The sequence below is a fragment of the Tamandua tetradactyla genome, chromosome 8 (genome assembly GCF_023851605.1).
Source record: "Tamandua tetradactyla isolate mTamTet1 chromosome 8, mTamTet1.pri, whole genome shotgun sequence".
Classification (NCBI taxonomy): Eukaryota; Metazoa; Chordata; class Mammalia; order Pilosa; family Myrmecophagidae; genus Tamandua; species Tamandua tetradactyla.
The window spans coordinates 68,524,919-68,592,180 of NC_135334.1; the positions used below are offsets into that span (position 1 = coordinate 68,524,919).

Below are 67,262 nucleotides of genomic sequence, written 5' to 3' on the forward strand. Positions count from 1 at the left end.
GAGCAGGGCCTGGGAGCATCCTGTGCCACTTAGACTCTGCTCCTCGCCCTCCGCTCTCCCTCTTCTCAGTAAGAGAAGATAGGCTGCCTGGGGCCTCTCCTCCTTCTCTGCCTCTGTTTCCCTCATTTCCTTCTTTGCACCCTTGTGTGTTCTCCCTTTTCTCCTCGTGCTCTCGCATTCCTTTGTGCCCTCTCCATTTACTGATGAAGGCTAGTATTTAAGAGTCCAACGTTCCCATTGCATAGATTGGGAAACTGAGGCTTAGGAAAGAAAATGGGAGCTGCACAGCAAAGGGGATTGAGACCTACTGGAGATTGGGGTTGGGGGGGGGTAGAGCTGAGAGGTTTCCTTTTCCTTCAGCTGTTCACTTCAAGAGGTAATGCTGGCTCCAAATTCTCTCTTTGGTCCTCATGGTGCGGGGATTTTTTTCTTTCCCCTAGAAAAATGGGTAGAAAAACCCACTCAGATAATCCCTTGTCCCTCATCCTCATAGACTCATGGGCTGTCAGGGAGTAAGGAAGCTCTGGGATCACCCTGTGCTATTGGTCTTTGATATCTTACTGTGCTTGGCTCATGGACTGGCACATGAGGGCTCAGGAACCTGTGAGAAGATGGAAACGCCACTCTCTCTGCCCCATTTTGCAGAAAAGAAAACTGAACTGGCAAGTCAGTGGCAGAGCCACGGTGTATGGGGTCGCCGGGACCACCCCGTCCCGGGCAGGGGTTCAGATCACAGATGCTCGCTGCATACCCACCCTCTTCCCCAGGCCGGGGGGCCGCCCAGCCTGAGCCTTCACGCCTCATCTTTGAAAACACTACACAGTGCTGCTCTTGCCTCCCGGGAGCCACCAGCCCAGGCCCCGGGACCAGCTCTTCGTATAACCCACGTGAATGTATTAAAAAATAATTCTGGAGAAACAGTGCAGCCTGCCAATCTCCTCCTTGCTGTAATGCGCATCATTGCATCCACGTGAACCCTGTCCTCCTCTCTTTTCCTGGCCATCTTTAAATACTCATGCCGAAATCCTGGGGGAAACCGAGGCTCTAGTTCACCAGCACCCTGTACCCTGGGGCCGCGGCCACCAAGAAGACCCTGCCCCATCTCTGTCCCCTCACACTCAACAGACAACCTCCCCCTCCCCTCCCCAAACTGAGAAAATGGTGGGTTTCAGGCAGGAACGTATTCACTTCCTTCCTCACCCATCCTTTCCCTCCCCTTCCCAGGCCCACTCCCCTCTCCACGACCCCCAGGGGCAGCTCCTGGGGACCCCCGCCCCATTCATTCTCATTCCCTTTCTCCCCTTCCTCTGACTTCAGTCTCTCCCTCTCTGCTCATTTCTTCTGCTCAGACTCCAGTTGTACTCAAGTCTTGTTCATCTTAAAAATAGTAAATAGACCCTTAAACCACCATTCCTTCTACTCTTCATAAATTCCATGCTAGTTTCCTGTCCTTTCCCTCCATCTCCAGACTGCCTCCCGCCAAGCCCAGAGTGTGAATCAGAGCGCACCTCCTTCACCCTTGACCTCCCGGAGGGGGACCCCAGCACCCGCGCCCTCCTTGCTGCATACCCCCCTGGCATCCAGGATGCAGACACACCTCGTTTTCTCCTTCCTCTCAGGCCACTCCTTTTCAGGCTCCCCACCTCTAAATGAGGATCCACGGCACTCCCGTCCTAGGCCTTCTGTTTGCATTCAGTATGCGTCCCCTCAGGGATGCTGTGGCACGTGTGGCTGTAGCCACCCATGGCTCCCAGACAGCCCCTCCTCGGTGTCCAAACCTTTCAACCCGAAACCTTGCCTTGCCAGGGAGAGGGTTAGCAGTGCCCCAGCGGCCGGAGAATTTACAGCGAGCAGCTGGCCCAGGTTGGAAGTTGGAAGACGAGGCCTCCTGGTTCCCGATGGAAGTGGGAGGGTGGGGAGCCTGGGGGAGGGGACAGGGGCCGCCTCACCTGCGGTAGCTGTGGGGGTGAAGGGATGTGCACCGCGGGGGCAGGAGAGGGGCAGGGATGGTCCGCCCCACCCAGGTGCCTGTCCTCAAGTGGCCCTGCGCCCCCTCAAAGCTGCCTGACCCCCAGACCCTGCAGCCTTCACAGCTGCCAACGTCTTTTCCCCAACCTACCTTCCCCCAAGCTCCGGCTGGGTGATGCCCCCTCCGCCTCAGGCCCAGCAGCTGCCTGGGCCCAAGCAAACACTGGCAGCCTCTGCCTCCTGGAGCTGCTCCACCCCAGCGTGTTCTCTGTCGGGGATCTCTCCCTTCCCAGTTTCCACTCCCAGCACTTACTCTCCAAAGGAAAATTTAAAATGCCTACCTATGGGGTGGGATGGGAGGTGGGAGAGCACCTGGCTCAAACCCCTGGCACACAGTGGGTGCGCATGAAGGCCTAAAGGCAGGGCCATAGCAGGGGCTGAGCTCAGCTCGGGGTCCTGTGGGCCTCCGATCCAGCTGGGAGCCCCCCAGACTCCTGACCCCTTTTCCTGGCAAACAGTGGAGTTTGCTTCCCTGACCACGACCCCTGATGAGGCAGAAATTCCTGTTTTTAGCCAACGGTGGACACAGCCGCCAACTGGGTCATCAGAGCATCCGGCTTTCTGAGCTCTCAGCAAGTCTCAGAGAGAGGAGAGGTGTCACAGACAGCCTGAGGTGCCAGGACACCTGGCTCGTCCAATTCTGTGAACTGTTATGGTGTTCCACGGAGCAGGACCCAGCAGGAGCCAGGAATGCAGCTTAGGCCAGTGGGGAGGGCAGCAGTGCTTGTGACCTCCAGCTGCGCCCTTCTTTTAGCTCTCCCTGTGCTGGCCACTTCCCCTGGGATGTGGGATCTGCTGTCTGTTCTCTGTGTCCCTTTCCTTTAGGCAGCTTAAAAGGCCTTGCCTGGTCAGGTCCCTGCTGCCCTCCAGCCCTGTGTGTCTCTCTCTCCCTCCAGCCATGTCTGTCTCTCTATTTCTATCCCTCTGGTCTCTCTCCAGCCCCGTCTCCCCTGCCTCCCACACTGCTCAGAGCTGGCAGTTACTGAGCGCTGATGTGTTCACCCTGCACTCACACTTAGTGTACATTACTGGGCTTGATTTCAACAACTTTCTAAAGAGATACCTACCATTAACTTTGCTTTAGAGAAACTGACATTCAGGTTGATGTTGCCCAGCTGAAAGTGGTGCCAGAGCTGAGATGTGAACCCAGGTTTGCTTCACTCCAGAGCTGGCCGTTATACCCATTGGGCGGCACTGCCTCCTGGGTGACCCACCTCCTCATCCCCCACACCCCGGGCTTTCTCCCACCCCGCCTGCCAGAAGCACCTCATCCCTCCTCGGACCCACCTTGATGCACCTGACAAGCTCCTTCTACAACTCTTGCTCACATCACCTCCTCTGGGGAGACTGCCCAGATTTCCCTCCTCCGTGGCCCTGGCTGCCTGATCTGCCCCCCAGGCCAGGAGCTCCTGGAGGGAGGACCTACCTCGAGTCCTCTGGGTGTGTGTCCCTCAGGCCTGTGAGCCAACACAGATGGTGAGCTCAGAAAAAATTCCTAACTGAATAGCCCCTACCCTCCAGGGCTTACAGAGTTGTCGGGGTGAAGGCCAGCCCTCCGATAGAGAATGCGGTGAAGGGGCTTCTCAGATAGGCCCAGGGACCCTGGGGGAGCTGGGGGTGTAGAGCATGGGCTTCCCAGGGGCAGGCAGTGGCCAGCCGTGAGGCAAAGGAAAAAGCCTCTCTTACCACCCTCCATTTCTCTCCAGTCTCCTTATCTTTCTCTCTGCTCCCATCTGTCTGCCTTCCTCCTCCCCATCCTTCTCCTTTCCCTCCCTTGGCCATCTCCCCCCACCCCCATATCACTCACTGGAAACTGCTGGGGCTGTGGTGGCTGAGAGCCTAGAGGGGTGGAGGGGAGAGAGTCAGCCCGAGCTGTTTATAGGAACTGGAGCGGCTCCATCCATCAGCTCTGTTTGGAGCTGGAGACCAAGCATAATAAATATCTTGGCTCCTCCCCAGCTGTGCTTTCCCTGAACTTGGCCATCAGAACTCCAAACCTCTTTGGTCTGCTGGTTCTCAGGACCCAGCTCCCACCCTCCCCTACCCTCCCCCACCCTCCCCCACCCTCCCCCCACCTCCCACCAAGCTGCCCTGGAAAGAGCCTTCACTCTGGGGCTAGAAGCACAAGCCGAGTCTCAGCTCGGCTACTGCTTTGCTGAAAGGAGCAAGAACAAGTCACGCCACTTGTCTGTGCCTCCATTTCCCCATCCATAAAATGGGGTTATAATCACTGCCTCCCTACCCCCGAACTCACAGGGCTGTTCATTCATTAGGCCAGGGTGGCCTGTGCTTATTGGGAGGAGAGAGGCCGCTCCACCGCCCGGGCAGGAAGTGGTCAGCGCCGTGAGGGAGGTCCAGATTTTGTGTTCAGGGAGTTTGTTTGCAGCAGGGAGTGGTCCTTCCAGCCGGAGGACTAACTGGAGACTTCGAGGACATCTGCGCTGGCCCTGCCCGGCAGAGTAGGATTTCAACATGTGGGGACGAGGAGAGGCTTCCAGGCAGAGCAAATGGCCTGGCGGTGGGAAGATGTCAGGCATGGGTGGGGAAGGAGGAGGACTAAGCCATGCCCCAGCCTTCGCCCCATTGCTTTCAACTTTGCCCCCTCCAGTCTTTCAGCCCCCCTTCTGCTATAACCTTCCCTCCTTCTGGAATCTTCCCCCCTGGAGATGTTCCAACTCACCCAGCTCTCCCAAGTCGTGGGTACATTCCTGGAATTCTGCATTCATGTCGTCACTCCCATCTCCCCCCAAAAAGCCACCACAGAAAGTGGGGGGCTCGAATAAAAGGAAAAGTCATTGGCCAACAGCACAAGTTTCTGGAATGAATAAGGGAAGAAATGAATAAAGGAATAGGTAAAAGAGTGAGTCAATGACGAAAGAGAATGAGTGAATAAATGATTTAATTCAACCAACATTTCTTAAGCCCCTGCTACCTGCCTTGCTGGGGCTGTACATGCAGGGTCCCTCCCCTTGTGGCACTTACAGTGTGTTGGGGGGAATAGACACCAAACACATTCACGCATGCACACCTGCACGAGTGCGTGCACGCACGCATATTTACATGCACATTCCACGCACAAACGTGCGCACTCACACATGCCCTCATCCTCATATACACACATATTCACATACGCAGATGCACACACACCCAAACACACTCCCAAACACACACTCACATGTGCACCAGAATAGAGACATGATGGAAATTGGGATGAATGCTATGAGAGGAAGTAACAAGGAGACGGAATTGAGGTGGGGGGATTAGAGAAGTCCTCTGACCTATAAGCTGAGACCGAGGCTTCAAGAGGAGATAGAGTGTGAATTCATGCTCCTTATAGCCTCTTCCCCCTCTCCTATGGGTTTGCCAAGATGCCTGGGGAGAGGGAGCTGCACTGTCAGCTCTGCATCCCCTCCGTGCCTCTGCCGCCTGGCTCTCAGGAGCATGGAAGAAAATAGATCACACATCTAGGTGGGGGGAGGGCTGGCCGAGGGGTGGGGTCCCTACTGTGGTGAGGGAGGGGCTGGCTGAGCAGTGGGGTAACGGCCCCTGCTTTTTCATTTTTTTGGCTGTGAATGGGCTTGGCCCCCTACTCCCCTCCTACACCACCTCTCACTCACCCCAGGTAACCTCCGTGGACATTCTCACATCTAAGTTTTTGTATATTTTCTCCAAAATCAGGTAACTATTGACAGACATATCTAAATATGTGTAGGCATGTTTTAGGATTTTTTAAGCATTGCTTTGTAAAAACGTGATCATACTATATATATTTTTTCTACCTCTTGCTTTTTAACTTCAATACTGTCTCAAGGAAATTCTCCCAAATAAGCCAATATAGCTCTGATTCATTTTCAACAGTGCATAATATTCCACAATGTGACTACTCTTAACTTATTCAGCCGTTTTCCTATTGAGGGCCATTTGCTTTGTTATCTTTTTCTTGCAACTATAAACACACCACGAAAAGCGTCCTTGTTAACATGGCTGTATTCCCTGGGGGAGGGGCATTTCTTATTCTGTCTCACTGATGTACTTCTCTGTTTCTCTACCAATACCTTACTAATTGGCTTTAGAGTTTGTTCTGATGCCTGTAAAGCAAGGCCTCCCTCTCTGTTACTATTCCCCGTATTTGGGGGGCTATTTTTTGGCATTTATGCTTCCACATGATTCTTCCATTTATTTTCCCACAAAAGCATTAAGATCATTGCACTCTATCTGGAACTGGTTTGGGGAGATTTAACTTTGTCTTCCTATTCGAGAGCATAGTACAGCTTTCTGTGTGTTCACTTCTTGTGCTGATCCTTCCACAAGCTTGTATAGCTTTTTTATTCCTAAATATTTTGCAGTTCTTGTCAATATCATAGATGGAATATTTTTCATATTTCCATTTTATACATGTATTGTCAAAATAGAGAAAGGAGATTGCTTTTTTATATTTTTCATATACAATAAGCGTATCAACTTTTCTTATTCAAATGGCTCTGTTGTTGTTATTACTTTTATTTTTACATTTGTTTTTGTTTCTTCACTAAAGGCTCTTGGGTTTTCTAGGTCTACAATCATTTCATCCCCTGGCTGTTCCCACAACTTCCCTGGTACCCTTACCCCCAGAGCATCTGCCCCCAGCCATGCCCCCCCACCCCGGCCTGCAGCCACGTTGCAGGGACCTCCACTGCCCACGGCAGAGCTCCTTCTCCTGTCCCCTCTGTCCCAGACCAAGGCTCCAATCCTCTGCCTCTCTGGTTCACAGGAGCAGGTTAGAGGAGTACTGGGTGGCTCAGAATCCCTGCTGCTTTCCTCCACAGAACGAAGTCCACCCTAAATGTAATTATGTTCTCCACTAGAGAAAAGTTGAAAACTGGTGGCCTGTGGGCCAGATTTAGCTTTCAGCCTTGCTTTTTTTGGCCCACACAGTGGTTTATAAAAATTGGGATTAGTTGCCAACATTTATAAATTGGAAGCATTCATATAAAAATCTGGGTTTCTAATTTCTCTTATAACTTTTTGAAAATCTGAGAACCTAGGCCCTCACCTCCCAGGACCACTCTTGCTGGAGCCATGAAAGCACATCTGTGAGCCCCTCAAAGGCAGGGGCCATCCTGTCCCCTCTGTAGTCTCAGCACCTGACACAGGGCCCAGCAGGTTCATAGCTATTAAATTCCCTGTCTTCTGTGCCATGCACGGGTTTTAAGGATGTATTGGTTAAGTCCTCACAGTGAGAGATTTGACTTTTTCAAGCCACATCTGGTAAAGTCTACAGACCCCTTCTCAGAAAAATGATTTTTAAATCCATCTAATGAAAAATACACACAATTACAAAGGAAATCAAATGTAGTAAATACAGTTATCAAGATATTAAAAAATAAATTGTGATTTAGTAATACATGATAATTTTGATAACATTGAACAGCAAGGCCTGGTGGCAGGCCTGACAACTACTATAATTTCGAAGCAGTAATGAGCAGGCATGGTATCCTGAGGGATCTGCAACAACTATAACATAGCACAAAACATCTGTGATTTATGTTGGTGACAGGTCCTGTTAAAGTCATGGGCATCGCTCACACTACAGGGATTTGCTGCTGACATTCAAGATGGAAAGAACTACTATATTTCAAATAGAGGTTACTGATGGAAATAAAGAAGCAGTTTTCTTTTCCCATCCAAATTCACAGACATCAAGAATTCTATCCACCAGACCCAGTGGGTCTCAGGTCAAGGATGCTGCTTTTGGAAGTATGTGCAAATGTAGCTTCAACTGAATCACATTAACGGGGAAGCAGAAACCCCATAGAAACCAGCCCGGGCTTGGGTGTTCTCATTCAGGGCAAGGTCGGGTGAGAATTAGTCACCCTTTCCTGTGACTCTTTGGCGATTCCAGCAGAATCTTTGGAAGATTCTCTTCCAAGAATCTTGAAAATATGCATCAGCTTTAACCCAGCAATTCTATTTCTAGGAGTTTATCCTAAAGAAATAAAGATGCAGCTCCCAAAAAGTGAGTGTGCGGATGTTTGTCATAGCCAAGGGCACATCCAGTTTTTGTGGAGCTTATATGATTTAAGGGGCTCCTAAAACAAAAAGATTACAAAATTGCTAACTCCCACCCAAGTATTTGGAAAGGGACGGTAAGCAAGGGGCTCTGCAGCCTCTTCATCAGCTCATCATAAATTCACCCCAGTGAACAGGACATCCAGGGGTGAATGTCTCCCTGGCAATATGGGACATGACTCCCAGGGATGAACCTGGCCCTGGCTTCATGGGATCGATAATACCTTCCTAAACAAAAGGGGGAAAAGGAATCTAACAAAATGAGGTATCAGTGGCTAAGAGAGTTCAAATAGAGTCGAGAGGCTATTCTGGAGGCTGCTCTTATGCAAGCTTTAACTACATATTGCTAATTACCACAGTTTGTCAAACCCCAACCAAAACCATTCCTGTTAACTGTAAAGAACACCTAGGGCTTTAGCTGAAATTCTAGAAAAGGTTCCAGGTACTACGATTACTTTCTAGAAATCTACAACCTCCAGATGGTTCCTAGGCCAGGTAAGTCCTGAAACCCAGAGGGGCCAGGCTCTCCAAGAACATCAACTAGTTCCATCCCCCTATCTCATGTCACCGACACCCCTTTCCAACATGAAAAAGTTAGAATGGGCATAGCCCAAATACCCCTAAAGACTGGGAGAAGGATCAAAGGAGGAGGAGGAATTTGAACAGAGAAGATAGGATTTAACAAATGAGTATGATGCTGAATCATTATATTGATATTTCTTTTAGTCTCCACTGTCTTGGAGCAGCTGGAAGGAAAAATCTAAAACTGTGGAACTGTGACCCATACCAAGCTCTGAAATCTGTTCTATGACTACTTGTAGCAGTATACTTTGAAATTTATTGCTTTTTGTATGTATGTTATATTTCATAATAAAAGTGTCTTTTTTAAAAAAAGATTAGGACATGGATCAAAGGAGAAGAAGTTTTTTAAAAAATATTTTTATTGAGAAATAATCACACACATACAATTCAACCATATTATACAATCAGTTACTCATAATATGATCACACAGTTGTGTATTCTTCACCAGGATCATTTTTAGAACATTTGCTTCACTCTAGAAAAAGAAATTAAAAGAAAAAAAAAAGAACTCAAACATCCTATACCCTCATCCCTCCCTCTCATTGACCCATAGTATTTCTTTTTCTTTTTTTTTTTTTTTTACATGGACAGGCACCGGGAATCGAACCCGGGTCCTCAGGCATGGCAGGCAAGCATTCTTACCTGCTGAGCCACCGTGGCCCGCCCAACCCATAGTATTTCAATCTACCCAATTTTTACCCTTTCTCTCCCCCTATTATTTAATGTTTTTTTGGTATGGGTTACAATTCCACAGTTTTAGGTTTTTACTTCTAGCTGCTCTAAGACACTGGACTCTAATAGAAATATCAATATAATGATGCAACAATCATACTCATTTGTTAAATCCTATCTTTTCTGTATATGCAACAATCATACTCACTTGCTAAATCCTATCTTTTCTGTATAATTCCACCTTCTCTTTTGATCTTTCTCCCAGTCTTTAAGGGTATTTGAGCTATGCCCATTCTAACTTTTTCATATTGGAAGGGGCTGTCAATAATATGAGCAAGGAGATGGAACTAGTTGATGTTTTGGAGAGGCTGGGCCCTCTAAGTTTCAGGACTTTCCTGGCCTAGGAGCCCATATGGAGGTTGTAGTTTTCTGGAAAGTAATCACAGTGCATGGAACCTTTGTAGAATCTCAGACAGAGACCTACGTGTTCTTTAAGGTTGGCAGGAATGGTTTTGGTTAGGATTTGGCAAACCGTGGTAATTAGCAATATCTAGCTAAAGCTTGCATAAGAATAGCCTCCATGGCCAGTACACATAGGGAATGCAAATTAATACCACAATGAGATACACCCACTAGAATGGCTATTATTAAAATAACAACAGGAAATTACAAGTGTTGACAAGGGTACAGAGAAATTTGAACCCTCATGTATTGTTGATGGGAATGTCAAACGGTGCAGCCACTGTGAAAAACAGTTTGGCAGTTCCTCAAAAAGTTAAACATAACAGTTAAAGCAAAAGCAGCAGCTTAATCAGCTTCATTGGAGAAAATCTGAGAACTCATCAACTTCAAAAGAAGGTCTCATGGGTGTCTAAGCGCCAGAGCTTCCTGACGTGAATATAGCTGTTAGGATAACACTAAGGATTGTTCTGGTAGGGTAAACTGAAAGTGGAGAAGTGCAACAGGAAAACACCATCCTTGGGGAAAAAAAAATTTGTCTCTGCAATTGCTGCCCAAGCTGTTACCAAGAAGTGTTTAAAAACAATTGAGGAATGGAATGGCAAAGACCTTGCTGTTGGCACCCCATGGCTCTTTGATACCAACGAAAGCCGGGAAACCACCTATACAGAAATCAGCCAGTGCATCTGCTTTTCCTGCTCCAGGACCTCACACCATTGTCATGGTTGGGCAGCTGGGCCACTACATAAAGGAACTTATATATTAAAACCGTTTCATTGATAAAGGTTGTCTTTGGAAGATCAACCACGAAGCACATGATCATCTTATCACTTGCAAAGGAGAGATGAAGGACAGGAGTCTTAAATGACTTTATAAAAGATGTAGATATGAGCCAAAGAAACATACTCAAGGAGTACGGTGACTTCAGCTGTGTCTTCAGCAACAGAGCAAAGGGCACTAAGAAGGAAAGTCAAGTGCAGGAGCTGGTGTAGCTGATAGAGAAAACGGTGCGGAACAACCATTTCTGCTGCCATATACAAGGACACAGGGGAAAGGCTGAAACAGCAGAGAGATGTCTTGAAGAAAATCTATACTGATGAATTAGAAAATGAAGTTAACTGCCTAGAAAAGGGCTATGCTCATCAGTCAGCAAGAAAAGGAAGAACAATACAATTGGTCAGGATGAAATATGATGAAAAATTAAGAAATATAATGTCAGAAGCCAAGAAGAGTATATATTTAGAGATGTTTTAGATGGAATTATGAAGAGGCTCTCAAAAGTATGGCTTATGTTTTGGTAGTTATTTAACTCATTCTTTCTTTTTTATTCGTTACGATTTGTTAATGTTGTAGAATTGCATTTTCCAGAAATGGCTACAAACAATGTCTTCTATCCCACTTATTCTATGGACAATGTGATCTTGTCCCTCTGCCCACTGGCCTGCGTGTGGACCAGGGTTTGCAGGGTGCCTGTGGAGAGGCCCAGGTGAAGAGGGACGGAAGCCCCTGGCCCAGGGCCTGGCAGAGCTCCCATCTAATAGCCAGAGCCAACTTGCCAGCCATGTAACTGAGCCAACACGGAAGTGGACTCTTCAACTGCGAGTTGAACCACTGCAGATGAAGTGGCATAGGATAAAGATGAGCCATCCCTGCTGAGTCCTGGCCAAATTGTAGATTCATGAGAAATAAAAAAACTTGTTTTAAAGCAAAAAAAAAGTGTTAAGCATAGAATTAACATATGATCCAGCAATCCCACTTCTAGGATATATCCTTCAAAAAACTGATAGCAAGGACTCAAATAAATATTTTTTTGAATGTTCATAGCAGTATTCATAATAACCAAAAGGTGGAAACAACCCAAGTGTGCATTAACCAATGAATGAATAAACAAAATGTGGCATATGCACACACTGGAATATTATTCAACCATAAAAAGGAATAAAATTCTGACACCTGCTACAACATGGATGAAAGTGAAGACATTATGTAGAGTGAAATAAGCTAGACACAAAGGTACAAATATTGCATGATCTCATTTATATGAAATAAGTAGAACATACAAATTCACAGGGACAGAAAGTAGATTGCAGGTTACCAAGGGCAGAGGGTAGAGCTAGGGGAAGAATAGGAGGTTAATTCTTAATGAGTATAGAATTCTTGTTTTGGGGTAATGGAAAAATTTTGATAATGAATGGTGGTGATGGTGACACAACATTGTGAATGTAATTAATACCACTGCACTGCATACATGAAAGTGGTTAAAATGGAAATTTTATGTTGCATATATTTAGCACAATTAAAAAAAAAAAGCGTAGCCTCCAGAGGGGTTTGGCAAACTTTCATCATCTTTTTTATGACATTGATACCTTTGATGAATCCGGGCCAATTATTTTATAGAATGTTTTTCAATTTGGGTTGATCTGATGTTTCCTCTGTCAGTTATACCTTCTTGGCAGGAATACTACAGACATGATATTGTGACTTTCTCAAGGTGTCTCATCAGGTGGCATGCAACACTGGCATGTCCCTTTATTTGGCATGATTCTTTTTTTAATAACTGAGAATGATACGCTTCATCAATGTCTGGAAATAAGAAAAAAAAAAAAGCTAGGGGAGTTGCCCAAGATATCATCATCTAAGATGGGAAAAAAGAGCTGGCAGAATAGGTGTGAAAGACACTATTACCAGAAAAATAAAACTATTACATGAATCCAGCCCCATTTAGTCTAGCTCTTAATATGTATTTAAAAACAAACAAACAAAACAGACTGGAAGGAGGATATTCACCAAAATGTCAGAGTGGGAGGGCATATTCAGGTGATTTTTACTCTCTTCTTTTGATTTTCAATATAATGGACCCATAGCCCACAAGAGTAACCACCATGACCTTCAAACCCTTCGCTCTCACTCCACATCGGCTAGACCATGGCCTCTGACGCTCCAGGGAAAAGAAGATTACAATTAGAAGGTAATTAAATAATGTAATTTTTGACTTTTGAATTTCCAATATCCCAGGTTCGTCCACTTAGGGACTTATCCAGGGTCATTTTACCACATGCAACTTTCACCTTTTACCTGTAAGATCCAATACCACTGTTTTTTCAGATTTTTCTCCACCTAACTCATATTATGCATGAGTGCTAAAAAAAATGATATATTAAAAGCAAATGAAAACGGCGGGCCACGGTGGCTCAGCAGGCAGAGTTCTCGCCTGCCATGCCAGAGACCCGGGTTGGGTTCCCGGTGCCTGCCCATGCTAAAAAAAAGCAAATGAAAAATCACCTACTTCCATGAATTAGCATTGGGGACCAGAAATCTCTGCACCCCAACCTTTGCGCTGGGGGAAGATTTTCCTTTGCTCTTTCGCCCAGACCGTCAGCTGTCAAAGGGGGGATTGGGGGTGGGGGGGATTTATATGTCACCACAGATGTCACGGAAATTTTCAGCGTGACATCTTCAGAAGGAGGAGGGGCTTGGAGGCAGGCACCTCAAAGGGGAAAACACCTCCTAATCAGTCATCAGGGCCACATTTCTTCCTCCTAAATGTCTCCTGCTGTCTCTCCATCTTCACACCCCTTCGCTTCAGACCCCCTCACGTCTCACCTGGACGGCGGCCCCATGCCCTCCCCGGGCTCCTGCCTTCAGCCCATTCTGAAGCTAAATGGTCTTCCCAGGGCCCTGCTGTGGTTCTCTCTCCCTTCCCTGGCACCCCACTGCCTGCCCAAGCAAATGCATCCCCAAACCCTGAGACCCGGATAGCAGCAGCTCCCCACCCCCTGGGCCCACCCCACCTGTCTCCCTTAGCGGTGTCCCACACTTCAGCACGCTCTCAGCTCACGCCCTTCCCCTCCCCTGGAATGCCTCTGCGGGTAGCTCTGCCTCTCAGAGGCTGACCACCCTTCAAGGGCAAGCACCAAAGTGTCTCTGTCAAGCAATCTCGAGTCAACTTTACAGGCCGTCTACTGCAGCCAGCCTCGGGTGGGGGGTCCCCCCGGAAGGTATGACACTAAGGCGCTCAGGGAATTGAGAACTGTAAACACACAATGGAGGGACAGAATCGGGATTAGAAGAGAATGACAAAAAAGTGATACTTGTGTCAGAAAAAATAAAAGAGCTTTTAGGTAGGCAGAGTGCAGAATCCAAAGAGCTGGGGTAACGAGTGTGGGGGACTAGAACGGGAGGCGCTGGCCTCAAACAAAACTCCCCCTCACGTGAGACAGGGAGGCGGGGTCAGAAGAGGGACTTGGGGGAAAGGAGACAATCAACTAGTGGGGATTTAAAAAATAAATTATTGCTGTGAGGTATCCACATTCAACCCTTTCTTTGATGTTCCCACAAATCTTCAGCAAAAGCTGCTTGTGCTCTGTAGGATGGGGCTGGCAGGAGGGAGGGTGCTGGCGTGCTGCCACCAAAGCCAAGACAGGACAAAAAGAGCAACTGCCCACAGGAGGCCAGGGCTCAGCGAGGCTTGGAGGAGGGGACAAGGGCGCTCTTGGCTGAGGGACGGAAGTGAGGAAGAGTCTGGGGCAGGGGCTTTGGAGGAAGAAAGCGATTGCCATAACTGAAACGTACATCTAATGGTATTTGGGATCTGACTCTGCCATATGCATCCATTTCTGGAGGTAACATTTGATTCTCATAAACGCCTGGTATGGTCAAAATTGTTATCCAGATTTTACAGTGGAAGATACTGTGCTCAAGAGCAATACAACCTGCTCAAGTTCTCACCGCAGGCATCAATAGAATGGGGGGTTTGAACCCGTGAAGTCCGAGAGCAAAGCCCGTGCTTATTTTGTAGCTCCACAAGCACATTCTAAGCACAGCCTTCTCTTCAGCAACTCGGGCACCTCATATAGAGCTGAGCTCCAACAATCCACATGCACTCACTGATTAAAGAATGTTTCTGTGTAGCCACCTGAGAAGCCCCTGTCACACCCCTCGGCTCACGTCTGATTTCAGTAACTGCTTCAGAGGACAGTTTCTTGCAGGCTCCGATTCCCTGCCCAAGCGAATGTCCTTCCCCAAGCTGGCACCGTGAGTTTCTGCAACCGTCTTAGTATTCTCCAGCACCGCAGGTGTTCACTTGGGCAGGCAGTGCAGCCCAGAAGCCCAAGGGCCCTTGCCCAAAAAGGGTGGGAGTCAGTAGATCAACATTGTGCAGGTGGACAATGCTGGGAGGCCTGCTGCATGCTTCGTGAGGGGCTGGTGGAACGCAGCCCCTGGCGCCCACAATGCAGACTGCTACGACACACCCTGATGCTGGCTTTTCTTCCTTCCTTTTCTCACTCCCCTCACTCCCTTACTCCTGATGCCTGGGGCCACCTCCTAAATAAACTACCCAAGTCCTTCGCTTTTGATGGAACCCAAACTAAGATAGCTTCCCATGATGGTGCTGAAAGGAATGAGAAGGACCTTTCCAAGGGGACAGCCTGAAATTGACCCAGAGCAGGGGGCCACACATGTGAAGCCATCAAAAGCTATAGATTATGGGAACATCCAATAGGGTTTTAGTTTAAAGATAGCTTCCGGAGGAGTCCTGGTGCCCACTGCACAGAGCTTTAGTGCCAAGTTAAGGAGTCTGGGTTTCATTTAAGCCTGAAGATTTGTATTTCTGGAAGACCACTCTGGAGGGTGAATTAGAGGGAGCAAGACGGCGATGAGAGAGCCCAGTCAGGAGGCCATTGTCATCATTTAGTGCATCTACACTGAACGATGAGGCCCAGACTATGGAAGTGGCAATGGGCCTGGAGAGGTGACAGAGTCAGAAGGGTTTAAAAGCAAGATCACCTGGATTTGGTGAGAGGCTGGATTGGGGTTAGGGGCTGGGAACAGGGACTGTCAGGTCTGATGCTAAACCTCTAGTGATTTTCCCTGACGGAGGGGACGGATTGGGTGTCAGTTTCTTGTGGGTTACAAAGTCCTTTGGGGGACTGTGGAAGTCTATGTCCCACACTCAAGAGGGAGATGGGGCTGGAGATGTGGACTTAGGAGGCATCCACTTTGTGGCCTTGTTGGTGCCCCACACCCCTGGCCTGTTCCTCTTGCCGAATCAGTAGGGGTGGCCTTGGGTGACTCTTAAGGTTCCAGCAGCTCAGAAGGAGGAGCCTCTGCTTCTCCGCTTCCCCCATCTCTGGTAACTTCTTCATCCCCAGCAGGACACTGTTTCCTCCAGGCTCTGAGCCTGGGTGTGCCAGCCTGTCCCAGGGGATGGGGGATACGGCAGGAACTCAGTCCCTCTCAGTTGCTCCTACAGTCGCAAAACAAGTCGGGAGGCCCAAGGGGAAGGAGACTTTTCCAAGTCATTGCCCTGCCTCAGGTGGGGGAATTAAATCCCAATGGAGATAGGGAGCAAGACGGGGAGCAAGACGGGGGTAGAGGGAAAGGTTCAGTGCAGAGTCCTGGCTACAGAGCCTATATTAGGCAGGTTTTGGAAGGAATGGGTACGGTCAAGGTGACTGACTGAAGAGAGATGAATGAAGCGTGGGCAGGGTTAGGGGAAACAGAAAGGGATGAGCTGTTGCCCCAGAGACTAGCAACAGCAAGAAGCAGGGAAGCCACTGCTGCAGGGGCTGGGGCAGGAGCGGTGTGTTACGGGTGCCAGGTGAGTGCTTGAGCCCTAGGAGGTGGGCCACCCTACAGGAGCTGTAGCCCAGGACCAAGGCCATGCAGCAAGGAGTGGGGCACTGAGTGCTTCTTTTCTTCTCTCTGAGCTCTTGCCACAGCCCCCCAGCAGCTGAAACTAAGAGAAAGGTAACGTGGTCCACAGAAGTCAGCCTCCTGGGACACAGAGGACAGCAGAGAATGTACGTGGGGACAAATGGAGAATGGCCAGCACAGTATCCAGCCTGGGTGAAAGTCCCAGCTCGACTGTTTACCAGATGCTCAAGAAGTTCCCTCACATGAAGCCTGTTTCCTCATCTGTTGAATGAGAGTTACAACTGCCCAGAGGTGGGGAGTGGGGGGTGGGGGATAAGGGCAAGTGCCAACACAGACCAGGCACTCGGCATTCCCCTCCTTCCATCTGTCGCAGCGAGCACACCCTCTCCGGGGACACAGACCACACCCCTCCTGACCCATCTATTAAATGTATAGGGTCCTTGCAAGGCATTTGCAAACTTCAAATTAGATTGGATGCTTTTTGAAGTATCTCAGTGGTCAAAGCCTGGAGTCTGAGGACCAGGGTTAAAACCCTGGCACCGCCCCTTGCCTTAAATAAGCCCCTTTCATTCCCGAACTTGGTTTCCTTGTCTATTTTTTAACAAGTCATCATAAAATATTTCATCATTATTTTTATCCTCACCCATTAGTCTCCCTTCCCTATATGCCCTGAGATGTTCCTTTAGAAAGGTTGCCTGCCCTGATTCACGCTAGCATGTAAATGATTGGCAATAAACTCTCTGAGCTTTTAAAAGGTACTGGGAGGATAAACAGATGAACCAGTCAATTAATGTACAGGGTGCATCTTATTAATATCAGTATTAGCCATCTTCTACTTCTCATGGGTGCAGGATAAATGTTTGTAGAATTGTTAAGCTCACCTCATATGTATCTCTGCATTCTGGCTACTGAGAATGGAGTCTAGAAGTACATGAAGGAATTAATGAATTCAGTGGACCCCCAAAACCATTTCTAATGTGGAGTTCCTGGCCTGGGGAGCCTGACAGCAAATCCTTCTTGGTCAGGACCTTTCCATTCTCTGCATGCAAGAAGTCAAGGCCTTGGCAACAGCTGCAGCCAGCTGGCACCAGGTCCCAGCAAGAGCCATTGTCTCTGCCAAAACAGGAAGCGGCCCGACGGGAAGTGTGGCCTCGCCTCAGTGAACCCCTGAAGAATCACCCCCGAGAAACTGGGGGACGTGCTGGAGGGCATGATTGTGTTGCAGCTGTGCTCTTACCTGCGCCCCCAGGCTTGCTGGTCAACCTCACTCCACCCTTGGGATCTGGTGTCAGAAGAAGAGGCTGGGATCCATGGGGCTGGGTTCTAGTCCTGTGTGACCCTGGGCAGGTCACCACCCCTCTCTGGACTTGTCTTCCCATCTGTCAATTGTCGAATTCAGAATTTATATTTGCAGTGAACGAAGACAGGCCTGGATGTCTCACAGGTCCCCCTTCCTACCTATTTCCTGCGGTCCACCAGGGCTGAGCGCAGAGGAGCCCTGGGAGAGGAATGCGTTCTTTTCCACCAGGAGAAGTGAAACCTGATGTTTCCACAGTACTTCACAGTTAATAAAGCACCGTCTCCTCATTTCATTTGATCCTCCAGTAATTTTGCTGAGAGGGATTGCAGGCAGGGTTTATGGTTCCATTTCTCAGCAGGGGTCATGGAATCTCAAAGCCAGGATTCAAACCCACACATGTGATGAGTGAGTGCACCCCTGCTCAGGCTGGAGAGGGGGGCGGCAGTCCCAATGCTGAGAGCTGAGCTCTGAGACAGGAGGCCACTGGCGGGCAGGGGCTGTGGAAGTGCAGAGGAGGCAGTGGATACCTTCCCCCAGGGAACAGGGAGAGCTCCGGGCTAGTGGCTCCAGTCTGCTTGGTTTGTTTGCTGTGCATTTATTTTTCTTAGTTCTGCCACTTATGCACTGTGTGGCCGAAGCAAGTTGCTCCTCTTCTCGATGGAGCCCCCATGTCCTGATCTAGAAATGACGTCTGTCCAACCGACCCCGAGCTGATGGAGGGTGGGGGGCTCACCATGTGGACTTGATGGTTGCCCACCCCAGACCTAGCATTAGACCCCAACTAATCTCAGTCAATCACCTGGCATTTCCCAGAAAACTATTAATAGTCAGAAAAATGACCCAGCTGTCCCCATCAAACCAAAAAAAAGAGACTTAGAGTAGAGGGCTGGGAGAGTGGTACTCTCTTACTCTCTCCCACTGGACGTGAACATAAAAACAAGATGTCCCTCTTACCTGTAACGATCATCTCTCAGCCCTGAGGAGCACAACAGCTGTCAGAGGGCCACAAGGTTACTCAGCAGAGGATAATGGAGAAATAGAGAAATGCCTGCATTCTTGATGACAACAGGAGCTGCTGCTGCTGCTGCTGCCAGAGCTGCCCACCTCTGTACTTTTGGCAGTAGTGTGAGATGATACATTTCTTTATTTTATTTAGCTCTTTAGAGGCTGGGTCTGTTTTTACTTGCAGCCGAAGGCATCTTTAGTGACCCTTGTCACTTGCAGTTTCCGATGCACAAAAAGGAGCCTGCCCTCCCCCACAGTGGCTCACTCCTGATATTCAAACTGGGAGGATAGTTGCAAAACCTCTGGGCTCCCAGCCAGAGCTGATGACTTGTTCACGGCATTTTGGAAGCTCTGCATTCCTTCCTCTCTGTTCCTCCAGCCAAAAGCAATTGCTCCCTCCCCACCACTGGCCTCTGGCCTCAGCCCAGGCCACTGCCACTGACATTAATGCTGCGAGAGTGATAGGAGGAGATGCAGCCCAGACCCTGAAACCCCCGCCTGGCTGCCTCCTCTGCTCAACCTCTGGATTTTTCCCTTTCTGGCCACTTTTCAGCCTCAGAGTCACAGAATTTTCAAAACATAAGAGCCCTCGGAGACAACCTAGTGCAACCTCCTTAGGGTACAAAAGTGGAGTCAGGTACACTAAGTCCAACCCTGGGACACGTTCCCATACAGTACAGGAAAGTCCTAAGCTCACACAATTTTTTTTTTTTTTTTATGTTTAAGCATCAACCATATACCAATGTCTCTTTCCGTGATCCTCCTTTTCCGTTTTAAGGACACTGCTCTGGTCCAGACTTCAATGTCTCACACTTGGGTTTTGGCCTCATTCTAACCATTTGTCCAACTCCTATCTGCAATCTCTCCCCACGCCCTGCAGCCAAAGGGATTGTCCTACGAGTAGACTTGATTCCCTCCGGCTGCTTCATCGCCTGTAGGACAAGGTCCAAGATCCATAGCCTGGCTTACGGGGCCTCTCATATTTGGTCATGGCCCAGCCACACCTTTCAAAAAAGATTGATGTTCTTTACTACAGAACTCAATCATTGCCTCCTCCAGGCAGCTTTCCCATATCCCTCCATCTGTGACATGACACTGTAGGGATGTTGCATGGAGCCCTTTGTGTGATCGGGGGGCCTGGTGGAGCTGTCTGCTCCACTAAACTGTGGGGGCCTCCAAAGCACAGACCATGTCCATTCAGTATCACAGCTGGCTCTGCATCCACCACAAAGGTAGGCTCTCCACGGTACTATCTTAAGTGAAAAAATTAGAATAAAGTGTTATCAATGAAAGGGAAAGGAATACAGAAATATGTACCCATTTTTTATATTAAAAAATCAATTAAAAGACAAAAAGTGAAATGAAAACTTTATCTACTGGAAGAGGAAAAAAATGGGGGAAAGAGAATGGGTATAGAAGCCAGACTTCTCTGAATATTCCTTGTCTTAGAGATTAACTTTAGAACCAGGTGGATGCTTTGCATAATAAGCAAAATTAAATCAAAATAAAAGTCAAAAGCAATCTAAAAAAACTCAAAAGCAAAATGAAATAAATGAATCCAGATATCACCTTGCCCATCTGCAGCCTGCTCTTGTTGGTTCCAGGTTATCTAGCCATAGCCATGGAATATAAGGAGCAAGGGGCAAATGGCAAGGGATTCTGATTCACGATCCCAGGTGGCCTTCAACCCTCTCAGCTCTGCCCATTTAGCCGATCCAGCTTGGGTGTGAATGTGTCTGCACTCAGATGATAAACCCCGAGAGCCAGGCCAGGCCCAGAGCTCTGGGAGGACTGGGAGAAAGCGAGGCTTGTCAGTGTTCTCTGAGCAGGGCCAGGAAAAGCCCTGAGCCTGGAGCTCAATGCCGGTATTCCAGGAGCTCCCTTTCCTGGAATCAGTCCTAAGGAGCTCCCTTTCCGGGAATCAATCCTAAGGGGGAAAATCCAGAACATGAATACATTTTAATATGGCAGAATTAATTTATAATAGCAAAAAAATCTGGAAGCTCTCTTAGAAGTCCAGCAGCAGTGGAAAGGTTAAAGTTAAGGTATATTCAGTTAGTGAAATATTGTACAGCCATTATAATTATGTTCACAAAGAGTTGTTATTAACAAGGAAAAATGTTGTGACAAACAACAGAGTATATAACCATAAATGTAGTATGATCATAACCAAAAAAAAAAAAAAATGCAAAAAGGCTGTTAGGAGATATATTAAAATGCGAAAATTGGATGGTTTTAGGTAGAAAGATTAAATTTTTCCTATGCTTATACTTTCCTGTGCGTTCCAAAATTTCTGCTATACACTTCTATTCATTTTATAATTGGAAAAAAATAAATTTGGCAAGAAAAAAAGGGAGATCATTCTAGACCCAATTCTGGTGATAATTGAGCACATGGCCTCAAGCAAGTTAGCCATTCTCCTCTAGACTCCATTTCCTCATTTGTTTGTTCATCTCTTCCTTCCTTCCTTCCTTGCTTCCTTGCTTCCTTCCTTCCTCCCTTCCTTTCTTCCTTCCTTCTTCCTTCTTCCTTCTTCCTTCCCTCCCTCTCTCTCTCCTTCCCTATTTCCCTCCCTCTTTCCCTCCCTTCTCTCCTGGAATCTTTCTCTGGGTCTCAACTGTGCCAGGTCTTGTGCTGGGCACTAAGGATCCCAAAATGAATCAGATTCTTAACATATGGAAAGATGTTTAGCTTTGTTCATAACCAGAGAAATACAAATTAAAATTAAACTAAGCTATTTCTCATCTGTCAAACTGGCAAACATCCAAAAGTTTGACAACTTCCTTGGTTGGCAAGCCTGTGGGAAAACAGTCCCTCACATACATTGCCTGGTGAGAATAAAAAATGGTCTAAGCCTTACATGGAGGGGAATTTGCAATTCCTAGCAAAATTACATGTCATTTATGCTTTGACTTCTGGGAATCTATCCTAAAGATACACTGGCAAAAATATGACAAGATATATGCATAAAGCTATTCATGGCTGCTCCATTTGTGATGGTAATAAACTAGAAACTACTCAAATGCCCCATAGTAGGGATTAGTTGTCCACGCAGTGGAGAATTCTGTGGCTGGAAAAGTGAATGAGGAAGATTTCTGTATGCTGCAAAGTTCCCTGGGATCTCCAGGGAACTATCTTAAGTGAAAAAATTAGAATAAAGTGTCATCAACGAAAGGGAAAGGAATACAGAAATATGTGCCCATTTTTTATATTAAAAATCAATTAAAAGATTGAAAATATCTATTGGAAGAGGAAAGAAATGAGGTAAAGAGAATGGGTATAGAAGCCAGACTTCTCTGAATATTTCTTGTTTTAGAGATTAACTTTAGAACCAGGTGAATGCTTGCATAATAAGCAAAGCTAAATCAAAATAAAAGTCAAAAGCAATCTAAAAAAACTCAAAAGCAAAATGAAATAAATGAATCTGTGTGTTGAGTTAGTATTGTCACCATGCAGAGTGGAATAATCTGAAGAAATTTTAAAAATCCAGTAATTTGACTGTACATCACTAGTAGGATATATATTCTAAGGACAGAAAAGAATGCAAAGAAATTATAAAGGGTTTTCAGTAATTATATTGCTAGTACTATCACTGATATTATTTTTCTGACAATTTTTTGTAATATATATAGAGAGAAGGGGTGGGACGTAGAACAAAATAACTCATGTTAATGTTGGGAAGCAAGATTTTTAATACTGGAGAACAGAGATACAAATACAAAATCAAAGACCTTAAGTAAAAACTCTACCTCCTAGGTATTATTTAAAATACCAGTATAAATTCATGGTGTGTAATTTCTTACAAAAACAGAAACAAACAAACAAAAGCTTCATGGGTCACCTTTCGAGGCTGTGAATCAACTCATTATTCTGAAAGTCACTAAAGCATTAAGTATTTATCCTGCTTTTCCTAAACAAACTGTACCTCAGAGAAACCAAATAGTTGAGAGAAGTTTCTCTCCAGCTAATAAATAATGAAGGAATAATAAAATCAAAATATCACTGTTTGACAAATCTTTGATGAAATAATGAATGTAGGCAATGATCTTCGAAGGCTTCTAATGTCACCTAATAGAGATATTATGTGCTTCCCAAGGAAAAGACTCATCTCCTATGAAGCACTCCTGCCAAAATTTTGGATGTGTTGAAGTCTTTAGATCTAACTAACAGGAAAGACGGGGGACTGAAGAATACGTTCAACCCTGCCATGGAGATGCAGTCAGCAAGCTCCAAACTGTGGAAGACGACACAGGACAAAAGACCTGGTTTTTCAGCAAATAAGTGCAAGGAAAAATCATAGAGGGAGGAGAAACCTATAGAGTAAAAGACATTTAAGAGACACAGCCTCCAAACAACGTTTGGACTCTGTTCGGATCCTGATTTGCAGCTAACTGTGAATGATCAATTAGGAGGCAATGAGGGAAACTTAAATGTCACAGGATATTTGATGAGAATATACAATCATTATTAGAATTATAGGAATGGTAATAGTACTTCGGTTGTGATGTTGTCTTTTGAAAATAAATACTGCAATATTTCTGGAGAAAATGATTTGATGTTTCGGATTTTCTTGAAAGTTGGTGAGGGTTGAAACCGGGTGAAGACTATGTGAGGTTCTTTGTACTACTCTCCATTTTTTGTGTATGCTTGAAATTTTCCACAATAAAATGTCTTTGCTGCTCTCAAGGTGTGTGTGTGGGGAGGGGGAGGGGGAAAAGGGGAGGTGCACCATTCAAACAATGGCCCAAGAGAACTGTGCCATCCAAGGCACGCCTGGTGCGGGGGCGGGGTCCCGGAGTACCGATGCCAGGCTTCCCTCCCCAGCGAAAATAAGCAAGAATGTGCATAGAGAGAGAGGACATAGCTGGAAGATGTTCCCAGTAGAGGGAACATCACGGAAAAATCCGAGAAGGTTTTCCCGTGATCCTGGGAGGGCAAGTAATTTCTGCCTTGAGAGAGCAAAGGAGCATGTCCGGGGTGGTGGCTGAGAGGAAGCCAAGGAGGCCCCGAGAGTGACATCGTGAGTTCTGCTTTAGCCTCGTCACGCACGCAGCAGGACAGAGGATGGAGGAGCAGAAGAGGCCCGGGGGTCCTGGTGGGAGACAAAGAGGCTGGAGCTGGGGAGAGGCCTGCACGGGGCAGGGGGAGGTGCGGGCGAGGGCGGCAATGAGGAAGATGCCGTGCGGAGGAGCCTAGGGTGACGCCGGTTTCTGGCTTGGGCAGCGAGATGGATATTGGGGTGGTTACTGCGGCAGGGTTGAGGGGCAAGGTAGAGCTGCGCGGGAGGCGAGGGCCTGGCCCCTCGCTCTGCCGTCCGCCAGTGGAACCTCGGGCGTGTCTCTGCCACTCTCTGACCTAGGGTTCCGCATCTGGAAAGCAGAGGTCAGGGCTTCTCCACATCCACCCCGGACAGATCTGCGTTCAGCCCACGCGCGCATCCTTCTTGCCTACGTGGGGATCACAAGCTCTCCCCTGGCCTCGCTGAAAATCCAGCTGTGTGATGTCAATGGCATTTCCCCTCAGAAAACGGAAATGAGGTTAGCGAGCGTGCTACCGGGAAAGGAAAGGAAAGCCAGTGGGGCCCCGCCCTCCGCAGCCCCTGCTCCCGACCCAGATATGCCGCGGTCCAGACAGAGGCACGAACACGGTATGGGTGGGTGTTGCCTGTCGCAGCTTCACTGAGCAGGGCCGGGCCACCCCAGCAGAGTGAGCTTCTGGTCAAGGTCACGGGAAGCTTCAAGGTTTCACTAAATGTCAGCAAGGCCCTAAGATTAGCAATTTGTATGTGGGGACCTGGACGCCCAGAGTGGAGAAGGAACCTGGCCAAGGTCCCAGGACACATCAGAGGAGGACCCCATTTGCAGACCACGCAGAAGTGGGGGTCAGGTGGTCCTGGAAAGCCTGTCATGCTGCAGGGCTCCGGGGATGCTCTGCTCCTGGAGACTGTCCCATGAAGCCCCTCTCCGGTAACAAAGATTGTGTGTCTTTATTAAACTAAATCACCCTCACGGATCCTTAGATTTTAACTAAGGATTTTAGGGACTTGACCTAGAACTTCACCCACCGCCACCCTCCCAACGAACCCCTGTGGGCAAGGGCAGATCATCTCTGCACCTCTCACCCCTAGTCCGGGGCCTGGCACCCAGTAGGTGTCAGATTGGTTAGTTAACTGCTGAGTAATTCCGATGTCAGACCTGAATGGCCCCAAGGAGTGCAGAGGGAGATGGTAGGTGGATTGGCCATGGTGGCCCTGGTCACGCTGAGGCTGCGAGGAAATAGGGTGGAAACAACCCTCACCTTTACTTTGATTGCAAAAGTCAGCTCGGGTCATACTTTCCGCTGTGACCCTGCAGGGAGGGTGTCTGGTTCACCCACCCACACACCCCAGGGGCTGGGAGTTTTTAGGTGAAGTGGAACTACATGTTTGTGTCTCTACACATTTGCAGGGTCACTTAGCCAGAAGGGAGCTAGAAAACGTAGCGGGTACCCACGGTGTGTACTGTTGGCAAACTGGTATACGTGTACGTAGGGGTGTAGGTCTGTGTATGTGTGTGCATGTATGGATGACTGTGTCTGTGTGGTTTTATTGTGTCTATATACATGCACACTTATCTGTGTTTATTGGTATTGTATGTGAATATGTATAAATGAAGTATCTATGCACACCCATGTTTGTGTGGGCATGCTTATGTTTGTGTGAGCATCTATGTATATAAATGCTTTCACAATACAAATATACTGAGTATATGTATACTATTTAGCTATGGAAGTGTATGATGATTTGGTATGTGTGTATGTCTGTGTAAAGAATCTGTGTACTCCGTAGATGCATCTTAATGTCTGAATATGGATGGGTGTGATGAGTAGGCAGGTGTGACTGTGTGAACATGTGTGCATGGAGATCTATGAATATGTGTTTGTACAGATGTACTTGTGTGTGCAGGTGTGATACATGTGGTGTATGTGCATGCAAATGACTGTAGGTGTAAGCATGTGCATGCATACATAAAAACATACCTTGTCCCCCTTTTCTCTCTTTTCCTCTTGGGGAATTACAGAGTGTCTGTGGCCTACCTATGGCTTGTGGCTCTACCAGGAATGTGGTTTCCTGGACCAGAAAAGCTAGAATGTCAGAGGCTCCATCTGAGAGAGGGAGGGAGGTGGGCCTGAGGCTTGGGCTCCTGAGAACAGGGCAGAAACCTCCTGGGCTGCTACTGGGGACAGGCTGGGACGTGGAGCCTCAGCACCCACTCTGTGCCTTGCCACCTCCTATCTCCAGTCCACCCCTTGGTGGCTTTCAAAAGCCTTTCTTTTCTCTTGTAGTGTAGTGTAACTAAATTTTATAAGGATGATGCATTGGTGGGAAGCAGATGCATTGGTGGGAAATGCTCTGGCTGGAATGTAGGGTTGGGCAGGGATCAGAAGGATCTCTTTGAAGCCGTTTAAGCCCCTAGCCTTGGTTGTTTCTGGGGCCTATCCAGTTTACATTCTCGTTTATCATTTAAAGAACATACCCTCATCTATAATCTCAGCTAATCCCCACAACCTTCATTCCAGTCTGTCTGGGGAGGCTGGAAGCTGAGCAGTTAAAAGAACCAACTCTGGTTCCATCGCTGCCCCTCTTCTAGTGGAGCAACTTCTGCCTCCTGCAGCCTCCCTCACAGCGCCACCATGAGAATGACATGAGGTGGCACCATGAGGTGTTCAACCAGCACCTGACACACGGTAAACACCTCAAAACGTGGCTACTGTGCTTACTACTGTCCCCATTTTACAGGTGAGGACACTGACGCTCAGAGAGGCTCTCTGACTTGTCTGATGTCAACCTGGATATGGTAGAAAGGAGGTGTAGCCCATCCTAACCTCAGGGCCCACCTTCAGTCATCAGAAGTATTTTCTTTTTCTCCTGGGCTTGACCAAGCCAGGGTAAACCCACAGCTCTGCATTATTACACCCGTGTGGTTCAGTGGCTGCCCACACAGGCCTAAAAATAGCCGCAGGAGCCCTGGGGCTCCCCCTTGGTGAGTGGCAGAGGCCAGTTCCCCACAGATGGTCATGTCCTGTCTAGGGAGGATCCAGGTGGTCTGGGCCCCCAGGTATTATGTATCAGCAGCTATGCCAAGCTTGAAACAGATTATTTAATTTAATTGTTGTTTTTTTTTTCCAAAAAGTCGGTGATGTAAAGATTTTATCTCATTGAACAGATGAGGAAACTGAGGCTCAGAGAGGCAAAGTAACTTGCCCAAGGTCAAGAAACTTCAATAAGAAGCTGAGTTGGTCAGATCCCAAGGCTGATGTTCGTAATCTCTCACTTTACCTTGAGCCTGGGGGCACCTGGTGCAGGGGCAAGGCCTTGGCAGCCACCTAGACTTGGCTTCAGGTCCCAGCCTTGCTGCTGACTCCTTGTGGCCTTGGTAAGTCACTTCACCTCTCTGAGCCTCAGTTCCCTCACCCAACACTGGGGACATGTTCATCACGATATAGGATTGTGGTGGGCACCAAGTGAAATTAGGCATGCAAGCAAGGGCCCACTGTAGGGCCTGCAGGCAGTGAGTCAATGGCCGTTCACCGTCTTCCCCTCCCACCACTCAGGACCATGTGCCACAGTGGCAGGAGAGGGCTGATGTTGGTTGAGCCCCTGGAAGTGTTTTTCCAGGTCAGGGAAGTGGTACCACCTATGAGAGGTCAGAAGAGGAGTGCCTATGGAAAATTGGATTTTCCATAAAAGGCCACAGGTGTATTTCCATTTCCACATACTTTTCCAGAACCTTGTCATTCCCCATCCAGAGGTGGAGTCCGTTTCCCCTGTCTTTGATATTGAGCAGACTTTTGTGACTGCCCCAAAGAATAGAATGTGACAGATATGACATTATATGGTTTCCAAATCTTAGAAGATGATACAGCTTGCACCAGACTCTCGGATGCTCTCTCTCTTTTTCTCCAGATGTTGGCTCTGGCCACTCAGCCTCATGTTAGGAGGAAGCCAAGGCCACATGGAGGGGCCCTATAGGTGCTCTGGCCAATGGACTCTGCTAAGGTCTCAACCAACAGCCAGCTTCCACTACCGGTCATGTGAGTGAGCAACACTTCAAATGATTCCAGACTTCACATCAGCCCAGGTAGTGTCAAGTGGAACAGAGACAAAATAGCCCCTCTGAGCCCTGCCCAAATGCAGAAACAAAATAAATGTCTTTGTTTCAAGCCACTAAGTTTTGGAATGGCTCCTTACACAGCACTATGTAACAGAAACAGGGAAGCCCCCCACCCCCGCCGTGGGCAGAACCTGGGTCAGTCCTCCTGCCCACCACCGAACCTTCCAAGCTGAGCTGGACAGCCCTGGCTCAAATCCTGGTTCCGTGACTTCTGCTGTGGGTCCTGCGGCAAGCCCCTCGCCCTCAGTGGTGCCCAGTATCCTATGTGTCAAATGGCAATTAGAAGAGGGGGCGCGAGGGTAGTCCAATGGTAGAATTCTCACCTGCGATGCGGGAGACCCAGGTTCAATTCCCGGCCCATGCACTTCCCAAACAAACAGACAAGGAAACCAACAAAAACAAACAAATTCAGCATATGGTGCTGCAGTAAGGGGATACTCACATGGAAAAAGAATGAAATGTGACCCCACCATTCAGCATACCAAAAAAAGGCAATTAGAAGAGTACCTCTCAAGAGGTTTTGGTGTGGTGGGGTGGGATTTAAATAAAGTGCCGGCCCCTGGTAAGTGCTCAAGGAGTGGAGGCAGAGAGGTGAATCTTGGTCGAAAGGAAGAGGCCCAAGATGTTTCTGACTTAGCCGGATGCTATGGCCAGGGCGAGAGGAGGAGGAGCGGGTTTTCAGGGAGCCAGGAGAGTGGCGAGTTCTGATCGGATGTAGGTGTGAATAGTTTAGCAGGTCCGATGGGTCCCCCACAACCAGCTGCTCTCAGGTTGCTCACAGATTGACTAAGATATGGGAGGAAGAGAGATGGGCTGGCAGGATCCAGTCAAGAGTAAAAGGGGTGAAAGCATGGAGGACAGTGCAAGCAGGACCATGTAAGGAGGGCGGGGGGTGGGGGGGCAAACCGCAGCAGAGCCAGGGGGACTCGGCTGCACCTGAGCATGGGGCTCTGAGGCTTCTCAAAACAGCGGGGCGTCCTTCCCTCCCCCAGCTCGGCGCAGCCTTGCGCTATCTGGACAGATAAAGTCAAGTCACCGCGGAGGCTTCCAGACCAGACATCCTTATCAGCCGCTGTCGTCCAGCCTCCTTGGGAATGTAAACGCGCCTGCCACGCAGCCCCAAAATGTGCCAGGCCGGCCTGGGAAGACACAAAGCAGACCCGCGGTGGGATGGGCCACCCCTGCTCGCTCATCCCCCAGCCGGCAAGCCTGGGAAGAGGACAGAGCCTCACAAAGGGCAGGAGACAAGCCCTTTGCCCTCTGTGCCTCAGCATCCTCCTCTGCCACTGTGCCTGGGATGGATTCTTCTTCCATCACGTCACACGCAAGAAGCACTTTCTCTCGAGGTCCTGTGGGCCAACATGCCCCAATGTGGGCAAAACACAAGCCCACTCTGCCCAGAGAGCGGGTGGAGCGTGACCCGTATGTGATCTACCTCACAAACATGTACTGACCCCCTCTGCTGGGCCAGGCTAGGGGCTGGAGACTGGGGGAAAAGCAGGAGCCAGAAAACACAGCCCTCTGGAGTTCACTGACGAGTGGGTGGGACGGACAACAAGTGATAAGAACACCTGCAGGGCTTTTGGGCGCAGTGTGCAGGCACTGTTATGAGCGCTTTGCGTGTCCTAACTTACTGAATTCTCACATCTTTCAAAAATAATGTTGTTAATATTTCCATTTTATAGGTGGAGAAACTGAGGCACAGAGATGTTAGGCCATTTGCACAAATTCCCAAGGTCAGTGAGTGGCAGAGCTGGGAAGCCTGGTAAGGGTCCCTGGCCTTGTAGACAGCCTGGTGAGGGCTGTGATCTCAGAGGCCAAATTGTAGCAGAATCTCTGCCTTTCTAAGGTATAATGAGCTTTAAGGTGACAAGGAGAGGAAGGAATCAGCCCGGACTAGGTATCTCCAAAGACTTTCTGCTGCCCATCCCCTCCTAGAGCCGCGCAGGAGCCTTGTGCCTCCTTTTCACTCCCCTTTCCTTCCATTCCCACCCTCTAGGTATCCAGATGCCCCATTGTGCTTGGGCCTGTGGCTCGGAGCTCCCATCAGCCCAGAAGGGACCTCCTGGCTCTGCTGTCCCCATGGACTGCCCAGCAGATGTGCACCCAGGATCCAGAGGTTCCATCAGGCAGCTGGAGCAGGGCCTGCCCCCACCCTCGGAATGCACAAAGGACACAGGTTCTGGGGAAGGAGCATGGGGTTAGGGCTCAGATAGACCTGAGTTAAATCCTGGTTCTGCTTCAATCTCACGGAGCACACTCAGCTGTCCCGGCCCGTCTCTGGGCTTCATTTTCCCCATTGATAACACAAATGGTTTCCGAGGACCATTCTTTCAGCTCCGACGTTCCCGATTCTGTGTGCAAAGAAGTAGCTCTCATGTGAGTTATCTGTGACTATGCCATGCAGAGATGCAAACAAGGGCTGGGTGGCTGTGAGGACAAGCTGTTTGGAGGCCTTCCTGGGGGAGGAGGCTCTTGAGCAGGCACCTGAAATAAATTCCTTCCTTTGCCGTCCCTTGCCTTCTTCCACACTCTTTTCCTGAGCCTAATTAGGTCTGGTCCCTGGTATTAGGTGCTCCCACCCTTAGGACAGGGCTCCACACTCGATGTCATAGAGGCTCAGATCAAAGCCTGTGTAGGGAAAAGGAGGGATGGCTGATAGGGTGGGGTCTGGGCCACCCTTAGGGAGAGCTGACTGGGCAATCTTCAGAGGACATGGTCCTTGAAGAATAAGTGGGCGTCTGCCAGGCATACCTGAGGGAGAAGGAGAAAAGGGCATTGGGCAGAAGGAGCCGCATGGATGAAGACGTGGAGTGGGATCCTGGGGTCTGGCCTGTGTGGGAAATGGCACATAGTGGGTGTGGCTGGAGGGGGTTGGCCTCACAAGGTTGGCAGCGGCCAGTGGAGCACAAAAAGTAGGACCTCAAACCCCATGATGAAGTGCTAGAACTTTACTCTCAGCGTAAGAGAGAGAAGGTGTGTGATAGGAGCATGTGTCTGAGAGGTCTCTGGGCAGGATGGTGGGAGGCTGGGAGGCTATGGGGGAGATAGGTGCAGAGATGCAGCAAGAGAAAAGGAGCCTGAGCCCGGCCAAGCGCAGAGTTTAGGGAGGAGCTATTTCAGGGATGCAGCGATGGCCTCGGGAGGTGTCTGGCTGTTGGTTGTCCCCAGGTAACTGGCTGGCCTGGGCACAGTCCGAGTGGTGGCATCCACCACTGACGGAGACCAGAGGGTGGGGAGAACACCAGGGGACAGGTTCTGTTTGGGACACTCCAGTTATGGCTGTGGGGCGGCCAGATCCTGGGCTCAGGGGTAGGGGTGGCCAGCACTTGGCCGTGACCCTGGGAATGTAAGCTCCAGGCCAGGCACCCAGAACTGGGGACTGGGGCAGTGAGGGGGTGGGTAGGGCAGTTATAGGGACATGTTGGGTTAGATGGAGAAGACAAAGAACGGGATGCTATGAAGAGGCCAGAGGCTCCTCCTTTCAAGGGTTTGGAGAGGAGACGTCAGGAGTCAGGACAAGAGAGGTCTCTGGCATAATGCAGGTCACCGCATCCATCCTTCTGCAGGATGGCCTGTCCTATAATTATGGACAATCTGAGCTATATAGGCTTCTGTTCTGGTGTGCAGGTCGAGGGGTGAACCAGAGCACGTCTGACCCCCTTCTCTTTCTGACTGTTCCTGGCTTCTTTGTTTTCACACCTCTGAGTGACCCCGCAGGAAGCCTTTTCCTACCCTGGGCCTCAGGTGCCTCCTTCGCCCAGAGCCTGGGATGATCTCTGCAGTTGTACAGAAGGCCTCATCAAGAGTTTGTGCAAAGAATGAATGCACAGATCCCCCCTGCCCGGGCCCCAGCTCTGCTGCTCTCCGAGGCGTCTGCGCTCAGCCCAGCTGCACGGCCCGCCTGCATGCCTGCCCCTGGGTCCTCGGTCAGTCAGGCTGCAGGATCTGGACACATCCTCTGGGTGTCCTGGAGTTGGGGAGGAGCAGCCTGCAGGCCCAGGAGGCTTTCTCTCCACTCTCAGGATGAGCGCCAGTTCCTCAATAAAATCCGGCAGTCTCCAGCGCGGGGGCACGGCAGGCCTGCTGACGCTCAGCAGATCCTGGGATTCAGAAAAAAGGCAGCTGGCGGCAGACAGATAACAACCTTCTTCTGGGTTTTTTTTAACTTCCTTCCAAAGCGCTGGGCTCTCTCACACAGACCCTCCTCACTGCTGCTCTGTGAGGAAGGGAGAACCGAGAGAGCTATTACTTTACAGAAATTGTGGCTCTAGGAGTGAGAAAAATAGCTTTGCCCCAGAGTCACACAGCAAGTGGGAGAGCTGGCATGGAAAGCTTGGCTCTTCCACAAAGCCGGTCCTCTGCAGACACATCCAACAAAAGATCCCTGGGGTTCCTCCTGGAACTCATAGCCTATCTTAGGGATCCTCTAGGCAGGATGGACAAGGTCAGGAATTAGGCAAGGGTAAGACAGCGTAGCTTGGTAAGGCACGTGCCAGTGCCTGCTGGGTGCCAATGCACCGTGGGAGCATTGCCTGGCTTTCCCCACCTCCATGTGGCCCCAAGGAGCTGTTGTGGCCCTCAATGACCATGGATGGCCTGGCTCCAGTGACTCTCCAGCCTCTTCTCTTCCCTCTTCCTCTCTTGCCCTGCAAACTTCTGCCACCTGGTTTTCTTTGTATCTTCACACTAATACCAGGCTTCCAGCACAGGAACTTTGCATATGAAGTTCCTTAAACTTAGATGGTTTTACCCAAGCCCCAGCCCCTTCCAACTCATAGTTAACATTTCCTCATCCCTACATTTTTTTTTGTAATTTCAGCTATACTGAGATATAATTCATGTAACAGACAACTCACCTGTTTAAAATGTACATTTCAGTGGACTTTAGTGCATCCATATCGCCACAATCAATTTCACAACATTTGCATTATCTCTGCCCCCCTCCCTTACACACAAACCCACTCACATTAGCAGTCATTCCTTCTCCCTTCACTCCTAATACAAGATAAATACTAATCTACTTTCTGTCTCTATAGAGTTGCCTTTTTTGGACATTTTGCCTAAATGGAGTCATATAATGTATGGTCTTGTGTGATTAACTGCTTTCACTTAATGTTTTCAAGGTTTATCCATGTTGTAACAGGTATCAGTATTTCATTTCTTTTTATTGATGAATATATTCCATTGTATGGATACACCTACACATTTTATTTATCCATTCATCAGTTGCTGGACATTTGACTTGTTTCCACTTTCTGACTATTATGAATAATGCTTCTATAAATAACCACGTACAAGTTTTTGTGCAGTTATAATGTTTTCATTCTCTTGGACAAATTCTTAAGAATAGAATTGCTGGGTCATTGTGTTTAGCCTTTTAAGGAACTGTCAGACTGTTTTCCACAACAGCTATGCAATTTTACATTTCCATAAGCAGTGCATAAAGGTTCCTATTTCTCCACCTCTTCACCAACACTTGTTAATATCTGTCTTTCTTATTATAGCCATCTTGATGGGTGTGAGATGGTATCTTATTATGGTTTCAATTTGTATTTCCCTGGTGGCTAATAAAGTTGTCATATTTCACGTGCCAATTGGCTTTCTGTATATCTTCCTTGGAAAAAATGTCCATTCCAGTCCTTTGCCCATTTTTAAATTGGATTATTTGTCCTTTTGTTTTTGAGTTGAATACTTCTTTATATATTCTAGATGCAAGTCCAATATCAGAGATATAATTTGCAAAAGTCTTTTCCAATTCTGTGGATTGTCTTCTCACTTTACCTTTGGTGCTCAGAAAAAAATTTTAATTTTGATTATGTCTAATTTATCTATTTTTCCCCTGCTTATGCTTTTTTTATCATTTATAAGAAATCATTGCCTAATCTAAAGTCATAGAGATTAAGAGCTATGATTTCTTCTAAGAGTTTTATAGTTTGGGCTTTTACATGTAGGTCGTTGATCCATTTGGAATCAATTTTTGTATATGGTGTGAGGTAGGGATCCAACTTTGCTTCTTCTTCTTTTTTTTTTTTTTTGCATGTGAATATACAGTTGTCCCAGCACCATTTGTTGAAAGAACTATTCTTTCCCATCTAATTGTTTTGGCACCCTTGTCAAAGATTGATTTCCTGTAAATGTCATCCTTTCATCCTAATTCAAGTGTCACTTCCTTAGGGGAGCCTTTGCTGACATCCTTATCCCCTTGCCGCCTGCTCAACCAGGTTCCTATATATACGCACACATGTGTATAACATAGTGGTAGTACCAGAGCTTCCAAAATGTATCTATATATTGTAGTAGTCACAAGTACATACCAGAAGGCCAAAGCAAGCTAATTCTTTGCTGCTTATTAGCTGCCTGGACCTGGATATGTGTTTTCACTTACCTGTACCTCAATTTCTTCATCCATCAGCTGGGGTTTACTTAATCTCATAGGATTGTCACGATTGTTGGTACATGGCAGGGGTTAGTAGTGCTAACACGTGGGCTGATATCAATTACCATCATCATCCCCACTAGACGCAACTCCATGAAGACAGGGATCCTGTCTGTTTTGGCTTCCACTGAATCCTCAGGTTCAGCCCCACACCTGGCACATGGAAGGCACTCACTACATACTTGTTAAATTAGTTTGTGAGTGAATGCATATGTGAATGAATGCATGGGTTTGGCAGACAGCATTCTGAGCCCACCCTCACACTGTCTGGCTGTGTGACTTCTCCGGAATTCTGTTAATGTGTGCGTTGGATGCAGGGGTGGTTTACTCCCCCTCTCTGTTTGGATTTGGAACCCTTCCTTCCCTTGAAATGAGAGGAACCAATATACAAAGCAGATAAGGGATGCTGCTGTAAGAGAAGCCAGGATGGAGGACTGAGCCTGTGGGAAACTGCAAAAAACAGTCTTGGATGTGATCCTTATGTGCTCCCCCTGCTCCGAGCAGCCCGTGATTCAGAGGCAGCTGACGTCTGATGCCCTTAATTCAGTTCAAATGCTGGCGGTCTGGGTCTTGTGGGAAGCGGAGGGGTGCATTCCAAAGGGGAAAGCTCTTTCCTCCTGCCCAGGAGAGAGGAGCGCTGCTCCCTGAAGTCCCTGTGCACCGATGAGCATGTCCTGACTCTCACACCTTCCCTTCCTCCTTGGTTTCCTAAGCCAGACCCGGAATCACCTGGTCTCCTGGGCCAAGCTTCCTCCTGCCCGCCCCTCCATCTGAGATCCAGCTCACTTCCAGGGAGGCCACTATGTTCCCGCGCAGGTTACCTCCTTGCCCTCATTTTACCTGAGAGACAACTCCTAGGAGTCTGAGAGAGGCCAGGGACTCATTTAAGGTCATGACACAGCAAATAAGTGGTAGAGCAAGGATTCAACTCCCAGTAGCTCAACTCCCAGTAGCTTGACTCCGAGTCCAGTGCCCCTTCCCAACAGCTGCCTCCAATACACTACGAGGGCACTGCAGTCCCTGTGACCAGGGGCCCCAGGGGGAGGGGAGGAAGGAGCGTCTCAAGGGAGGTCCCCAAGGCACATCTACCCTCGCCACCCCAGCCCCTCCTCCCAAACCCACAGTGGACCTAGTGAAACCACAAGGTTTCTACCAGGCAGAGGTGCCCTAGCCATAGCCGAAAGGAGGGGAGGAGGGGTTCCTGCTTGGTTAGGCTGCAGCATCTGAGTTACTGCCAACTTCTCTGAGCCTCAGTTTATTCTCCTGACATGAGGACTACGGTATCCACATCACCGGCTTGTTTTGAGGATTAAATTAGCTCTTGGTCCAGTGAGGAGTTACCCGTGAATGTAGTTATTACTATTGTCCTTAGTAACAACTTGTGCTTGGGAAGCTGTTGGCTGGTCCAGACAGGAGTTGCTGGGGCAACCTGAAGAGTCCTTTTGATGCAGGAACTGGCCCTGACTCCCCAGTGCCTGCACCAGCAGAGCCCAGGTCCAGAGTCATCAAAGAGGAGGCAATTGACTCCATATTCCTCCCAGATCTTTGAGTTCACAGAGTGCATTTTGTTTTAGGAAATGTATTTCCACCAGAAAAAGGAGGTTTAGAATGCTCATAGTTCAGAGAGAATGTGGAAGATTCACTGGTAACTTTCTAGTTCATTTAACTTTTTTTTCTTAATTCAGATTTCCTTCAGAACATGAACTTCACTTGTAACTAAAGAGAGTACGGGAATAGAATGCATGTGGTATGTGAGAAAGTGCTTGAGCTTCGATTTGATTGCTTTGAATCCTTGCTCTACAAATTACCAAGGGTGAGTTATTTAACCTCTCTAAGCCTCAGTTTCCTCATGTGTAAATTAGAGAAAAATGAGTTAATACCTGTGAAGGGTCCAGCCCAGCTCCAGACCCAAAAGCACATAGTGGGCTGGAGCTGTCATTTGAGGTCCTCAGGGAACCCCATAAGGGGAAGTTGTGCTCCGGCTGGGGAAGCCGGGCGCCGTCTCCTGGAATCACTGCCGGCAGACCGGGTCTAAGCCCAGACTCACAGTCTGGCTGTGACTTCTCCTGAACTCTGTACAATGAGGGCACAGAGAAGGCGGTCAAGGTACAGGGCACAGCTTGTGCGAAAACATGGCAGTGGGAAACCACAGAGCCTGCCTGAGATGTTTCCAGTTTGCCTCATGGAGGCAAGAGTAGGAAGGAGGTAGGTGAGGATGAGGCTTGGGGAGTGTAGAGGACCCTCTGCTCTGAGTCACCCCCAGAGGCAGGGTTCCTAACTCTGCACTTGCCTGTGCACTAGGCAGCTTCTTGGAAGGGCTCCTAGATCCATTCTCAGCTCCTGAGGGTGGGGAGGGCACCGTGACTCAGGTCTGCTCTGCTGCTGACACTCAGCTTCCTGCCATTCGTGTTGAGGGGTGGGGTCCCGGAGGTGTGGCCTCTCCCCACCCCCACCCCACAGTAGGGTCAAGGGAAGTAGGGCCTGGCCCACCCCTGGGATTATTCATCCAACTGGTCCAAAAAGGTCCAAGCCAAAGAGAGACGCCCACATCAGTTATAAAAATAACCATTCCCTAAATGTGATCTGACGCGTCGGAGCTGGCCCTGCTCTTGGTGTGTGTTCCTGTGAGGTCACTCTCATCAACCTCCTTCTGAAGACGGGGACACTGAGACCCAGAGGTGGGGTGTGTCTCCACCAAGGCCGTATGGGAAGTGGGAGCAGGCCAGTCGTTCTGAGACTGGGCCTCTTCGTCCAGGGGTGTCCAGTGGTATTTTGTGCATGTTTGGAGGCGGAGGGGGGCGGTGCAGCAGGGAAAGGACCATGGGCCAGGCCATTAAACCTGTGGGTTGTCACATTCTCAGGGAGGGGGCAAAGAGGCCAGTTTCCTGGGCACTGGGCCCAGGCCCTCCACTGCCGCCTCAGGTCTACAGGAGAAGGAGCAAATCTGTGACATTTTACCAAGACCACAAAAGGTGAGTCAGGTAAGATAGGCAAGCTTGAGGGAGAGGGTATTCCCAGGAGTCTGAACACCGGGGCACGTAGTGCTTGGCCAAAGCTCAGTGTGAACGGACTGGTGGGGACTTTGGGAGTAGGGTGAGGGGAGGGGAGGGGAGCTCTAAGCAGGGAAGTGGGAGCAGAACTCCTGGGCCATCTGCTGACATGAGATGGGAAGCCTGCAGCCCAGAACAAGGGAGAATTGTCTATCTCAGGGTGCACTGGAATATTCCAGCCCAGGTCCAAAATGGGTCGCCTTTGCCTGGTGGCTCTGTAGCATCCCCGTGAAGAGTCCTGAAATGCCAGAGCCCCAGCTGTATCACTGGCGAAAATGCAGGACCTTTCCAAAGGGGCTGTTTCCACTGGGGTTGAGGCTGTTTGGAAGGATGAGTCCCGGATAAGCTGGTGAAACGGTCCTCCCTCAGCTGGACCAGCACCTCTGACATGCCTCCTCAGGAAGGACACCCTCCCTCCTCCACCCAGGGTAGGGTCTGAAGCGCCTGTTGTCCTGATCACAGTTTGTTCATGGACAGTACGTTGATTTTTGAACCCAGACCTGTGCCGGGAATCTCTAGACTAAGCCCTTCCTTTGATCAGCTGCTGTTCCCCTGGCCGGGCAGCCAGAGCCAAGCCAGAAAATGATCAGTTCTTGAAGCACTTCCAGGCATGTCCAGATTTGGCCCGCCAGGGCTTCCAGGGCCAGAAGGGACATTATGACCCCTTCCTGCCTGGCTCTGACTAACAGGCTCCTGGCTCCGTGAAGCATCACAACAGAGCATGTTGCCAGGGCGACCTCAAAACTCAATGGCCTGGGACCCGGGGCCTCAACCCCACCACACTGGCTGCTGGCATTGAGCACTTGCCATGTTCCCTGGACTGTGCAGGGAGAATAAGCCAGCAGGAGGGTCTTGTGTGGGCCTTTAGGGATGTCTCAGCCCTAGGGGAGAGCACCTGGTCTGTCTCTCTCTCTCTCTCTCTCTCTCTCTCTGGTCTGTCTCTCTCTCTCTCTCTCTCTCTCTCTCTCTCTCTCTCTCTCTGTCTCTCTCTCCCCTGGGCTCTGCCCCTCTCCCCCATGTCCTCTTTGCCAAAGACCACTCCCATGCAGGTCACTTCCAGAGCCCGGCTACTACTCCTGAGCATCAGAAATGGCTATTGATGGCCTTCTGACTTTCCCAGCAGGAACTCTACATTGACTCAGAACTGAGCTGCCCCAACACCTACTTCTCTCCCACCACTGTACTTCCCATCTCAGCGAGGGCACCACGGCCACCCTGACACATGGGCCAATGCCTGGAGTGACAGCATAAGTGTCTCCAAGCTCAACCCACCCCTTATCCTATCCATCACCACAGCTTGCCTTTCTACCTTCACCAAAAAGCCTCTAGAGTCCTCCTCCAACATCCCCCTACCCTCAGCCCAGCTCAGGTTCCCCCCGAGCCCTGGTCTGGAACACATCTCCAAACATCCGTGTCTAGATATCTGCTCTCCCTGTCGGCAATCCAAGATTCTCCAGTTGTCTGTGTCTATGTCGGCTCTGAATTCTTTCCCTTTCCGTGAGCACTCTTGAAACTCTGCTGGTCCTGGATCTCTGTACCCCTGCTTCCAGCTTCTGATGCCAGTGGTTTCCTGGCTCCTTTGGGACACAACTCTGGGTTCTGGCTTGCTTAGTATCTTATGGGAAGGAACATGGCGATGTCTGCTGGGCTCTGCATTTCCAAATGTCCAGGTCTAGGCATCTGCTTTCTCTGTCATCACTCCAAGGATCTCCAAATGTCTGCCCCTCTGTCGGCTCTGAACTTTCTCCAAAATGTTTTCTCTTTTAAAGTACTCTAGTAAACCAATTAAGACCGACCTTGAATGGACAGAGTCACATCTCCAGCTAATCAAGAGGCCACACTTGCAATTGGGCAGGTCAATCTCCATGGAAACAATCTAATCAAAGATTTCCACCCTACAATATTGAATCAGGATTAAAGGACGTGGCTTTTCTGGGGTATACAACACTTTCAAACGTGCCCCTTCCTCCTAAATCCCTCCCTGGCTTCCCCATCACTGTCAGCCACAGAATCCCCCAAGTTGAAGGCTGTTATAGCTGAAATATAACTAACCAAGAGCCTCAGCACCAGATGTACGTGGCCATTCTTGGCTTGTGCTTTCCAAATCATGAGGCACCATTGTCAATGCCCTGCATGAGGGTTTTTTGAAATTTGGTTTAACCAATACCAGTCAGTTGTTATTACAAACTAAACAAAGCATGTTACTCGTTTTTAACAAATGAGTTCAAAACCCATTAGAAATTTTCACTTGGAAAGTTTTTAATACAGGTTACAAGATTCTATTTCCCTGGCTTTAAAAGTGCAGATGTGACAGACAGGTGATACAATAACCATCACTTCAGAAAAAAAAAAAATCATTCGCAAATAATGGGCTGAAAAATACCCTTGGGGAGCATGAGTTACTTTCTAAATAAAGTTATTTTCTCACTTAGCTTTTTTTTTTTTACATGGGCAGGCACCGGGAATCGAACCTGGGTCCTCGGGTTTGGCAGGCAAGCATTCTTACCTGCTGAGCCACCATGGCCCTCTCACTTAGTTTTAAAATGACCTTGTCACCTATGCTGTGCATTTATGTGTTTGTTTAAATATCTGCTGGTTACCACACCCTTGTCACATAGAAAAGCCAGCGCATGTGGATCATTTGTCTTCTTATAAAAGAAAAAGGCTTTAGCTGACTTTAAGGTGGCAACTCTTTTAAGCATTTTGCTGTGAGATAGCCAGCCGATTTCTGCATGGTACTAAAGATTTTTGTGGCCCCTGCCTCTCTGCATCATATTATTTGTAAAGATTCTACCATTTTAAGTCTTCAATTTTTGTAAAATTGAACACCTCCATGGCACCCTCTGGCAGGTCACCTGAAGGTATCACAGTGGGGAGGGGGTGCCATCGTCTCCCAAGCTCACATGGTGGGCCCCCTCGATGCTTCCCTCGGGGGGCCTGGAGTATGAGACACGTGACCCCTTCTCATGTGGACCAGGTGAGGACACTATAGTTTAATGGTTTTAATTAGCAGAATTTAAATGTTTCTAACTTTTTTTTTAAAGGTCAAAACGAGTAAAAATGAAAGTTCTAGTATTCTCATATATTCTTTCTACACGAAGGGATTCTCTTGGGGCTCCAGTTTGGACAATTCTGGGCTGCATGACAGGTTCTTAACCACGCCCACAACCCTTCAGGGTCCAAGTCTTCCTCCCACCTTGGCTCCCCTGTAAATCTACATCCAATGTTCCCCAGTTACATCATATGTTATTTATTTGTCTTTGTGATTCTTTTCACCTGGGATGCCCATACCCAAGGGATTGGCTTAAAAGTCTATCCTTTCCTCAAGAGCCAGCCCCAGGCCACATTTCCATGATGCCTGTTCTCATTCTTTGCATAGTCATACATTCAGCCATTCAACAAATATTTATTGAGCACCATATATGCCAGGCACTGAGGTAGGGGCTGCTGAGCAGATAGCAGGGAACCAGAGGCAAAAGTCCCTCACTCAGGGAGAGCTCATTCTAGTGGGGAGAATGTGCTCGAGGCTCAACCCTTCTCCCATTGACCCACGAGAGAGCTGGCTCTTTACATGTCTGTCTCCCCCAGGATAGCATTCAATCCTAAGGACAGGATCCTCTGAGCCTGAGCTCCAACACAGATCCTGGCCCTGAGGAGGGGCTCAATAGATAATGGTTAAAATTAATGTAAAGAATAATGCAGGCATCGCCCAAGCCATGGCCCCAGCCACGGACAGAAACCTGACACCAAATTCAGACTGAAGTCCTCCAAAGGTCTGCTCCTGCCTGGGCTGGCCCAGCACTTGAAGTGCAGATTCACAAACACACTGTTCCCAAGAAGCCTCATCTCTGCCCCTCTGAGAAGAAACTGCTCGGCCCCTGCAGCCGGCAGGAACCACTTCCACCTCCAAGTGTCCCTATTTTTAGCTGTCTGCTGTGACCCCACAGCCCTCTCCTCTCCGTGGCCGGAGGGAATTGCCAGGCAGCTGGGCCCTGCTTTGATGGCCTGTTTTCCCAGGCCCTGCTCCTGCTTCCCAGCCCCTCGGCAACCCCGCGGGAGGTGGGGCTGAGGAGGGCAGATTTCCCAAGCCCAGGCGCCATTCAACTGGCAGGTTTCGCATCCCAAAATAGCACTGGTGCTTGGCAGGGAAAGATAGCCACCTGCAGGGACAGAGCAGCCGGGGGTGGGGTGGGGTTGGGGGAGGATGGGGGCAGGGGGCTGGCCTGGGTGGAAATCTCCCAGGTAGCACACTTCTATATCCCCTGATCCCCAAAGCCTTCCCCTGTGCATAAGGGTCCCTGATGACTGTCCTAATAAGGTTTGGAGCCTCATTTTCCACTATTGCTCTCACCGCTACAAATCTAATCCAGTCAAACTGAGCTCTGAGTTACGTCCCAAACAGACACCGACCCTTCCTACCTGGGGTCCTTGGCTTACCGCACCCACCTGCACGACCCTCCTTCAGGAATATCTTCTTTATCTGTTGAAACAACTCCACTAGTCCGTGAAGAATCAGTTCAAATGCCACCGCGAAGGCCATCTTGAGGCCATGAGCTCAGGGTAAGTGGCCGAGCTTCGGTGCTCTCGGTCCCTGGCTCAGGCCTGTCAGCTCCATGGCTTCTGCTGGGTTCAAAATGCCCCCAAAATTGGGGGAAAAATGTTTTTCTTTAAATTTTTTATATGTCCCCAGACTGATGAGATTGGAGGAGGGAGGTTCCAGCCTCAGCTTGCTGTGTGGCTTTGGGGAGGTGTCCCCCACAGCTCCACCCGCTGGCCCTCAGTTTCCTCGCTGTGAAATGGGGGGTTATATTTCATGATCCTTATGGGCCCTTCCAGATGTCTGTGAGTCTGTGATTCACCAGTTGGGGGAATAAGAGCATTTTGATAGAGAGGACTTCCCTTAACCATTGAGCTGTCGGAGGTGCGCCCCCTCCCCGTCCCCATTCCTCCCTTCAGAGTTAGTTGCCTCTGAGGCAGGTGCGGGCCCCTGAGGGGACTTTCTGGCTCCTGGCCGCGGGCTGGGTGCTCTGCTGGGGCTGGCTTGCACCCTACCCCCCACCCCAGCCCCTGTGAGGAGGGGAAGCACCATCCCTCTGGTTCAGGTTTCTCTGTTTTGTCTCAGCCAGAGGGCTCAGCTGAGCTGAGCTGGAGGAGGCGAAGGGCAGCAGGGGCCCAGCTAGCAGGCAAGTCCTCTCAACTGGAGTGCAACACAATCACAGCAGGGCCCGGGTGGGTTCGGACCGCGCGGTCCAGTGGGAAAGCCCAGCGGGGTGAACTGACAATTCTCGTTGGGCTCCCAGGGAGGCGACGTCCCATCCCAGAGAATGTGCATGTGGACTTCCAGTGACTTCTCAGATGTGCCTTCTCCTTTCAGTAGGGATTTGCGGCAGCTTCCAGAAACTTTCCCATTTAAAGAGAACTGTCAGAGATATCTACACTAGCCTGTGTGTTCCACCAGGACGTGCACTGTATTCATGCAATAAATGTTCACTGCTCCAGGCACGGAGACAACACGGCGGTTGAAACTGACGTGGTCCCTACCCTCACGGAACCGACGTTCCATGGAAGTGGACAACCAATCAATCAAAAAAATATTCCAGGGGGTGGTAAGTGCTATGAAGAAAAACAAAATGGGGCAAGAGGAGACTACAGAAAAACTGGGGGTGGGGATCTAATTTTAAATAGGGTGATCTAGAAGACCTCTCTCGGGAGGTTGAAATTTGAGTCAAGATCTGAAGGAAGTGAGGGTATGTGCCGTACAGATATCTGGGGGGAAAATATTCCAGGCAAGGGAAACAGCCGGTGCAAAGGCCCTGAGGCAGGAGTGTCTCAGGTGTGATTCAAGAACAGCAAGAAAGTCAGTGAGGGGCCAGGTTAGGAGATGAGGTAAGGAGGGAAGCAGGGGCTGGGGGGCTGACACTGCTGAGCAGTGGCTTTTTAAACTGTATTTTGATTGCAACCCACAGTAAGAAATAAATGTCATATTAGAATGCAGTACAAATATACATATATAAAAGTAAAGCTGAAGGAAATGGTTCATGGAACACATCTTTACTATATGTGAGGCACTCATAGACTTAATTATTTTTCATTTAGAAAAAATATTTTTCTAAATTAATTAATTAATTTCTAAATTAATTTCTAATTCATATTCTATTGATTTCTAAATTAATAGAAATATTAGAAAAATATTTTTCATTTAGAAAAAAATACTGATTGTCATGATGCTTAAATTGATTTCATGGCCTACATGAAACTGTGAACTGTGGGTGGTCGTTGCCCACCCACAGTTTGAAAAAACACCGATATAGGGCCTTGCAGACCGTTGTAAAGAGTAAGATGAGAACCATTGGATGGGCTTGAGCAGAGCACTGATGTGCTCAGCTTTGCTTTTTTGTTCCATTTTCAAATTAACATTTCATTTATGCACACTAAAATATGCCTTTTTCGTGCATAGTTCTGAGAGTTTTGACATGTGTTCAGCTGTATAAACATCGTGTTTTCCTTTTGAAGGGCGTCTCTCAGACTGCTGAGTTGAGCTGAGCTGGAGGAGGCAAAGGGCAGCAGGGGCCCAGCCAGAAGGCCGTCGAAGCAGCCCCGGGGAGACACGATCGTGGCTTAGAGCTGGGTCCTGGCTCGGACGGGCTCCTGGGCATATTTCTGTCAGGTGCGCTGATGGCATTTCTTGACATTTGGGATGTGGGGTGTGAGGGAAAGGACTCACACCTCACAGGACTCGAGAATGACGGCAAAGTTCTTGGCTTAAGCAATGGGAAATAGTGGGGCAGGGGAGGTTTGGGGAGAAAATCACGAGTTCTGGTTTAGATGAGTTAATTGTGAAGGTCAATCAGAAAACCGGTTGGAGACAGTGAGGAGTTCAAGGGAGAGGCGCTGGCTGGGCTACGTGGGTCTTCATTGTTCAAGGATAGTGAACCCATGGGCTGACCTGAGATCCCAAGGGAGCAGAGGCTGGTTGGAAAGTAGGAAGCTCCCAGCATGGGGGTGCACGGGTAGTTCAGTGGTAGAATTCTTGTCTGCCATGCAGGAGTCCTGGGTTCATTTCCCGGTCCATGCACTCCCCCCACCCCACAAAAAAAAATTCACCAAATGGTGAATAGCCAGATAGTCACACGGAAAAAGAATGAAATGTGACCCCCACCATATAGCATACAAAAAAAAAAGAAAGTGCCCAGCAGGGGAAGCTGAGAAGAGGCTGCAGGAGGTGGGGGTGGGGGTTCCGTGAGAGCCAGGAGGTAGTTGAACAAAGGACCTCCATACCCCAGAAGGAAAGACCAGTAGCAGCTAAGTTGAGTAAGAAAAGGGCAAAAAACTGACTACTGGAGCTTGCTTGGACCTTGTGCAGTAGACAGTAGGGAGTCATGGTTGGTATCTGAGCAGGGGGTGCCTAGAGCAGAGCTGTGCTTAGGAGGAGTAATAATAATTACTTTTTAATTATTTATCATTGGTTGAGCCCACATTCTGGCCAGGCCCTGTGCTAGGACTTTACACATAGTAATTCCTAGATCCTCCCAATAACTCTGAGGTAACTAACTTTCTCCCTGATTTACAGGCAAGGACACTGAGAGGTTAAGTGATTTGCCCGAGGGCACACAGCCAGGAAGTAGTAGAGCTGGGACTAGAACCTAATCTGGTTTCAGAGTAAAATTTGGCAGAGAGGAAACAATTCGCTCCTGGGAGCAGAGCGTGGATTCAGACTCAGGGTTTTTGGTCTATTGCCCAGTTGCTGGTGACCTTGAGAAGGTCACTGACTGGGCGTGGGCCTTGATTTCCCACCTCTGAAGTTGGAGGCAGGACTACCTGATTCCCACCTCTCAGCCCAGTGGAGCAGGGTAGTTTGGGCTCTAGGGCCTGGAGCAGCTCCAGGACTTTGGGACTTTGCTCTTTGCCTGGCTTGACCCTCCTCTGGAACCCCCCCAGCTCCCAACCCCCAGCCCCAAAGTGACTGGTTTCCTGCGGAATCTGTTGCCATCTGGTCCCCATGTGCTGCCTGCGGGTCTGATTGGGGCAATGGAAGATTCCATTCCAGCCCCAAATAATTGTTACCAGAGGTGGGCGCGACGATGGAGGGAGGTGGAAGGGGCAGGGGCGGGGGGGGGGGGGGGCGCTGCCCAGAGCAGGCGGGGCCCGCTGGTGATTTGAAAAGAGGGAGAGTGAGACAGAAGCAAGAGAAAATCAGAGACAGAAGGTGACAGCGCGTGAGAGGAGACACCAAGACAGAGCAGAAGAGCTGGACCAGACCGAGTTAGAGCAGGAAGGGGAAGGGCTGGGAGTGACGGCAGGAGGCAGAGGCAGAGGGAGTGAGCTGGACAGAGGGAGATAGGAATTAAGAGTTGGAGCCTCAGGGAGCCCAGCTGAGACAGCCGGAAAAAGAAACAAAATCCAAGAAGAGACTCAAAATTGAGGAAAGCGGGATAGCCGGGGAGAAAGACGAATAGAGGGGGAGGACAGAGAATGCCAAGAGGGAGAAAGAGCAAGGCTGAGAAAATGCCAGGACAGGAGGAGCTGGGAAAACTGGCAGAACATAGGAAGTCCCCAGGCAGCTGAGCCCCCAGGCCCTGACAGCCCCTGGCGACAGGCAGCTGTCCCAGGGCGGCCCCAGCCATACCATTTCTGGGAAGGGATTTCGGTCAGCTCTTGCCCAGCTGCCCTGGCCCAGACCTAGGCCACCTCCCCATGGAACTCACCCGGGGCCCTGCACACTCCCCAAGGACACTCTCCCTCCTGGGCCCAGGGACCCTGGAGCCCCCGGGTCTCTGACTCGCCAAGGCCGTCTCCTATAATCGCCTTCCTCGCGCAGCTCCAGGAAACCATTTCTCCGGGGGTGGCCTTGGGAGGTGGGGAGCTTGATGGACCCGGAGGCCAGGACGAGAGCCTTGGTCCTGACCCTGCCTCTGTTCACCATGTGACTTCGTATGGCCCCCTCCCTTCCCTGTGCCTCAGTTTCTTCAACTGTAGAAAGGGCCAGGCTTGGTAATCACCAAGGCCCATCCAGCTCGATGTTCTGAGCCAGCAGCAAACTGGGCGAAAGAATCCATGGGCTGTCACAGCACACCCTGGGTGCCCACTGGGTCTCCCATGCTTTCTTCCGCTCAGCAGCCCCTCTCCTTCTCTTCCTCCCTTTTTCTTCCTCCTCCTCCCTTCCTCCTCTCCTCTTCTTTCCTTCTTTCTCTTCCTTCCTTCCTTTCTTTTTCTTTCTTTCCTTCTTTCTTTTTCCCTCCCTCCCTCCCTCTCTCTCTCCCTTTCTCTCTCTCTTTCTCTTCCTTTCCTTCCTTCCTTCCTTCCTTTCTTCTCTCTCTCTTTCTTTCTTTCTCTCTTCTTTGCATATCATTGTCTTTATACCTCCCTCCCTCCATTCCTTTACCAGTCACTGAATGCCTTTTTGGTCCAGGCCTCAGGATGGATGCTGATCCTCAGAGGTGGACCCTACAGAGTCCCTGGGTCCAGTGGGTTCAGCCCAGGGCTGGGGGCAGAAAGTACAAACCAGACTTCCTGCCCCAGGCCAACTGACCCCGCTCATGCCACCTGGCCCAGCCGCCATGTTTAAATAGCCCTGCGTCAGGCAGCTCAGCTCTGGACACTGACGTAATTAATAGGTTAGTCTTTATATTCCCCATGTCAGAGTTACAGGAGGCCAGAATGCCCAGAGACGGGTAGAGACTTGCCCAAGGTAACACAGCAAAGTTTGACTCACATTCTACTGTCTTGATCCATCCTGGGGGCCAGGGCGCTGTGCAAATCCAGGGTGAGGATAGACTCAGCCAGACCGCTGCCATGCCAGGAAAAGTCTAGTGATGGCCAGTCAGGGTGAGGTCACTGATAGGATCCATGTGTTCAAGACCTGCCCCCCAGCCCCCTCCCCCAGCTCTCCCCACCCAGCCCCAGGAGGCCCAGGAGGTGAGGAGGAGGCCGTGGTGTGTCAGTCCAGGCACTACGCCCAGAGGTGATGAATGCCGAGGCTGCAGGAGAGAAAGTGTCCTCCCAGGCCCCACCCCTGCCACCTCTGCATGCTGTTTCCTAGGGTCACTCCCCTAATTAAATATCTGCACGCGAGTACTTGGCTCACAGTCTGCTCAGGGACCTGATTTAGGGCAGCAGACATGGCCTTTCTTGCAAAAGTGAAAACTACCAATGACAAAGGGGTCCTGTTGGCTCACATTTCTTCTCCCACAATCTGAGAAACCTCTCCCAGCGCAGTGGAGAGAGGATGGGCTCTGGAGACAGGCAGCCCCAGAGCTGCTACTTACTAACAGAGCAGCCTCGGACAAGCCCCTTTGCCTTGGCCAGCCTCAGTTTCCTCAGCTGAAAATGGGCCAGCTGGGCTCTGTGTGGGACTATACACAGCCCAAGGTCTGCAAGGGTGCTGCAATCCCACCGCGCCCTCCCTTCCCCTGGCTGCGCCCTCAGTGCCCAACTCCCCTACCGGGCAGCAGAGCGAAACTGTGGCCAAAAGCCACACCCCTAGTTCTCTCCTGCCCCTTAACAACCACCGCTGACTATAAACCAGGCCCTGCTCCGAGGGCCACGCTCGTGACCACTTTAACCAGCAACAGCTCTATGCAACAGCGCAACGATCATGCCCATGGCACAGGTTAGAAAACTGAGGTGTAAGGAGAAGGGGATGGCCCCGGCTACCCAGCTGGTGTGATGCAGAGCCTCAATCCACGTGCCGGTCTCTCCATCTCCTAAAGCCATCCTAGAGCAACACACAGACCTGCCTCTCACCCTCAGAGCCCTCTCCGAGAGGACGGGGCATTCCTGGGGGCTGACTCAGGGCGTGGGGCAAGGAACCACAGTGCTGGAGTCTGCTGGGAGGGAGAAAGTGACACTGAGGAAATTCTCATACAGCTTTGAGGCTCTAACCAGTCGGGAAGCTGAGGTCTGTTAGCAACCCTCATTACTATCCCGGGGTTCGGCGGCTCCCCTTGGCTGATGGTGGAGCTGCCTGACTTGGGGAATGCTGGGATGATGAGTGAGGCTCTAGTGAGTGGGTCCTGGAACCTAAAGGCCGTGGAGGAGCAGACATTCCTCAGTGGCTGCTGGGAATTCCAAAGGCTGCTCTTTCCTGGGATCCCCCAGGAAGATGCCCTGGAAATGACCTTTCCAAGTTCCAGAGCACAGCTATCCAATAAAATATAATGCGAGCCACATACACAATTAAAATTTCACTAACAACCACATTAAAAAAAAGTAAAAAAAGAGGATCAATAAAGAAATAGAGAATCTGAATATTACTATAAATGAGTTAGACTTAACAGACATTTATAGGACATTACATCCCACAACAGTAGGATACACCTTTTTCTCAAGTGCTCATGGATCATTCTCAAAGATAGACCATATGCTGGGTCACAAAGCAAGTCTTAACAAATTTAAAAAGATTGAAATCATACACAGCACTTTCTCAGATCATAAAGGAATGAAGTTAGAAATCAATAATAGGCCGAGTGCCAGAAAATTCACAAATATGTGGAGGCTCAACAACACACTCTTAAACAATGAGTGGGTCAAAGAAGAAATTGCAAGAGAAATTAGTAAATACCTCGAGGAGAATGAAAATGAAAACACAACATATCAAAACTTATGGGACGCAGCAAAGGCAGTGCTAAGAGGGAAATTTATTGCCCTAAATGCCTATATCAGAAAAGAAGAAAAGGCAAAAATGCAGGAATTAACTGTCCACTTGGAAGAACTGGATAAAGAACAGCAAACTAATCCCAAAGCAAGCAAAAGGAAAGAAATAACAAATATTAGAGCAGAAATAAATGAAATTGAAAACAATAGAGAAAATCAATAAGACCAGAAGTTGGTTCTATAAGAAAATCAATAAGATTGATGGGCCCTTAGCAAGATTGACAAAAAGAAGAAGAGAGAGGATGCAAATAAATAAGATCAGAAATGGAAGAGGAGACATAACTACTGACCTCACAGAAATAAAGGAGGTAATAACAGGATACTATGAACAACTTTACACTAATAAATACAACAATTTAGATGAAATGGACGGGTTCCTGGAAAGACATGAACAACCAACTTTGACTCAAGAAGAAATAGATGACCTCAACAAACCAATCACAAGTAAAGAAATTGAATCAGTCATTCAAAAGCTTCCTAAAAAGAAAAGTCCAGGACCAGACGGCTTCACATGTGAATTCTATCAAACATTCCAGAAAGAATTAGTACCAACTCTCCTCAAACTCTGCAAAAAAATCGAAGTGGAGGGAAAACTACCTAATTCTATGAAGCCAACATCACCCTCATACCAAAACCAGGCAAAGATATTCCAAAAAAAGAAAACTACAGACCAATCTCTCTAATGAATATAGATGCAAAAATCCTCAATAAAATTCTAGCAAATCGTATCCAACAACACATTAAAAGAATTATACATCATGACCAAGTAGGATTCATCCCAGGTATGCAAGGATGGTTCAACATAAGAAAATCAATTAATGTAATACACCGTATCAACAAATCAAAGCAGAAAAATCACATGATCATCTCGATTGATGCAGAGAAGGCATTTGACAAGATTCAACATCCTCTCCTGTTGAAAACACTTCAAAAGACAGGAATACAAGGGAACTTCCTTAAAATGATAGAGGGAATATATGAAAACCCCACAGCTAATATCATCCTCAATGGGGAAAAATTGAAAACTTTCCCCCTAAGGTCAGGAACAAGACAAGGATGTCCACTATCACCACTATTATTCAACATTGTGTTGGAGGTTCTAGCCAGAGCAATTAGACAAGAAAAAGAAATACAAGGCATCAAAATTGGAAAGGAAGAAGTAAAACTATCACTGTTTGCAGACGATATGATACTATACGTCGAAAACCCGGAAAAATCCACAACAAAACTACTAGAGCTAATAAATGAGTACAGCAAAGTAGCAGGTTACAAGATCAACATTCAAAAATCTGTAGCATTTCTATACACTAGTAATGAACAAGCTGAGGGGGAAATCAAGAAATGAATCCCATTTACAATTGCAACTAAAAGAATAAAAGACCTAGGAATAAATTTAACTAAAGAGACAAAAAACCTATATAAAGAAAACTACAAAAAATTGTTAAAAGAAATCACAGAAGACCTAAATAGATGGAAGGGCATACCGTGTTCATGGATTGCAAGACTAAATATAGTTAAGATGTCAATCCTACCTAAATTGATTTACAGATTCAATGCAATACCAATCAAAATCCCAACAACTTATTTTTCAGAAATAGAAAAACCAATAAGCAAATTTATCTGGAAGGGCAGGGTGCCCCGAATTGCTAAAAACATCTTGAGGAAAAAAAATGAAGCTGGAGGTCTCGCGCTGCCTGACTTTAAGGCATATTATGAAGCCACAGTGGTCAAAACAGCATGGTATTGGCATAAAGATAGATATATCGACCAATGGAATCGAATAGAGTGCTCAGATATAGACCCTCTCATCTATGGACATTTGATCTTTGATAAGGCAGTCAAGTCAACTCACCTGGGACAGAACAGTCTCTTCAATAAATGGTGCCTAGAGAACTGGATATCCATATGCAAAAGAATGAAAGAAGACCCGTATCTCACACCCTATACAAAAGTTAACTCAAAATGGATCAAAGATCTAAACATTAGGTCTAAGACCATAAAACAGTTAGAGGAAAATGTAGGGAGATGTCTTATGAAACTTACAATTGGAGGCGGTTTTATGGACCTTAAACCTAAAGCACTGAAGAAGGAAATAAATAAATGGGAGCTCCTCAAAATTAAACACTTTTGTGCATCAAAGAACTTCATCAAGAAAGTAGAAAGACAGCCTACACAATGGGAGACAATATTTGGAAATGACATATCAGATAAAGGTCTAGTATCCAGAATTTATAAAGAGATTGTCCAACTCAACAACAAAAAGACAGCCAACCCAATTACAAAATGGGAAAAAGACTTGAACAGACCCCTCTCAGAAGAGGAAATACAAATGGCCAAAAGGCACATGAAGAGATGCTCAATGTCCCTGGCCATTAGAGAAATGCAAATCAAAACCACAATGAGATATCATCTCACACCCACCAGAATGGCCATTATCAACAAAACAGAAAATGACAAGTGCTGGAGAGGATGCGGAGAAAGAGGCACACTTATCCACTGTTGGTGGGAATGTCAAATGGTGCAGCCACTGTGGAAGGCAGTTTGGCGGTTCCTCAAAAAGCTGAATATAGAATTGCCATATGACCCAGCAATACCATTGCTGGGTATCTACTCAAAGGATTTAAGGGCAAAGACACAAACGGACATTTGTACACCAATGTTTATAGCAGCGTTATTTACAATTGCAAAGAGATGGAAACAGCCAAAGTGTCCACAACAGACGAGTGGCTAAACAAACCGTGGTATATACATACGATGGAATATTATGCAGCTTTAAGACAGAATAAACTTATGAAGCATGTAATAACATGGATGGACCTAGAGAACATTATGCTGAGTGAGTCTAGCCAAAAACTAAAGGACAAATACTGTATGGTCCCACTGATGTGAACCGACATTTGAGAATAAACTTGGAGTATGTCATTGGTAACAGAGTCCAGCAGGAGGTAGAAACAGGGTAAGATAATGGGTAATTGGAGCTGAAGGGATACAGACTGTGCAACAGGACTAGATACACAAACTCAAAAATGGACAGCACAATAATACCTAATTGTAAAGTAATCATGTCAAAACACTGAATGAAGCTGCATCTGAGCTATAGGGTTTTTTTTGTCTGTCTGTTTGTCTTTTTTTTTTTTACTATTATTATTATTTGTATTTTTTTCTCTATATTAGTATTCTATATCTTTTTCTGTTGGTTTGCTAGTTCTTCTTCTAAATCGATGCAAATGTACTAAGAAATGATCATACATCTATGTGATGATGTTAAGAATTACTGATTGCATATGTAGAATGGAATGATTTCTAAATGTTGGGTTAATTTCTTTTCTTCAATTAATAAAAAAAAAGTAAAAAAGACGCAGGTGAAATAATTCTGACATTTAACATATTACATCAAAAATATTATCTTTTCAACATGTTCAATATTAAAAATTAATGATATATTTAATATTCTTTTTTTTTTTTGTATTGAGTCTTTGTAACCCAGCGTGTATTTCATGCTTACATCTCAATTCAGATGAGCCACATTTCAAATGCTCAATAGCCAACTTATGGTTCGTGGCTACTAAGTTGGACAGTGCAGCTACAGGGACCCAGGGGTGATCTGGGAATGCTGACTTCCCAAGAAGGAGTGGAGAGCGTGAACCTCTGTGTTGACCCAGAGATAACAACAGGGCTCTAGGTACTGGCCATATATCATTTAGTCCCCACAACAACCCCATGAGCAAAGATTATTATCCCTGGAAGGTAGATAAGGAAGGTAACTCAGAGAAGTCAAGTGACTTGCACAAGGTCACACAGCAGGTTGGAGTTCAGTCGCCCCCCAGCATTGAGAGCTGACGTTGCATCCCACCCCACACCAGGGGTACAGAGGATGCCCACCCCGGGTTGGGTAGGTTCACTGATCCTATCCCTGGTCTCCAGCTCACCAGGTCAGAGACTGGCTCCAGGGAGACTCCCTCAGTCCCCTTGCTTCCTGTGGAGGTGGAGCTGTCAGGGTCTCCATGGAATGGTGAAGGGGCAGCAATTGCCTTTTTTCTCCATCTTACCTTGTCAAAGGCTGGTGTGGGTACCAGGTGGGTGTGCCTAGGATGAGGCTTTCCTTTTCCCCTCCACCTCCCCTGCGCGCGCGCGCGCGCGCGCGCGCGCACACACACACACACACGAGCAGGGGGATGCCACTCAACCTATATGGGGGCAGGTAAGCAGCAGATGGAGAAATGGAGGTGCACAGTGAGTGAACCACATAAGAACAAAAATCCCATTGGCGAATCCCCAACCTTAGGTCCTAGATGGCCACCCAAGTGTGGTAACATGGCCAGAGACCACCCCTTCCCACTGCCACTCCCCAGGACCTGTGATCCCTGGCCCAGAGAGTCTCAGTGGCAAGAGAACAGTGAAGCTTGGTCTCAGACCCCTGGGGGAAGGAGTTCAGGTCTCCCCTGTGCCCCCCCACCCATCATCCAGCATCCCGGGACCCCCACAGGACCAGACAAATCCATGAAAACTCCAGCTCCCTCCCCTGCCTTGTGATTCAGATGGGGGGAGAGACCTGCCCACAAGCACGGTGTCCTTCTAGAGTCAGGGGACACCCGGGCTACCTGCTTCCTGCTTGAGACGGCAGGTGAGAGAGGCCAGGAGGAGAGGCTGGGTGGATCTGAGAGGCAACCTTATGGAGGGGTCTGCGGCTTGGGAGGGTGGAGTGGTGACAGGGCTGGAGGGCGGGCAGGGAAGGGGGGAGGGAGGGCAGTGAGAAGAGCACCGTTCAGCGTCCCCTTCCTGTCAAGCCTCCTCAAACCACCCTGAACAAGCTCCACCCACTCAGCACCTCCAGGCCCCTTCCCTGCTTGATTGTCCCCTTGGCACTTATAGGATGTAACATGCTATTAACCCTTTTTAATTTGCCTTATTTATTGTCTGACTCCACGTGAGTGGGGACTTGTCTGTTTCTTTTGTTTTGTTTACCTGCTGGGCCCCTGTGCTTAGAATATTGCCTGCATCAAAGATACACGAATGAATGACTGTCTGAATTGCGGGGGCTCAGGATGGAGCCTGCGGGGGTGTCAGCACTTAAGAGGTGGAAGAGAAATAGCACCAGTCAACAAGCTCCACCGTGCCCGTGCCCGGGGAGTCACTTCACAAATTTGGATTTGCTCATCTGTAAAAGGGGGAGTAATGAAACCTGTGAGGAGTGGGTGGGTGAGGGGCTAGCTTTTGGAGATCAGTGCAAATTACCGGCCAGGCTAAGCCCTCCCGCCATGACCACTAGGACCCCTTCTTGCTCCCACTAAAGTGAACTTGGATGCACAGAAGAGCGTTCTATAAAATGCTGATGCCCAGGGCTCACCCTCAGGGATTCTGCTGTAATCAGGCTGGCATGGGGCTTTTTAAAATAAGCTCCCAGGTGATTCTGAGGCGCAGGCAGGGATGCGAGCCGGTGCTCCAGGTCTGTGCATGCATCAACTCTGCTTCCCCATCAGCGAGCCCATGTGTGGCGGACACAATTGCCACCAGCACACCGTCCCCAACCCAAATCCACCTGTTTGGGTTGGAACCAGGTGGGAGCAGACGAAAGAACAAAGAGGCTTTGTTCCCAGCCCACACCCCGCCTGGGTGGCGCCATGGGCCGCCCCTGAGTGAGGAAAGTGGTCCCCGGGCCCCGGCCGTGGGAGCTGTGGGGATTGTGCAGCCTCTTCTTTCCCAGGGATTGCACCCGGGCAGTCCCCGCCTGATGCTTTTCAGCCCCATCCTTTTGAGGTGAAATCTGGAGGAAGTGAGAGATCAGGATGGTGAGCTGGGCAGGATGGGGAGGGCTGGTACTTAGAAAAGGAGAAAAGCCGTGCAAGGCAAAGGGATGTCTTATGGTGGCTCAGGCACCCCCGATGTTACTCATACATCAGGATTCAAACACCAGCCTTGTGAGGTCGGAGACAAGTAGTTTAGCTTTCTTAGGTCTCAGCTTCTACATCTGTAAAATGGAAATGAAAGATATATAACACCTAAACTGTGTGTGTGTGTGTGTGTGTGTGTGTGTGGTGTACATGTGATTGGGGGGAGGGGTTATTGTGAGAATAAAAATCAGAGCTAACCATCCAGTCCTTTACGTTGTCTTCAATCCTGTCTTCTGTCCAGGAGACTGAGTCACCTCCTCTGTTCGCCACACCCTCCCCACCTCCGCCACCCCTGGTGGGACATAGACTCGGGGCCACACCTGGCCACACCATTCACCCCCCCCCCCCCCCAGGGAGGCCAAACTTGCAGTTTCAAACTTGTCTTCCTTTCCCCTCCCCACTCCCAGCAATCTGAGGGTCTGGAGGGGGGAACCGGGCCTCCCCCTGCTTCGTCCTGGGCCCAGAGTTTATGCTCAACCAACGGCAGGTCCCTTCTAAGAACCACAGCTGAAGTGGAGATAAACATCTCTACGGGTTCTCGAGAAGTACCTTGCAGAAGTGAGCAGCTCATTTTTTTTATGTGATGTATGCAACACCGGGCCAGAAATATGCTTTGTTCCAACAGGTGCTAGGAAGTGCTTGGCTGAGAGCTGGACGGAAGTACAAATGCAGCATTTCCCGGTGGGGTCCCCCAAGGCTAGTCCCGTGGGGGGCTCGTGATAAGAGTGAACATTCACTGAGCGTCCACACGCTGCACTTTACATGAGCTCCTGATTTGCTCCTCAGGGCAAGCGCTGTCATTTGTCCCCATTTTGCAGATGAGAAAAGAGAAGCCTGAAGGAGATGAGCTCTCGTGGAGGACAGCCGCTCCCCGCCCACCCCTCTGCAGGCGAGAGCACCCAGGGGTGCCACCTCATCCTGCAGGACCTGCGTTGAGAAGCTGCCCAGCTCCGACCACCGTGTACATCCACAGTTTGTGCCTGTCTCTGACCTCCCACCGGATGGAGGCCCCTGGAGGCAGGTACCGGGTCGGACGTAGCTGAGGTCCCTCCAACCCCCATGGCCCAGCCCAGCACAGGTCCTGGCGCAGACAGGGGCTCCATGAATATATGAGTGAGTGAAAGAATAAGTGAACGAGTGAGAGAAGGCCAGGACCCAAAATGTTTAGGGCATGGAGGAAAGCATCCGATTCCCCTTCTGTACTCTCAGGGCCAGCTGAGGTGGGGAGTTAGGGAGATGATGGAAGAAAAGGGGCTTGGGGCACTGGGAGAGAAGGTTCCCCTTTGTGCATCTTTCTTTGTACAAGGAGGAAGCAGAGACCCAGGAAGGGGGCAGGGACCTGCCCAAGGCCAAACAGCTAGTTAGTGGCAGAGCAGGTTTAGGGCCAAGTCTTCTGGCTCCCCTGCTGGGGTCCTCTCCTCAAAGTCTCATTGTTAAGATTGTTCCCTAGATATTGACATTATTACATGTGATCTTGCCCTTTAGGAATGTCCCTGAGGACACCCTGTCGGAACGATACCAACCACTCCTGGGCGCACCCCACCTGGCCAGGAAGCCTTGCTCCACACCCATCTCCTTGTCTCACACCAACCCCGTGAGATCTGGATCTTCTCCCTGGGCTATAAACGATGCTGGGACTTAGTTACTCACCTGAGGGCACACGGCTGAAAAAGCAGCCATGGTGACTTCACACTCTGTGGGCTAAGGCGAAGGCAGGGGCAGCACAGAGGCGAGGCCCCCTACCCACCCCGGCAGCTGGCCAGGGGTAGAATAGGGTCCACTGGCACCTGCACACCTTAAGGCTGGGCTGGGAGCAGAAGATGAACTGGTCAGGGACAAATGAAATGTTCAAAAACGTCCAGGGCAAGGAGGGCTAGCTCAGTTGACCTGGGGCTGTGAATCTGGGAGAAAGGAGGTAAGAGCTGGGGTGAAGGTGCCAGCCTCAGTGGAAGGTGAGGGGCCTGCACACAGGAGCTCTGCAGGCCTGGATTTCAACACAGCTTTTCCCCCTCACTGTTGGCAAATCACATTAACTTTGAGCCTCAGTTTCCTCACTCCCCTGGGCTTTTGAGTGTTCTTTGAGGCCATGCCACCTTGGAGATGAGCAAGCACTCAAAATGGTATCTTTTCTTTCTCCTCTGCCCTGACCCAAATTCTTTTGAACTCCATGCCCTTCCACATGGGCTCTGTCTCGGCTTGGAGACCCCCCTGAGCTGGGGGTGGTGGGTGTTGGAGGGTTTTAAGCAGCTCTGGTCCCAGCCCCATGCTCCAGGCTGACAATGGGCATCCTGCCTCCCTTGGGCCCCAGCACAAGTCCCTTGTGTGTTGGGGGCATTGCCAAATGCCTTCGCTCATATGAGTTCATCTCAGCCTCTAGTGAGGTGGGATTATTAACATCCAGCCTACAGAAAAAGAAACTGAGGCTCAGAGAGCCACTTGCTTAAGGTCACATAGCCTGAGTGCACAGGGGCTGTCCAACTCCACATCCTTGACCTTCCTGCATGACTATCTGTTTGGATGGTCTACAGCAGATCCTTTGCCATTACCCTCCCTGCCTCTGCCACTCTTCATTCTGGAGACTGTGGGGCTGCACATGCAAGAAGCACACACAGCCTTGCAGATGCCCTGACTCACATGGATGTCACCTGGTGACTAAGTACTCTGAGTCCTGCTCTCCCTGCTCTTTGCAGGAGCATCAGCAGGGTGAAGTGAGGTGGGAGGGTTGAGGCCCGACCTTGCCCAACTGGTCAGAATGTCATCCCCAGTGCGTGGCACACAGTCCAAGCTCTAGAAATGTTTGAGTGAATAAAGAGAAATATCCTGGGCACCTAGAGCCAACTCAGTCTCTGCAGGGTCATGCTGCTCAGGGGAGTGACCAGGACAGTGTATTTAGCTGGGTTCGACCTGTGGGGACGAATCTGGAAGTTTTGGAGCATGTCCAGAGGAGGGGAACAGGAAGTAGAGGGTTCTAGAAAGCACAGCTAGGGAGGGATGGCTGAGGGAACTAGAGTGGCCAAGTATTCTTCTGGAAAAGACTCCAGAGGAGCTTGCTGATTCATTCATTCATTCATTTGTTCATTCAGAACACTTTCCCCAGCAGTCTTCTCATGCCACACCCTGTCCTGGATCCAGAGGCACAGAGATGACTGCAACCTGCCCCTGCCCTGGAGAAGCTCCCAAGCAGCAGGGAGGCAGCACTGAAGCCAGGCAAGGACCCTCTCCCCAGGTGGCTGTGAACAGAGGCTGGGCCAGGGCAGGGGGAGTCCAGAGGAAGGGGTCCACAGACGCTACTGGCTGACTGGCTGCCGGGTAGGCAGCGGCCCCTGGGATGCCCTTAATTCTGACCTAGCAGCTAGATCTATGGTGACAGAGGCCGGGAACTCCTGAAACAGCGCAAGGATCATGGACTGACACAATATAAAACACTGGAGGTGTGGGTCAGACATCCAGGGGGCTTCCAAAGGGACCAGGCTGACGGGTGGGGCACTCTGCATGGGGGTCCAGGCTGGTGCCAGAGCCTGGGGAGCTAGTCAGGGACCGGCTGGCCCCGGTGGCCTAGCAGCTGGGCGCGCCACGTGAGGCACACGGAGGTGACAGCCCCCGCGGAGAGGAAGCTCCTGCCCCCAGATGTGCGGAGTCCACTTCCTCCCTCTGCTCGGCGCTGGGCGGTGGATAACGCCGGCCCCGGGCCCTCAGGCGGTGGGGCCTCCTGGCTCGGCAGCGGACGCACACGAAGGAAATAACTTTATTAGCTCGTGGATGAAAAACAGGAAGTGTATGCTGTGACTCGGGCACCGGCCGAGTTTCACTCACATCTAGTTTCTAGGAAACTGTTATGTGGCCTCAGATTGGTTGGGGTTTTCTCAGCCAAGTCTTTCTGGAAACGCCATGCTTTTCTCAGGAAAAACCATGTCCTGTAGGCCTCCCAGACTAGGGGGTAGGAGCGACATACACCCCCACTTCCCTTCCCAGCCCCACGCCCGGAGGGTCGCCTGGAGGCGGAGGGTGACAGCGGCTCGAGGCCTCAGCACCTACTACGTGCCACAGGGTAAGGAATAAATCAAATACGTTAGTAATCACAATAAAATGATGAATATTGTCAAACTGAGCAAAATAAATAAATACATAAAAGATTCAACTCTGAGAAGAGAGATTTGAAAGTCAAAGATGCACCCGACAAATATTAACCAAAAGAAGTCTGGTGTAACCATAGTCATACCAGACAAAATAGACTTGGAAATCTTACTGTGGGACAAAGAGGATCATTATAAAACAGGTAAAATTCCAGTGGGCCAGGAAAACATAAAAATATTTCGTTTGTACACACATAACATAGCTTCAAATTGACATAGATTATAAACAGACAAATAGTGGGAGATTACATTTTAAATATTCAATTTTGATAAATCAAGTAAACAAAAAAGTCATCAGTAAAATTTTAGCAACACAATTAAAGGTGACCTAATGCATGTACACCCAATGACTAGATTTTGAAACTTTTAAAAAAATTATCATTAATTTTAATTGATGTACATTTGCAAATGTAAAATGCATAAATCTTAAAAATACAATTCAACAAGTTTTGAAAAACATATGTAACTGACATCTTTATCAAGCTATAGAATAGATCTATAAATACAGAAAGTTCTCTCTTGACCCCTTTAATGTCATTTTTTTATGCCCCAAACTCCATATAAATAGAATCATAGACAATATAACCTGGACTTTTTGCTCAACATGAAAATATAAAACCAGTTTTAAAACTCATTTGGAATATCTTCATTTATTTATAAAGTACTAGGTCATAAAGCAGGCATTGTCGGATTCCAAAGAATCAGTTTCATGCAACATTCAACAGTTAGAAAAAATACATATAAATGTGTTGCTTTTTGTTAAAAGATTAAAGGAGAAAACCCATATAATTATTTAGATAAAAATATAGAAAACATTTGATAAAATTAAACAGCTATTCATAATTAAAATAAAACTCTTGGCTAACTAGTAATATAAGGGAACTTTCTAAACCTGATATCTACACACACACACACAAAAATACAGCAAACATCTTACTAATTCTGAAATGCTAAATGTTTCTTGTAAATTCAGGAATAAGACAAGGATGCCAATTATTGCTATTTCTATTCAATACTGGACTAGAAGTTCCAGAAAAAACAATAAGACGTGAGAGAAATAAATTTATAAGGATTGAAAAGGAAGAAACAAAATGCTCATGTTTCACAGATTACATGATTTTCTACATAGTAAAGCTAAAGAATTTACAGTCAAATTATTACACTTACTAAATCATTTAGCAATTTGTTTAATGTAAGATCAATACACAAAAGTCGATTGGTCTCTATATACTAGCTTTTAGAAAATGCACTTTAAAAAGGATATGATTTGTACTAGCAATAAAAATGTACAAAATCTTGGAATAAATCTAACAAAATATGTGCAAGAGTTTTAATAGAGCTTCATTGAAAGACATTAAACAAGACTTAACTAGAGATGTGTACCATGTTCATGAATAAGAAGACTTATTATCTCGAAAATGTTGGTTCTCCACAAATTGACCTGTAGGTTCAGTGCAACCCCAAAAAGAATTCCCAACGACTCTTTTCATTGGAAAAATACTCAGTTTGGGTTTGTTTCCTCTTATTTCCTCATGATTCAATTCATATGAAAGAGCTAAAGCCCAGGAATAGCCAAGGGTCCCTCACTGGCCAAAAAGGGGACAATTTGAACATTAATAAGAATATTGACTAAAATGGGTCAAAATGCACAAAAATTAATGAGTTCATAATAATACTTTAAAAATCCTATTGGTCACCTTTGGAGGATGCTAGAAAAACTCATTATTATCTAAAACTGTTAAGAGAAAAAATCAAACATTTACCCTGACTTGTTATTTGAACTGTACCTTGGGAAAATGAGCTAGTGTAATTACTGATAAATAAGTTTCTTTTAGAAAAGAATTCTAACCAGGATATAAAGGAGGAGTAATCAAATTAGAATATCATCATTTTGCATTTCCGCAGAGAAATAGGATATGGGGTAGGAAAAGTACTAGATGAGCCTGGAACATCTTGTTATGCCAAAAAGTAAGGAAGTGTTTGAAAAATGATGAAGATTTTTCAAAAGGATGCAGGAGTCAGCTTGAAGGGACTCTCACTGGCCAAATTGGGAACATTTGAGCATCAAAATAAACAATGATAATAAGATATTATAATCCACTGAATAAAACAGGAAACCATAAATCTAAGCTGATTTAAACAAATAAGATAATTGAAGGTCTGACGAGGAATGAAATATTTGCAGTTTCAAAGTATCTCTCTGTAAAATATCAAAGGAGAAAGGAGTCACTTCACAGTGGAGAAGCCTGACATATACCACCTTAATTACGGAGTCCAAGTGAACATCATCAGTAATGGGGCAAATCCAAATGGCCAGCGCTCAGATAATAAACAATGAGAAAAAACAGTGTCACTTCTGTGATGTTCCTGCTAAAGATGCATAGCCTGATTATGCAAACATGCATAAACATTAAGAAACATCAGACACATTCAGCCTGAGAAATATTCTACAAAATAACTGACCTGTAGTCTTCACAAGTGCCAAGATCATGAAAGTCATAAAAGTCAAGGAAAATTGAGGAGCTTTTCTAGGTCGAGGAAGATTTCTAATGAAGACACATGATGACTAAACCCAGTGTGTAAGTCTGAACTGGATCCTTTTACTTTAAAGTTTATTATTAGGGCAATTGGCAAGACTTAAGTGGTGTGTGAGGAGTAGATGAGAGTGATGATTCAGTGTTAAAGCTCCTGGTTTTGATGGTTGTGTTGTAGTTATGTGGAAGACAGCTCTGGTTTATAGGAAATATTAAAGATTTGGGAGGTGCTGGGGACTCAGGCCTGCGACTCACTTTCAGATGATTCAGGGGGAAATAAGTTCTTTGTAACGTGCTTCTAACTTTTCCGTGAGTCTATGCTGTCTCCTCTTATTTAAAATTTTTAAACAGATCCATTCAAAGGTGATGTCTGGACCTTATTTTTAGATCCTTATTTAAGAAAACAAATTATTTAAAAAAAAAAAGACAACCAGGTAGTTTTGATATGCTGGATATTTCATGTTATTTATTTTAAAAACATTAATTTTTTTAAGGTGTAAAGAAGTTTTTGTCTTTGGAAGATACTGACGTATACAGTCTAGTGTTTACTTCAGAATATTCCAGGGTTAGGAATCTAGATGGAACACTGTCAGCTATGAATTGATAATTGTTGAAATTGTGTGACAGATATACTGGGGTTCTTTATACCATTCACTCTACTTTTGTATATGTTTGGAGTTCCCCTTAATACTTTAAATTTCAAAAGCAAATGTGATAGAAAGCCAATATAGTGAAAATGTGGTAAATAGGGGTGGTGGGTACATGGGTCTTTTATGTTCTTCACTCTATCTTTACAGTATTTGTACTTTCTTAAAAATACCCTGTGTTGGTGATACTGTGAGCAGTATTATATAATGCTAATAAGAGTTTAAATGGGCACAGTTGGGTTGGGAGTGTAATTTGTTTATTGAAGCAGAGTTGATGAAAAATGATCCTTTGGAAACAGCACCAATGTACCTCAATAAAGAATTAGTTAACTATGTTAGAATAATTCTCTAAATTGGGACACATGACAGATATCCTTTTAATGAGTAGTTCTATTTTTCTAACATGAAAGTATATTTGACATTTTTCTAAGTGAAAAATATCAAATGGCAGAAAGACATATGAAAAATGTTTCCATCATCATTGCTTCGGTTTGCTCAATCTGCCAGAATGCAATATACCAGACATGGGTAGGCTTTTTGAAAGGGGATTTATTAGGGTACAAATTTACAGTTCTAAATCCAGAAAAATTTCCAAGCTAAGGCATCAACAAGTGGATTTTCTTCTTTCACTGACGAAAGACTGATGGCATCTGGGGTCCTCCTGTCACATGAGAAGGCACATGGCCTTGTCTGCTGGCCCTTCTTTCCTGGGTTGGTTTCAAAACAGCCCTTGCAGTTCCTTTGGGTCCTTATGGCTTCTCCCAGACATTTCTTTCTCTCTTAGCTTCTCACAGCTCTCTCCAAACACTGAGTGAGGGTTTTAACATACCCAAGCATTGGAGAGACCACACTGTTCTTGGCCCCACACTCTCCAAGCATCAGGGCAGCACCCAGACTCTCTGCTATCTCCAGGGCACACCCTCAACCCCTTCAGAACAATGAGGTGATGGTCAGACTCTCCTCAATCCTTGGAGAATATGCTCAACCTTCTCTGAGGCTGGTGGCCCCAAAACTCTTCCTGAACATTGAAGCAGAAGGCCCACCTTCCACCTCCACTGCAAACTCACCCTCTCATGTGCATGGGTGGGCCTGCTCTCCTAGCCCAAGATTTCTTGGCTCCAGACCTTAGCTTCCATGGTTCTGCCTTTGAAGGCATTTTTCCTTCAATTTGTTCCTTTTCTGTTCTTTTTTGCCCAGACTGGCCATGGTTCCATTCATACAGATCTCGCAAACAACTTGTTGGTTTGGCATGCAGCATAAAGGGATCACAACCATCAGACAATAGGACTTTCCACATATCTTTTCTGGATAACTCCATTTCCAAGCCTGAATTGTGCTGAAATGGCTGACTGGTTCCATGTTTGGTTAAATCCTCATGTGGGGCATCATTCTCTATGGAGTCATCTTTCCAAAAGTTTAGAGTTTCTCAAACTATCAGTTTCTACTTTCTTTATACCCAAGAGTTCAGTTCTTCAATTTATCCCTTCCCTCTCACATTTTACTATAGGCTGCAAGGAGAAGCCAGGCTACATTTTCCACATTTAGTTTGGAAATTTCCTCAGTTAGATATCCCAGCTTATTACTTTCAAATCCTGCCTTCCACCCAACACCAGTACTCAATTTTGCCAAATTCTCTGTGACTTTAAAACAAGGGTCACTTTCCTTCCTCTTTGCAATTACACATTCATCATTTCTTGTCTAAGGCTTCATCGAAGGTATCTTTAGAGTCCACATTTCTACCAACAGTCTGTTCAAAGCAATTCAGGACTTTTCTATCAAACTCCTCACAAGTCTTCCAAAATCTTCCCTTTATCCATTTCAAAGGCTGTTCCAGCATTTTTGTTATTTGGAAATCACAGCACTCAACTTCTCTGGTACCAAAATCTGTTTTGCTTTGCTAAAGCTGCCAGAATGCACATACCAGAAATGGATTGGCTTTTACAAAGGAGATTTATTAAGTTACAAGTTACACCTCTAAGGCCATAAAAATGCTGGCATCTGAGGTTCCTGTGTCACTTGGAAAGGCACATGGCAACATCTGCTGATCCTTTTATCTAAAATGTTTCTGTGGACATTTTCTTTCTCTCTTAGCTTCTCTTGGCTCTGAGCTCTCTCCAAAATGTCTCTTTCTTAAAGGACTCCAGCAAACAGATTAAGGCTCACCTTGAATGGGCAGAGTCATATCTCCATGGAAACAACCTAATCAAAAGGTCCTGCCAAACAATAGGTCTGACCCCACGAGATTAGATTAAAAGAACACAGTCTTTTCTGGGGTACATAACAGATTCAAACTAGCACAATAATGTATATGTGAAGGAATTAGGTGTGTACATTGGTATATATACTGAAAACTTTTTATAAAAATATATACCAAATCATCAAACTCTAACTTTCTCTGTAATAAAAGTTTTAATGTAAGTTATTAAAATTGATAGTGATACTAGTGTTATTTTAAGAGAACGTTTATATAAATGAAATGTTAAGAATTTTTAAAATAACCATTAAAATACACAAAAATAATAGGAAAGACATTCCTGAGGAAGAACAAAAGATGAGGATGAGGGGGGAGGGGTTCAGCTCTATCAGATATGAAGACTCATTATAAAACTCCAGTAATTAAGAGAGACAGATATAAATGTGGGGACAGTTATAAGGTAAACATGGCACTGGAAGTAAGTAAATGATGCTGAGACAGTTGCATATCAATATTTTAAAAACAAAATTAGAGCCCTACCTCACCCTTACACAAAAGTCAATTCCAGATGCATTAACAATGTACATAAAAGGTGGTATTTTAAATTTTTAGAAAAATAAAGGAGCCTCTCTTATGACCTTGGGATAAGAAAGGAGTTTTTAAAGAAGACAACAAAAGTACACCATATAAAGAGAAAGATTGATAAATTTTATAACATAAAATTAAGAATCTCTGTTCATCACAAAATACCATAAAGAACATGAACTGAGAAGCCTCAAACTAGGAGACATTTGCAGAATACATAACAAAGATGATTACCTGGTAAATCTATCTAAATAATATATTTATATGTTATACACAATTCATAAATGAATCCCCAACAGAGATAGTCAACCTAACATCTCCACCCGATGGTCATCCACCTTTCATATATACCCACCATCATCTGCCCTCAATCCCTCAGGGAAGGCCCTTCCTTTGAGGATCAGCTCTGACTCAGAGAAAGTTTATCCCTTCATGGAGCTAAAAACTGAACTCTGCTCCCCATATCTCTCCCATAGATCCCAGTTCTCCTTGCTTCCTGAGGACAGAGAGGGGGTAAGCAGGCAGACCCCAGCTTCCTTTTGTCTTCTCACTAGAGATAAGTTGTTCTAGTTTGCTAGCTGCCAGAATGCAATATGATAGAACAGAATGGCTTTTAAAAAGGGGAATTCAGGCAGGCCATGGTGACTCAGCAGGGAGAGTTCTCACCTGCCATGCTGTAGACCTGGGATCGAATCCCGGTGCCTGCACATGCAAAAAAGAAAAAGGAAGTTAATAAGTTGCTAGTTTACAGTTCTAAGGCTGAGAAAATGTCCCAATTAAAACAAGTCTATAGAAATGCCCAATCTAAGGCATCCAGGGAAAGATGCCTTCATTCAAGAAGGCCGATGAAGTTCAGGGTTTCTCTCTCAAGTGGAAGGGCACATGGCAAACATAACATCATCTGTTAGCTTCCTCTCCAACTCTCCGGGAGTTGTTTTCCTTCTGCATCTCCGAAAGTCACTGTCTGGTGGACTCTCTGCTCTCTCAGAAGAATCTCATGGCTTTCTCTCTTGTTGTTCTCTAGCTTTTTCCAAAGTGCTTCTTCTTTTAAGGGATTCCAGCAAAAATCAAGACCCACATAGAATGGGTGGAGACAAGTCTCTATCTAATCAAGTCTAATACCCTCACTGATTGAGTCATCTCCGTAGAGATAAACTAATTAAAGTTTCCAACATACAGTACTGAATATGGATTAGAAGAAACAGCTGCCTTTATAAAATGGGATTAGGATTAAAACATGTCTTTTCTAGGGTACATACATCCTTTCAAACCAGCACAGAAACCTTGACGTCCAGGCTCATCTCATCCACCCACTAGCCTAGCCTCCAAGCAGGTCCTACCAAAGCCATCATGATCAAGGCACCATCTTAGAGCCAAGTCATGTAAAAATGAGTCCTATGTCTGCAATTCACAGGTTGTGAAACCTTTAGCACATCATACCCATTCTCAGCCTCTGTTTCTTTATCTGTAAAATAGGAAGTGGTAATATATACTATACAATATGAAAAGCTTCTTATAAGGGTCAAATGGGGTGATGTTTATGGAAATGCCTAGAATGTACTAAGCACATAAGCCCTCAGCACTCATTTTGTCTTCTCTGCCTCAGTATCCAAGAGTTCCTTGGGGAAAGGAAGCCCACTCATGCCTTCCAGTGGCTTATAAGCCCTTCGAGGGCAGAATCATGTCATATACTTCTTAATTCCTCAGTGTGTGGTCACTGCCAGCTCTCCCATCAGCGTCACTGAGTCTGAAACTTGTAACCCTTGGGAACAGACACCAAGAGAAAGCAGTGGGTGTCTCCACACTCATGTCATGAAGCAAAGTCTTGACCTCAAGAAAGGAATTAAAAGCCAAACTTCTCAGTGGGCGGCAGGCCATGTTCTCGTCCCCTTTCCCCAGTCTTTGGAGTCTGGCTCCATTGAGATTTGGGACTGTTTATTTTTTTTGTGGGAAAACAGAGTGGGATAAAATATTTCCTTGTGTCTGTAAAGCTATTTTGAGCCAGGCCAGCGGGGCGATGCTCCCGGTGATGCACACAGCTGACCCAGGCTCTCCGCCCTCTTTCCCTCCCAGGACCCAGTGTCTTGGCCCCAGAACCTGTGAGAGCCTGGGTTCCAATCCCGGCTGCATGACTCATCCCAGGGTGGTCTCAGGAAAAGCCTTTGGTGCTCCCTGGACCGTATCTCCTAAAGGCGAGACTGAGGCCTGTCCTGCCCCCTCCTGGGGATTTTGA

General features: G+C 47.7%; 1 protein-coding gene and 1 long non-coding RNA gene across 5 annotated transcripts in view; both read left to right on the plus strand.

The window, feature by feature from the left end:
* Positions 1-1,141, plus strand: part of LRRC32 (leucine rich repeat containing 32) — a 13,288-nt gene extending 12,147 nt beyond the window's left edge. For all 4 annotated transcript variants that reach the window (XM_077113526.1, XM_077113523.1, XM_077113525.1 and 1 more), the window contains exon 3: positions 1-1,141. This exon is cut by the window's left edge and continues 3,083 nt beyond it. The gene's annotated coding sequence lies outside the window, so the exon portion shown is untranslated.
* Positions 1,142-36,580: 35,439 nt separating this feature from the next.
* On the plus strand, positions 36,581-55,940 carry LOC143643453 (uncharacterized). Its single transcript, XR_013156285.1, has 4 exons — positions 36,581-37,315; positions 42,893-42,999; positions 43,907-44,060; positions 55,755-55,940. It is a non-coding gene; the product is annotated as an uncharacterized LOC143643453 (long non-coding RNA).
* The last annotated feature ends 11,322 nt before the right edge of the window (positions 55,941-67,262 follow it).